Source organism: Synchiropus splendidus, chromosome 3, assembly GCF_027744825.2.
Source record: "Synchiropus splendidus isolate RoL2022-P1 chromosome 3, RoL_Sspl_1.0, whole genome shotgun sequence".
Classification (NCBI taxonomy): Eukaryota; Metazoa; Chordata; class Actinopteri; order Syngnathiformes; family Callionymidae; genus Synchiropus; species Synchiropus splendidus.
Window position 1 is genome coordinate 27,571,302 of NC_071336.1, and position 62,786 is coordinate 27,634,087.

The 62,786-nt window shown below is 41.4% G+C and overlaps 1 protein-coding gene across 1 annotated transcript; it reads right to left on the reverse strand.

The window, feature by feature from the left end:
- Positions 1 to 32,499: 32,499 nt before the first annotated feature.
- olfm3a (olfactomedin 3a) lies at positions 32,500 to 59,430 on the reverse strand. Its single transcript, XM_053859744.1, has 6 exons — positions 59,281 to 59,430; positions 40,052 to 40,195; positions 38,263 to 38,418; positions 35,482 to 35,701; positions 34,555 to 34,661; positions 32,500 to 34,274 (listed from the first exon to the last, which is right to left on the reverse strand). The coding sequence occupies exons 1-6, from the start codon at positions 59,347 to 59,349 to the stop codon at positions 33,597 to 33,599; spliced, it is 1,374 nt and encodes a 457-aa protein (XP_053715719.1). The 5' UTR covers positions 59,350 to 59,430; the 3' UTR covers positions 32,500 to 33,596.
- Positions 59,431 to 62,786: the final 3,356 nt, after the last annotated feature.

Genomic DNA, 62,786 nt, shown 5'->3' on the forward strand with positions numbered 1-62,786 from the left:
CGATATCAGAACACGGAACGGGAAATACACTCAAGGGCAGGCTAAAAAACCTGAAGCAGAAAAGAGGCGAATTATAATCAAGCCTAACTAACGGGGACAACGCAAACGCGTTCTGTGGTGGTTCTACACACACACACACACACGCACATACACACACAAGGAAATAACTTTGACGAAAGGAAAACAAAAGGTGAGTTGTACAATGAATCTCAAACACAGTCAAATGGCGAGAAGCGAGAAGCAGAAAACTGAGCGAGGAGAACACATTAAGAAAGCGGCAGAAAGAAGCTCACGCACACACAGAATATAATGTTTAATATAATTTAAAATATAATATTTAAAATAATTTAGGAATATACAACAGGAGCACAAAAGAACGGAGGGTGAAGTGAGCGTTTACCGTGAGGACGCAAAGCAACCATCTGGCAGCGCAGACTGGAACCCAGGTGTAGAAATCAGTGAAGTCTGATCAGCGAAATGGGATCGAGCTGCGCTGCTGTGAAGCTGAAGAGAGAGAAGGAACAGGAAACGACACACAGGAACACAGGAAATAACATAATAAAAGCACAAGAGAAACGACGGCTTTGGAAGCCTACTAATGGCCATGACTGAACCTGGTGGTGGTTGGTTCTGCAGGACTCTCATGAGATTTTGTGAACCTAAATAGGCCTAATCAGATGGGAAAATAAACTTGTAAGATTCCAAACCCTCTGCTTCATTTCTGTCGCAGTTTAATAGAGCAAACAGAACCATTTACCAGAAACATATTCAATGCCAAAATTCTAAATATGTCTGAAGTGCTTCCCCTACTATTGTTATAGGAACCATGATGTTATAAGTGATGTGTACAACTCCCCCCAAAAAGCAAATGTATTTATAATCAAATTATTCAGGACATTCATTGCTTTGCCCTTGCGACCACTTGTTTTCTGACTTTACTCATTGAGCAAAACAAAAGAAACGTAGGAGCACAATTATCACTCACTGACAGTAACTCACGCGGTTCTCTCTTCTTATTTTACCTGTGGTTTCTACAACATTCAAAGCTGAGTTCTGAGAGTCAGTTGAACAGCTGCTTAGCATGTCACACGAGGATCGCAAAAGCAGCTTGTTCTTCTTTCATCGTTTGTGCCGGGAGAATTTTCACAAAGCCACAGGGCAATTCTGGAACTCAATAATGAGCCTCCCGTGCATTTTATTATCTTTCATGTGAATCTTGCTGGGCTCATTTGAAATCCAAGTTTAGGAGTCATTATGCACACAAGACTGAATTTTAGGAGAGTGGCAAAATATTGCACAGTGAAGTGGAAAAGGGTGAAATCGAAACTTGCATTGGACATGCGTTGAAGTCAACAGGATGGTGGGTCAAACATTCTGATGCGGTAAAGCTACTTCTATGGGATGGAACCACAAGGGTTCATTTATGGCTCTTCAGCCGAACCTTCATTCCTATCAAAACAGCCGTCCAAAGATTTGGCTTCAAAATTACGTATTAAAAAAAAATCCCTTCCGTAAGTTACTGTGTCATATTCAGTACTATTTTTTTTTTCACAGCTGCTGTTGACAAACTCATGAACTGGAATCACATGACTCATCGCTGTCAGGTTTGCATGTTGTTGGGGGACTCAGAATGCTTATATAAAAAAGAATATTTTAGTAATGATGAAAAGAAATGTTTCCATGTTGAAGTCTAGTATGTAATGGAAGTAAGTTTGGCTGCATTTTATTTGGTCATCAGAGGTTGGGACAAGAGAAAAATGTCATGATTCACATTGGTTTTAGCTCGCAGTCTAGCGTCCTGTCTGCAATCAAGCCTTCCGCCTGCTGCTGAAATGCCTCCTGGTTCCAGTGTTGTGTGCCGGACCAACATCGCTCCCATACTGGCACTTACGCCTCTCATTTATATGCTGTTCCGCATTCTGCCTGCTTGTTAGTTGATCATATCTGTGAGCTGGTCCTGACTGGCATGAGCTTTCACGTTCCGTCATTTTCTCTCTTCTCCTTTCTGTCTGTTTTTGTTTGCGAATTTATTATATTAATAAATTGTGAAAACTTATGGTGGTGTCCGAGTCTCCTTGCATGCCAGTGGCTACGCTCACTACCGCTCTGCTTGGTTCCTGACAACAATAACAAAAATAAACAAATGGAAAAGTAATTGTGCGGACCGATCAGTTGACCCATGAAGAGCTTTGTTATTGTGTATAACACAGCCTCTGTACGCAGACGTGTCACTCCAGGGTTTGATGTCCTGTTGTGGGCTGGAGCTGGGACAGGGATGAGGCGAGTCTGGGACAGAGCGTGACTTGGTTTATGACTTTGTCACAGCCCAACTGCACAGAAGCGCACATTCAGAGCTGGACACGCACCGGGCACCTCTTCACTTCTGGAGAGACCTCACTCACTCGGCAACCCCTCCCACATGCAGCGGCCACACACATAGAGGAACAGCGCAGCTGCAGCACACACTCTACATTCACTCCTACAAAAGCCTATTTTAAGGCTTGGAACACATTGTTTCCTTTTTCCATTCATTGTAATGAGAAAAATGGATTCAGATTTCAAACGAATCGCTTCTGGAACGGCCGTCTGGAACGGATTGTCGTCGAGAACCGAGGTACCACTGGACTTGCCCTGATATTCATTCATATTTACAACTCAACCAGGGACTCATTTTTTATCAAGATACAGTAGCAATCGCTGGGAAGAAAAGAACATCCCACACCTACTTGCTCATGTCCACGCGGCAGGACAATTCCATTCCTTTTGCCCATATGTGACGTACATCTGATTTTAAATGTGAAGAGCACATTTCTGTTTTATTCTATTTCTATTTCTTTTTTTTTTTTTTTTTTGCCGACCCAGGCCTCCTTTGCAGTATATGTGGATATGTATCCTACTGGAGTGTGGACATTTGGCTGCGCTTGGTTAATCTGTATGTCACTGAAATGTGGCAGAAGTCACATGGAGTGTGACGTAGTAATGAAGTTACACATTTACATATCACTTGAAGGAGTTGTTCAAAAGACTCATTCATAAACGTCACATCTCCAATCGCTAAACGCTGAGTAACATGCTCCTCCATTTTCAGCGAAGAGAAGACAATCTTCTCTTGCTCTGCTCCACTGAGACAGAAAGGAACAGGTTACCATTCCGCAACCTTTTGATTCAATCCCTCGCAGACTAATGGATTGTTGCAAAGGACTAATGAGAATTGTGTGAAATGACCTTAATGAAAATCCATTTGCCGGGAAAATAAGTCACCGCACGACGGCAGGATGTTTAACCACGAAACAATGTCAGACTAATTGACTCGCTCAGGCTGCGAAACATATTTGTTAGCACTATGTAACTCCTTCCAACATGTGATCAGCAAACCATCTTGTTGAAGCAAAATCAATTGCATTTTAGTCTAAAAAACTTGAAATGAACGGAGCTGATCTAGCAAATACAGGGAGATTAAAAAGACATGAAAGGACGATTAATTAAATACCTAGAACAAATATTTCTTTAAGAGGTTTGGACCGTTGGAAAAAAACAAAACAAAAAAAACAACAACACATTTTTCAATTTGAATGAATTTGGTATATTACTGAATCAAATGATGGACCCACACATACATTTAAACAACAAAATATTGTTTTTTTTGCATCAGTTTGACAATAGCACATTAAATCAGGATGGTGGCTATATTCAAGTTTTTATATCACCTTATTTAAGCTAAAGCTCTTCTCATGTCTTGAAAATATTTGTGTAAGAATTAAAATTTTATAAGAATATCAAATACATTCAGAGTAGTGGAAACCTTGGCCATTGTGTAGCGAAAAACATCAACAACATTAATTTATATATATTTTTTGTTGTTGTAATTAATCAATTGTAATAATGTTGTAATTAATTATCATCAAATCATAATGTTAGTCAATCACTTGTTAGTGTGTGTGTGTGTGTATATATATATATATATATATATATATATATATATATATTTTTTTTTTTTTATTTAAGGATAAGAAATATGTCCATATGTATGTATATAAACATATGATGTCTGATGATATTCCAGTTCAGGTTAGTATTCGGTCATATATTAGGTTTTCGTTTACATCTTTTCAAGCTATATTTTCCTCAATTTTCCATCAAGTCTATCATGACATCCTTCCCTGAGTAGATTTTTGAAGGATTTTGTCAAACTCTGTTGTCGTATTTGGTCGTGGCTAGCATCACGATTCAGTCCAAGAGATCAGTCAATTCATCGTAATATATATCCCATGTGATTTCATTTTATTGGTTTGCGCAGGTCGACGTCCAGACAGACGGTAAAGCAGCAGGATCAGAGAGTCAGACGTAATAAAACGTTTACTGCAGATTGTGCAGGCGCCCCTCTGCATCTGTGACATCATCAAACCCTGTCTCAAGTTCGACTTGAGACTTTTATTGTTGTTTGGGGGACAAAACGTTTCTATTAAAACCCAATTCAAAGATCCTTGAACTGAGCCCCAAAGTTTCACATGTGCTCGTCCAAAAGACGTAAAGAAATAATATTTCTGTATTTGCTGTTGGTGTGACAAAAGTCTTTGCCAAAAGGTTTCTGTTCCACAACAACATTGGAGCTGACTGGTGGCGACGAGGACAGTGAGGTGATGGCGTGGTGTCCCCGCAGCTGGTCTCAGAAAATGTCATTATTTTTGGATCATCTGGAGTTTGGAGGATTTGACATCCTGCTTCATGGGAAGGTTCTTGATCTGATATCAACATGGTCACTCGGTAGTGCACAGTGGGGGTATGCTAGTGAGGAGGTATGACCCCCGGGGTGATTTCAACATCTTGATGAGATCCCTTCTTTTTTGAGCACATTTTACAAAATTGGAGTAGCTACCTGCCAAAACCCTCCAGAAAAACCATGTAGCCGCTCAGAAAAATTATGTAAATAATCCTCATTGTTGGACTTATTCAACTCATTTCCAGCTCCGAGGGCGTCTCTGTCACAGTCAATGACAAGCATTCTTCAGAATTCTCAGCGGGTACTTGGGGGTACAATAGAATCCAAGGCCTCGACCGAGAACAGCTTACTGTGCTCGGCAGCAGGCGATGAGCCTCGTTCCTCTGAGGGATGTGTTAGCCAGGAGCCACCTGGGGGATACGACGAGAAGACCCCTGGCCAGAATGAGGGAAAGGAAATAGCTCTATGGGAGATAACTCAGCGCTCAGTGCAAAGGTCGGAATCAGATGAAAATTGGAGCAGTTGAGAAAGACAAAGGGAAGCGGAAGCCACATGAATTTCAGTCACACAGAGAGATGGGGAGCCGTACGGATTGAGAGAGAAAAAAAAAAGACAAACTGGAAGCCTGGAAGCAGATCTGGGAGAGAAAATAGTCGGAAACAGGCAGAGAAAATCTGATAACAACCCAAGAAACAAAAATACCAAAATTGGTAATTTCAGACTTCCAATTGGAGGTTCAAAAACAAAGGCGCTGCAGGGGAAAAGACACAGGACAAGGACAGAGAAGAGGGAACATGATTTGAGATAGAAACTGTGTCCGGGGAAACACTGTTTAATAAAAACAAAATAAAGGTGGTTCAAGTGCGACTTGAGAATTACAGACCAAAAATCAGTTTTCATACTGCGCAGCTTCTGTCCTTCCCTGCCAACATTCACAACCAAAATCCTGGGTGCAGACATCGGAACTGCGGTACCATTCGACAAATTTAGCTTTGTGAAAATCTCTTTTATGTCCTCATGAGGCCACCGTAGTTGAGAGAACCGCGATGAGGAAGTGTCAATTTCTTGTACTGCAACTACAACAAACATGATATGTATTTCGTGCTACTAGATAACATTGTTGTTTGTCTAACTTTAAAAAGTTGTTACCAGCAAGTTACAGCTAATTGTTGTTGAACTATGTTGCTCAGAGTCTTACACTGCAGATTATTTATTACTGGTTATCCGGTCTAATCTAATCTGGTTTGTTAGCTGATGTGGTTTGACATGAACCACTTTTGTCGTCAAGTCAACTCAATATCGCCGCCCGATGTGACCCTCATGCTGTAGCTTTTGTTGGACGCTCAGGGAGTTTAGAAATCGCACTGAAGAGGAGGAGATAGCTGATGAAAAACTCATGACACTAGTAGAGCTTAAGTCAGTGACCAGAATACAAAAAAATGATGTTGTGTCTTTTCTATCATGTACAAAACTGTGTTTTGTGATTAGTCGCTTAACCAACAAAATACTCAACAGTAAATCACGTACCGCCATTGGCCACGGTCTGCCATATTCATTTCAATTTCAGATGCTTCGCTGCTCACAGTCAGTGGGAGAGTTTGCAGCGCAATCTTTCCTTTCACCGCTGCTATTGTACTAGTGGATTGGTGGCACGCTCATGTGTGATCAGGTGCAGGGCTTCTGCTCAAGCTGGTGTTTAAAAATTCATACCTTTTTGTCAGGGAACACAACACTGCAAACTTTGATCATGCGCTTTTTGACAAACTCATCCTCATTAAAGGACCTTGGTGCTTCAGCGTTTGCTGCCGCCACTGTGAACTCAGCCTTTATAGCAGCCTTGCTTTCGTCATTTGGCTTTGCAAACATTGTCTTCTTTCCATCTCTCCGACCTTCTGCAGCTCCTCCTTCATGACTGGTTCATAATACAAAAAGGTTAACAAAAGGTTAGTTCTGCTCTGTGTACAGTCAGTTATTCCATTGAGTGAGAAGGAGAAACTTCAGCATTTTGAACGTGCACTGCGTTTAGTCTTTTATTTGTGTCAGTAGTAGGTATGAAACTAAAAAACGAAAGCAAGTGTCCAGAAGGGTGGTGAGGCCAGCAATGTTGTATGGTTTGGAAACAGTGGTGGCATTGAGGAAAAGACAGGAGGCAGAGCTGGAGGTAGCAGAGATGAAGATGCTGAGCTTCTCTCTGGGAGTGAGCAGGATGATGATAGGATCAGAGGGACAGCACATGTCAAGTGTTCAGGAGACAAAGTCAGAGAGGCTAGATGGAGATGGTTTGGACATGTACAGAGGAGAGAGAGAGCCAGTACATTGGTAGGAAGATGTTGAGGTTGGAACTGCCAGGCAGAAGGTGGGGAGGAAGGTCAAAGAGGCGAGGTTTGTAGGTTTGAGAGAAGAGGAAGCAGAGGACAGGGTGAGATGGAGGAAGATGATCTGCTCTGGCCATCCCAGAAGGGAGAAAGGAAAAGAAGAAGTAGGTATGAAACTTTACTAGTCGAGTTTTTACCAGACAAGAATGTTTTAGAAAGACAAACAGGCGGACCTTTCTGAGAGAAGTAGATACTGAAGTGATGGGCAATGGATAAGAAGTTAAAAATAACGTCCGTCTCTCTGTGTGATGCAGTTGATGGGTAACTGTGGAGTAGTTTTTCAAGAGGCTGTAGATGAAGAAAGCCCCCGCTCTTCCCACAGGGATCTCATGGAACACACTCATTTAAGATTTTTTGCATGAGGATGTCGCTTTGCATAGCAGCGCATTTCCTGGGCAACTGTCAGTTCTTCATTTCTGCGGCCACATATTTTCCCGTGTGATGCTGTGATCATTTGATCTTTCTTGCCGCATATAAATGGCCTCCCTGGCGCCCTCATTATAGACTTAAAAAACTCATCCCTGCAAGAGCGTAGACGGTAGATGGACCATCGATGACGATTTGTAAACATGGCCGAGACTACTCAAACGGTTTCTCTGAATTTCATCACTCTCTCCCTCCGAAAGTCAGCCTGTAATTAAAGTGCTATTATATATAGAAAGTGCACACGTCTTTCTTGTTAAATATAGGCGAAAAAACAAGGCTTCGAGGCTGTGGAGCCATGTTGATCCTGTTTTGATTGTGTCTGTGAGATATCACAGAGAACCATTTTAATGCATATTTTAAAAAGCCTACCTGGCCATCTACCTCGAAATCCTTAACTGTGTTGTTGTCACTCTGCAGCGTTTTGACATGACAAATCTCCCTCTAATAGCCTGAGGGTGCTCCACGCCTGGTCCGGGCGTGAGGGTTTGGTTCTTGAAGTTGAGAGGAAAACGTCCACACAGTTCCAATCGACCTTCAGCAACCTGTCTGCATGTTGTACTTGCACACAGATGTTTAAATGACGAAGAGAGAGAAGGGCGCCGCAGTGGACAGCGGGGATTCGTTGCGTTGTCTTCTGATATATGACATGCTGTCAACTTGTTTGATGGCCCAAATACCCTTATGAATATTAAACTTTGGTGACAGGTGTTTTTCCTCACATGTTAATAATCTGCCGAAACAAATGAAATGTGTTTCTGGTATCTTTACTGACTCATGCTCCAATTGGACAATACAAATGTCTCAAACTCTTCAGCGTCAGACGGCATTTTGTACACAACAAAAAAATTAACTCCATAAGTAAGGTGACTTGAATATAATGCGTTCGTCTATAATCCGTTATATTAGCAGTTTCAATTCCTCAAGTTTCTGAATAGATATCCATCTCCATTATACAAAGAGTACACAACATCAGTATTTCTGTAACTACAAATATCTTCACTGAGCGTCTTGTAGTCGGGGAAAAAAACAGAGAGGACCTATTGTCCACTATCTTTACTTCAGTAATCAAATTACAAATACTGAGACTAGCTTTGCGTCAAAATAGAAACGTTTGTAATTTAAAAGTTACAAGTTCAAGTTTGCAAAATGGCCACCTCATTAAAACATGACCAAAGAACTACAAAACTGGATGATGAGCTGTGCCCGTGAGTCCCTTCCGGTTTCAACTGATCACAAATATCAATCACCGAAACATTGAGACCAGCTCTAACAAACCCATTTGTCATTTCAGCAAGACATTGGTTGCTGCATTTCAACAGTAACGTAAAAAAAACTCCCGTCTGACACGGCTCTTGACGTCATGGATCGTGTAGGCTTATTGCAGGGTTTCTGACACATATAAAGAAGCGTGGCACACCTCCATAGCTTAAATGAGAGCTGCCACGTTTTCTCCCATGATCAAATGTAGTGGAAACAAACGGATAACGCATCATGGAGATGGACATGAACGTGACAGTTCCCACGTGACACATGAACGTGACAGTGTATTTTTATTGGAAAAATCCTGAATGAAACCTCAATGACTGAAGTCAGTTGCTCGCAGAACTCAAGTCACACACCCGGCCGGGCATCTGAAGAGATGGACCGTGTGAGGACGGCGGCAGACTGGAGACTTGGAAACACCTTAAAGCTTTTGCTTTTTAAGGTGTTTTGTCCAACCCCTGTATGTTGGTACTTCATCTTGCTCAGACTGTAGATAAGTTGTTAAACATGGAGGACGATAACGGGTCCCCTTTAAGCTAAGGCTAGTCTTGTGTTTTACCCAGAGTCACGAGATCTTGTTAAAGTCTCATGACGTTGAGGTGTCTGACCATTGACAGGATGGTATCCAGACAAATCATCCAACCACCATAGCATTAGAAGACACCAAGTGTTCAACAATTCACTAGAATCCCTGGCTTTCAACTATGCCCATGGCTAAATTAATTCAACTTCATATCATCCGTGGGAGCGAAAACATGGCATTAATCTATTCGTGTTTAAGTGCTTTATGATTTCAAAGGAATTACAGCAGGAAATAGAACTGTAAATCAAGTTTGATGACTTTGTGGAACTTTGGAGTCTCACATCATTAGAAAAGCTTTTATTATTCAGACATGTTCTGTGATGTCTCATCTGATGCCGCCTGCACTGCAGGGATAAAAAAAAAAAAAAAAAAAAAGAAGACTGACAGTTAAGGTGACCCGAGGGCCATCACTCTCCCACTGAAGTCTGATAAAACTTTATGAATGTAGTGAGGAGGTGACCTAGCCTGAGGCTCAATGGTCTGTGCTCGTCCCATCAGAGATGTCTGTCCCGCAGTGAGAGGGTTTGGAGGCTGAACTTCCATCCATTTCACATTATTTATCAAAACAAGCCACAGAGCCGGAGGAATCCGAATCCAAGAACAATTGTTCTTTATAGTGTTTTAACATTTACCAAGGCACTGTGCTGTCACCTAATGAGCGTGGTGCAAAGTGAAAAACATTCCATATTCAGTCACGTCACATTGACTATTTTCATGAGAGAACTTGAGTCTTTTGGTCTGGAACACTCGGCTGTCACATGACAGAAACGGATTCTCTTTGATGTTGTATTGCAAATAAAGAAAAAGATTCTGTTTTACTGGGTTGCTGAGTTTTATCTTCTGTGTTGGAAGTGGCGAATGCGGTGGTTCAGTGGCTTTCTGACTGTTTTTATTGGCACCACTGCGCGTGCTGGTTAGATTTGGGCGAGGGAGAGTCAAAGTTAGAACATGGCCGGAAGGCAAAGGCCCAGCAGGAAGACTGGCACGTGAGTGTTTTGGATTTTCCGCGTTGACGTGGATGTGCTCTGAATGGTGACAATGACAGGCGGGTTTATATGGCCCTGTTTGACTGGAGACAAGGTTGTACAGAGGGAGAATTCATCATCGCAGTCTCACATGGTAATGGAGTTGCTTTCCATAAAGTTGCTTTACATTTAAAAAATTGCGTTGAGATCTGAACGATCTGGTCTGCAAAATCTAGTAGCAGTCTTCCATTTCAGTGAGAAAAGGATGGCAGTAAAAGATTCCTCTGTGGGGTTCCCACAGAAAATCGGTTGGTCATGGTGTTGACCAGCTGTTTAACAAGATGTAGTACACATGCCAGTCCTGTAAGTGGCACCGTATCGCTCTGTATCCTCTCGCCCACATCTAAGGAGACCAACAAATCCTCAGCCATGCACTTGGTCCATCACTGTTGAGTTAATGTCAGTTTTATTTTGAAGTTAAATTGTGTGTGTGTGTCTGTGCATGAGAGAAAAAGAACATGTCTTCGTGTAAGCCCTGTCATAATTGGCCCAAATGGTAAGCAGTGTGAATAGCTATGAGGACGCTGCAAGCTATTGCTACACAATTGAATTCAAGTTCATGCTTGATTCCGATTTGTAAACAAAAGTTTGCTCCAAATATTACACTGGTATTTTGGATCGACTTGAATGGTGTTTCTTAACTCATGAATCTAAGAACCTTTTCTATATTGCTGCTCAGTCTTATTAAAGAGTAAAGACAATATGCTCACATGTCCATTAAAAACACACCTTACAAGAGCATATGTTCTCGTGACGATTTTTTCGGGGGACAGTCATGACGGGTTATTGTTAAGGCGGCCGCCTCCACTTAAGACGACTATCCACGAACAAGCACATTTTTTCTTGCAAAAAAAAACAACTTCATGTACAAAGTTTAGGTCTTTCCCTTCGGCAGTCTTGAGTTTCAACTTCTTCAATCACTGTGAATGTGTGAGGAGTTGTCCAATCCCTTGATGTAGAGTTGGGAAAAAAAAAGTTTAAATTACTGCTAATGGCTACTGACTTTGTTTACATGATCTTCTGTGCTGAGAGCTGAGGAGCCTGAGATATACATTTTCCACCTTGATGCATGCATAACATGGCAACGTCTTTCAACATCCACAGTCTCTCTTGATGTCGGCGTGAATACCGACCAAAGATTTTACACCGTCTTTGATGTCCCTTCACTTTTATGGCTGACCCTAAAAATGGCAATGCCACCGGTGAATCTCTCTGTCATTTCAGTATCAGCATATAAATGATCTAATGGCACATCCTTCCTCCCCCACCGTCCTCCGTAATGACACGGGATGAGTGGAATTCCAGTAAAGTGGTGGTGTGGCACTTCCAATGCACATGACTCCAATACATCTGATCTATCATTTTAAAATATATAAAGAAATATTTTGGAGGAAATATTGTCGTGATAAAGTGATGCACAAAAAGTATCTTGATTGTGCGTTTGTTGGTTGGCGTTCAGTATCACAAGTGTTTTGTTAACTGCTCAGCAGCCTCAATATATGCTCTGCCGAAACTCAATACCAGATTGTTATAATGCATGAAGCTGACAATGAAAAGTAAATCTGAAGTGGATTAAAGCTGGTACTGGAGCTGGTTGCCATGCAAGAGGCGTGGCAACATGAATAATCCGGCTGGGTTTTCTTTCTTCCACCGCTCTCCGACGGCCAATTGTCCTCCGATCAATTCTTTAAAGTTCATAAATTATTTAAAATCACCGCCGCTTCAAAAAGGAGGGCAATTATCTGCTCAAGTTAAATCGGCTCACCTTGTTTGACCTTGACACAATTGCAGGGTCGCGTGCTTGCTCAGGGATTCTTGTCGTCGACGCACGTCATTGATCAGTATTGAGCGCTCGGAGATTAAACCTAAACCCGGGGATGCTCACTTGTCGTCTCTAATGTTAAAACAAGAGGAAGGGAAAGGCCAGCTGTCTCAGCCATGCTGATAAAATAACTCGACGCACCAAGTCGGCGTTGAATTATTTCACGACTAAGCTGCTGTTAGCTGGACACAACCGCATTCCCCAGCTCGCCATTTCATTTTTATAGTCTGCTACTCTGCTTTTTTTGGCAATGGTTGCAGGTGGTCACTTGGCTGCTGCACTGACAAAATACTATAGGTGGCGTTGCAGAAGACTTTTCCATGTATTGCCAAAGATGTAGAAGGACATATGCCACATTTTTTCTGTCTTCATTTGCTGTGTTCCATTTAAAACACACATTCCTTTATCCATATTTGTTTGTAGTTATACCTCAATAAATGCACTTCTTTCAAATAAATAAACCAACCACTGCATCATTTTTAAATCTCTCAGGTTGAGGAAAGAAATGTTTCACTGCATGAAATGGCCATGTTGTTGCTATTAACCCGTCATGTCAAATGTTATGAACAATTTAAATCATAAATTAAAAGGGGATACAGATGGTACTTGGCTAAAATAGCCTCGAATGTGAGAATGCTTTAGTGAACGACTGCTCCCTGCCATGACCACACCCCCCACATCACAGCAACGACAAAAGATGCTGAGCTTTTTGGCACATCTACATCGCCTCTTTCATTATAGTGGACCGCGGGGTATAAGACCTTGTCCAGCCAAGGACACATCAATGGACCTTACACATATGTACACCACATTTTCAACAATTAATTATAAGTTACAACGCAGCATTTAACACTGTACGAGTGTTTGCAACAATTTTTATACATTTTTTACGTGTATATCTGTCTATTTGGTTTCCAACACTTCAATCTGACACGTTGGTGTGTTAGTCAACCTGTGCATGTCGAATGCCAACTGCTTGTCATGGTAGTCAGTGACTAGTCGACCAGCAAAATAATCGCTTGTTTTAGCCCACATATCACCCCCATTCTAAGTTCTGCTAAGGTTTTTGTCACTGCATTACTGCTTCTGCTGCCGTTGGTGAAAACTCGCAAAAATGCACGGCTTAATGCACAATGTACATAGCAACAATATCCATGAGTTTAAATTGAAAATTCCAAATATTACAGCTCAGACATACGGTAAGAGTTGTGTTCTAATGTTGACAAATGGGTTCAATTTGGCTGCTATTCACCCTGGACCAAAGCAGCCAAACGGTTGCTATCGTTCTCTTTCACAGAAACAAAAGTAATTTTTCAGACAATATAGAAAATCGGGAACTGAAATGAAAGAAGACGAGGTTGGCTGAGTGAAAATGTGGTGAGTCTGAGAAAAATGAATTACCACGCCTGGTCACTGAAGCAGTCTGGGAGAGTATTGAAGATCCTAGGAACATGATATATATATAGAAACAGAACTCTCTCAAAAGGGGGGGGCGGGTGGGGGCTCCTCCTTAAGCCTGGTGCTGTCTTCATATTGCCAGCTCTGCCGCCACACACTTCCAACATTGATGGATTTGTCATTGTCTGTCTTGATATTGCTCTATAGGAAGTATATGATCCACAGATAAAGCAGGATGAGATGTGTGTGTCCCTGTGGATCCAGAAGTCATTTATTTAATATCTGGTGGGGGTGGCCCGCATCTTTAATTCAGGAGATGTGGTGCAATGTAGGTTCACCGAGATAAAAGTAAAAAAAACAAACATGATACCGATCGTCCATAGAGTGAATGTGTATTGGAAGATGGGAGAGGGCCACGTTTGTCAGTGAAGAATGAAGTAGTTTTGCTTTTGTAACTTGACACGTGCTCATCTGTTGAATCTGATGTGACCATGTTAGTTATAGCCTCATGTTTTAGTTCTGACACAATAGGCTGCATCATTTTAGTTTGAGTGACAGGAAGGAGGGAGGCGTGTCGGTGAAGTGTTTACAGCAGCAGCATGTCTCCAGATGAAACACATCACTGATCCACCCTTCAGCCTGATGGATCAAATTGTAATGGAGGTCAACTGAAGTAACAACAAAGGGATGTTGTGAGATCATGGCAACAGCTTTGCCAAGCAAAGTGTCGCCGTCAGTATTTTGACTCCATGTTAAAGACCAATAGACATAAATTGTGTTCAGGTTTGCCGTCTTTCCTTTACATTTGGAGGGATTTCAATGCAAGGTTGTGGTACAACATGTACATTTAAAGCCCTTACGGACTATTAAAATGACCCGGGCCTTGAGCTTGACTCGTGCTTTAGAGCGTCTGCGTATTGTGCCCTTGGGTGGGATGGCGGCCACCCAGCTAAGAATGCATAATTTGGAAAGCTAATATGGATCCACTCATTTATTTTAATAACCAGTTAAATTTGCTCACCAGAAAATCTGTTTGTGATTCATTTCGGATATCTGACTTTATTTTCGTCACGTTTTTGTGTTTGTAGTTACTGGATTATCGACTGGAAAAAGCAGGTAGCACTGTGGAGACAAATCTAAATTTCCTCTTAAAGCCCTGATACTCATTGTCATCAATAATGCTTTAAATAACAAACTGTGTTCACCGAACGGCAACTTCCACCTCATTCATCATCATGTGCTCATGACTAGGTCCATTACTTGTGGACCACAGATGTGTTCGGCAGGTAAACTGAGAAACTTGCTCAGGCACACGTCGGCAGACCCCCACACCATCAGGCACGTCAAACCCCAGGCATGCGGGCAACAGCTGCATTGTGATTGTTGTTTATGACCAGAGGTTGTTTTTATTTATGGCCCACTGTTAAAAGCACTGCCACCATTGATGTTGCTAGTCATCTACTGCCCCGCTGGTTCAGTGCCTAATGTTTTAAGAGCTAAAGCTTTCAAGCGGGGTCAGTTTCAGACAATGAATATTTATTGTTTTGGCTCCTGGATCTATATATATATATATATATATATATATATATATATATATATATATATATATATATATATATATATATATATATATATATATAGATGGACACAACTGCATTCTGTTGTGTGTATATATAGGTATACATATATATATATATATATATATATATATTTTAGAATGAATTTGGTATATTACTGAATCAAATGATGGACCCACACATACATTTAAACAACAAAATATTGTTTATTTTGCATCAGTTTGACAATAGCACAATAAATCACGATGGTGGCTATATTCAAGTTTTATGTCACCTTATTCAAACTAAAGCTCTTTTAATGTCTTGAAAATACAACAAAAAAATAAATAAAAGCAAACAGATGCTTTAATTTGCTTTTGTTCAGGGATTCCTCCATGTTTGTTGTTGTTGTTATCATCCTAGCTGCCACGTGTCTTGTGCATCAGTGGGATCAATGGACCAGGAACTCCTGCACTTACAAAGGTTCCCTGTTGTCTGGAGAGCAAATTAAATTAAATTTAAATATTTGTTGTAATGAATTAATTGTATATATATATATATATATATATATATATATATATATATACAATTAAGAAACAATGTGTTCCAAGCCTTAAAATAGTCTTTTGTAGGAGTGAATGTAGAGTGTCTGCTGCAGGTGCGCTGTTCCTCTATGTGGGTGGCCGCTGCATGTGGGAGGGGTTGCCGAGTGAGTGACGTCTCTCCAGAAGTGAAGAGGTGCCCGGTGCGTGTCCAGCTCTGAATGTGCGCTTCTGTGCAGTTTGGTTGTGACAAAGTCATAAACCAAGTCACGCTCTGTCCCAGACTCGCCTCATCCCTGTCCCAGCTCCAGCCCACAACAGGACATCAAACCCTGGAGTGAGCGCTCCAGCACCTCCCCTGTGACACTCTACCACGGTCCAGTGCGGAGACAGGAAAGGTTTTACACCTCAATATGGAGAAAAAACAGTATATATATATATATATATATATATATATATATATATATATATATATATATATATAATCTCTCTTTATGAATAAATCAAAGATGAATCCCTAAGAGAGGGCTACTACAGTCAGAAGGACTTAACAAGGTGAACCGTTTGATTTGTGACTTCCACGTTGCTTCTGATTTAGTAGGATAATTTCAGAAAGGGTGAAATTGGGGTGCTCTGGCAGCCGGACGGGAGAGCAAGTGAAAATTGGTCAGAATTCAGATGAGACCATTAAAGAACACGTCCCCTCAACCATGACTCGTCTTGGAAAACCTACAACACACTTGTTAGAAAGTTTGGACCTGGTCCCCAAAGTTTCAGTCTCCTAATGGTGATCCCCATTATTCCAGCTGTCGAGTTTCTGTCGCTGAAGTCGCTGAAAAAAACAAAAACAAAAACAAAAAGTCTTTTAATTTGACTCATCAACCGGTTATTACCTTTGAGTCGTGCGGGTGAAACTGATATGGAATGCAAACACGCCCTTGCTTTCTCACTTTCTTGTTAAGCTGTACTTCTCTTTGCGCTGCTCAGTATTCCCCTCTATTTTCTGCCTCGCGAGCTTCTTCAAAATGTCTCCGCTGCCTGAGCTCTTTGGTAAACCATGTCTTGTTGCTGCAGCACACATGAATGCAAATCAGCTCCCTGGAACTGGGGAAGTTTCCAACATTATTTCTTAGACTCAAGGAACTTGCACACTTCTGTTCACCCGCTTTTCATTTTCAAGATTAATTTTTTATCATTTCTTTGAGAAGATGAACAATCAAACTTTGTTTTTGGTTGTTTTTGAAAAACTTTTTTTTTTCAAGATGTCACTTGTGACTCCAAGACAGACTTTTTGTTTTCTTTTAGGGTGTGTGAAGATGTCCAGCTGGGAGAAGAAGGTGACGCAGATGAACCACATCTATCAAATGTGACTGTGATGCATTCGTGACCCTGTAACAGCATGGAGCTGTCTGTCAGAGTGAGTGGAATATGGGTGAGATTTTTTAAAATCTTGCAGGATGCAAGGAAAACCGTTTTCCTTGCATCCTGCAGTTTATGATTTTTATTTTTTTTTTATAAACTTTGTGTTCAGTCGTTTGCCAAAACCTTGTGAAAACTGAGCTGGATTCAACATTTTTTTAATACATTACATAATTTTGTCTTCAACCTCTTTCAAATAGTTTCCTCTTCCCTTTAATTTCTGCAAAGTGAGTTTGAAAACTGAAATACTGATAGAAGTTTAGAGAGGTAGTGAAGATCCATGACATCTTGTCCTTTTCTCTCGACTGCAGGTGACACAATGTTCGCAGTAGGGATCAAATGTAATGGTTTGCAAAAAGTGTTTTTGTATGTGTTAATGAATGCAGGTTTGAAAAATCTTACAACTGCTTCTTACTACTTTTTATTCGAGCAAAGATTGTACATGTGTTCCATGATGTCAGTTTACATGCAAGTACAAGGAAAACAACAATTCAGGGTACGAAACATAGCGGTCCTTCACACCAATCCTGGATGAATACATGCACCAGAGCTGTGACAATAACAACAGAAGATCTTTGAACTTTGAATGGCAGCGCAATTTTGAATTTATAGATGTACATGTTTTTTCGATCATAAATTACAGCATGGAAGTAACTGTTCAAGGGACGCTCTTCAATGGAGATGGATGACATATGAACAGGAGAATGAGTAACTTGAGATGATAGGAGTGAATGAGTGGATGTGACTTATGTTTCATGACAATTATAGTTTATGGCCGTCTGGGTTTTTACTGCCGCACTCATACTACATCACCTCTCAAATACCTTCCAACTTTCTTTTCCTGTACGAGCTGATGAGCAAACAGCTCCAAATGCTGATGTACAAAACTGTGTTGGAATTGTATAAAAGTACTGGATACCTGGGGTCAATTACATTTTGCATTAATCTTGTGTAGTGTTATTTTTTTGATAAACACATAACTCATGATACATGAATACACTTTTGCATATGGTTTCTGTAGTGGAGATGAATCTCACATTTCTGTTTATCCATGCCACTAAACCACTTGATCTGTTTCATTTGCCTTTTGTTTAATTTACATTTACAAATCAAAATGTAAATTTTGAGATTACTCCATTTAAAAAGTTTTTATTTACCTTATAATATATATTTAAGCTTTGTCTCTAATGCTGTTGCTACTGAAACAACAAAAATGTCCCCATTATGGGGAGAGTATATGCAGTATTGATTGAACTAAACATATATTAAGGGAAACAGTGAAATGTTATGAAACCTGGAAAATGAGATGAATGCAACTATTGTTTTAAAGGGATGTGTCTTTGACTCTTGTGACCAATCCCAGTATGAACAGTTGACTTCAATAAAAATCTCAGAAAGAAAGAAAAGAGACCCCACGACTTCTTCTTTTCCTTTCCAGAACCAAGACATGTCAAAGCGTCTGTGAAATCTTTCTCTAACAGCTGCTTTGAGAAAGACTTGATCCATGGAGCAGTAAACAAGATGGAAACCAACATGTTTTTCATATAAGCTGGGTATTAAAATTTGCCTTCTCCCTTGAGCCTGTGGTCAAAATAAATACGTGCATCGTTGAAATCAGTTATTTTTCAATCAGCCCGTGGCCTCCAAAATACCCACTCAAGTTTTTCTTTGACACCAACATAGAAATTTTACTTTCCGCCTGTTTCTCTCGCCGCATCATCACTTTTTTATGGCGGCATCAGCAGAAGCTGCGGTGCATCTTCTCTTCTGTTATTCTCTCTGTGTTGTCCAGTGAAACTTGTGGCCTTTTGAACTTGTGCTCTGTGATATGAATACTTGTGCGTGCTAAAAAAAATAGCGGCTGTCCGCTTCAATTGCGATCAGCAGGTGCTGACTATAGGAGCTGCATTTGCAGCCTGAAAATACGCCAAGTCTTGTTTGAGAGCGTCCGTCGGACTGGACAATTGGGTCAAGCAATGAATGCTAAATGTGTTTGAGATGTAGTCGAAGCCAACTGTCTTTGTCTGCACATTGTCCAACTTGGGAAATGGGCATTAAAAGTGTGCGCTGCGTTCCAGGTAGGGGGGGAAGATAAAGTGTTTTCTTACTCACTCCTGACAGCTTATAGAGCTGAGGTAGAAATGTGCTGTCAACAGGGCTCCTTAGGGGACTGACACTTTTGGGCTTGAATTCAAGGCTTTCAAATAAGTCCAGGGACACATCGCTCCTTCAAAGCCTCGGATTGTCAGACCAGGGCCTTGCTTTTGTCCAGGTAGTGATCATTTAACACAGCAGGCAGGGCTTTCAGCCTTTAGATGGCTGCAGTTAAAATACAATTGCAGTTAAAAATAGTTTTTGAAATTAAGATCCGGATGAGCTGAGTCATTTGTGAGAGGCTGTCTTCGTCCCTACAAACTCTCCATCACGAACAAAAGCTCAGCAGCATGATGGAGACAAATTTACGTTCAGGATAGAAGCACAAAAAATGTTCTGTTCACTTTACGCAGCAGAGAGTTCCATCATGATGTTTGTTCCACTTGAATTTGGTCGTTCTGGTGGTCTATCCCAAACATGGTCAAGAAACATCATTTTTCAAGTCGGAGACTGGACTATTCAATTCTATAGTGACATGTGGCTGACAGAATTTTGCCAAAACCTTGTAAAAACTGAGCTGGGTTCAACATTTTTTTAATACATTATGTCATATTGTCTTCAACCTCTTTCAAGTAGTTTCCTTTTCCCTTTATTTTCTACAAATACTGAAGGAAAATTAAAAGATGTTGTGAAGAATCTGACCGTTTAGTGAGGCCAGAGCTGTTTTTCTTGACAAGTTGACAAGCAAAGAAAACAGGGTTAAGTCGGTATCACATGTTAACAATAGTTATGGGATGTTGTTTACCACATACTTGGTTTCTTAACCAGTTTAGAAAAACAAACAACGTGGTATTTCTCCTCTGATTAAGAAGGAAATGAGTGAGGATATGGCTGTTTCCATGCAAATAAAGCAGCATCTGCATTTCAGCTCGCCACATTTGCATTTATAGTGTTTTTGTAGGCTTGTTTTAGTTGTGTGTTTAATCATCAGGGATATCGCATAGAAAGAACAGGCTTATTAAAGGCTTGTAAAGTGTTGTGCGGGCGCATCCGCCTCTTATTAATGCCAACAAGAGGGAGGGAGGGGGAACAACAAGCTGCAAAGTTTTCAAAAGTTATTGCAGATCTATCAAATCGCTAAACGGATTCTGCGATATTAGGGAGATTGATGGCAATAATTTAGCTGACACAGCTGTAGACAAACTGGATGTAAATAACAGCTGGAATGATTAATTTACTGCAAAAGAATTGACACACTGCGACCGAGCGCGAGCGGAATGACAAGCAGCGTGATGAAAGCCCCAGTCAGATTTGATTATCAGCGGAATGACTCTCTGCTCTGTCATAACAATTGTTATGAAGACCATCAAGCAGGAGGATGCTGAACTCACGAGAGAGTGAAATTAAACCACTGAGGGGGACGGTCCAGAGTTAATGGCTGTTGCTTTGGAGTCAAGGGTTGAGAAATAGAAAAAAAGTTTACACATCATGTACCTCTACAAGCTGAGATCCGCCTGATGCTTCAAAGCTGGTAACAACTGAAGAGGTTCAGTCACTTGTGTGAAATCCAGAAATATGTTTTTTTTTTAAAGAGGCTATGGCAATTCACAATTTTCATTTTTCGATGTGCAACGTTTTTGACAAGTCAAGTCAGACCGATCACACCCATGTTAATTCATGGTCTAGTCCAGGGGTGGGCCCTTTATGGCAACAAGAAAATAAAAAGGTTGACAATGAGAAAACTGAAGGGAAAAAAAATTAGGATATGATGTGTAATTATGAAATTGCATGATCAATACTAACACTTTACTATATTTTTAATCGTCATAAATGTTGCTTGATTATCTAATTTAATTTAAAACACATTCCAAGTAGAGTTTCTCAATGTCTCTCTTTCATTGCAGAATCTAGAATTAAAAGAATTTAAAAAAGGGAAGTTATATTTCAGTTGCATCATAATGAACAAAAAAAACCCACAAAATAAACTCAGAAATATTCCCACTTGATCAGTATTATACTTTTAAAACTATATATATATATATATATATATATATATAAATATATATATATATATATATACATACAAGTAACATCTTACGTCCGCCTGTTCTTACGACCACGGCCAGCAGATGCTTTTTTTTTTTTTATCCAATAAAAAAATAGCAGCCCAGCAACTTGTAACGCGTACGACAGTTATGGCAGCACAGTATCCCAGCATGTGTCGATATATATATATATATATCTATGACTGTCCCCAAATAGACATATCGAGACATGCACATGCATAACACAACAGTGGATCTACAAAGTCGAGTCAGCTACACTAGATACCAGACATAACTCTGACTTTAACATCTCAATGAATATTTAATCAAAATTTCTCACTCTTGTCTTGGCACAGTTATCATCTCAAATTCCACCCACAGCATTCTCTGAAGATGGAAGCAGGCGAAACAACAGAAAGTTTTCCGTCTTTGTGTAACTGACTTTTCTTGTCCCGTCTTTCACCGCTGGAAGGTTGTTGAGTACCGCAAGAGAGGAGTGAAGTTTTAAGTGCTTAGGCCAGGTTGTAATCCCACTTTCGTCTACGTGAACTTTGGGCTCTCCTCTATCTCCTCCACATGGTGACTTCATTGATTATTTTTTATTATGATACCAGTGTGTGACCCCACACCTAATACTGGCTCTTCAGTCATCAGCACTGTGTCCTGATTTTCATGCCTGGCAGTGATGGAAATTCTGTTGCTGGATTTTAATGTTACTGCACTACCAGATAACAGAGGAGGTTCCTTTTGTTAATAAATGAAATGATTTGAATTGTTAATTTCCTGAGAGGATACAGTCTCATGAAATTGCCAGGTGTACTTAAAGCACTGAGTTTGTGTTGTTTACGCTTTTATACTTTCTCAAACACCTTAAGCATGAATTCATTTTTCACACGCAGATGTGAGGGTCTGTCCGCAGAGACAAGGATGCGAGAATGAGAAAGCAAAGGCTTTTCGCTTTGTTTCACCCAGGGAGGCATTTTAGTGAGAAGGAAGGGGAGGTCCTCCAGGAAAACCAAGATTATTAATACTTGATGATGGATTTTTCTAATAAAGTCTTTGACAACCTGAAGATATTCATGACATCACCACCGACTGTATCTCATTAAGTATCAGCTAAACTCCTCTGAAGTTTGTAGCCACTGAAATTTGACCTCCTTCATTGGCTTTCCTGCTTCAACACAAGTTCCCTAACACTTTCTTTCGTTCTTCTCCACAGTGGCGTCATTTTATATATATCTCAAACAGAAGTAGGTTTGTCATGAGAGAACTTCCCATTTGCAGCACTTCAATAAACCTTTTTTGGGGGATGAAATTATGGTAGATTTATTGCATTATACATGCAGGAATGTCTGTGTTTAATGTTCGTCTGACACTTTCAAGTTATGTGACGGAATTTGTACATTTTCTGCTGCATTCTTGGGTCATTGAGTGGCCAGAAATGTTGCCTCAGTTTTCTCCATGACATCAGAGTAAGGGGCCAAGTGGTTTCCCTTCCCTCTAACTCTGTTTATCTGGAAGAAAGTGGAAATGGGGGAAAAAAACAGACCGTTCAAGGTGCTAAACCCAGCAAATATCGTGCTGTTTAATCTTTTTTTTTTTTTTTGCTGTGGTTGAAGCATGAATTTCTTATCTCTTATAAGATTATCCTGGAAGATAATCCTGTAGTTTAAGTGTGAATTTTTCCTGGTGATCCACTGTGTGAAGTGGTCGGACAACCATGGAGCCACCATGTTGATCAAAGATTGTTTGTGGGGAGAGGTGCCCACTCCCGACTTGAACTACGACATGGAATATAAAGTAGCCAATGAAGAAGCATGTGGACTCCAGCTAAGGGGAAGTTGAAAGTTGTCAATAAAAGAGCTTTTACTACTGAGTAAATCTCGAATCTGCTGCTGCAGCAATTCTTTTCCTGTAATTCAGTTATGATGATTTTTTTCTTTAAAAAGCACCCAAGACCGCAATATTCCTGTCTACGTCCATGTTGAATTCTCTGGTTGTTGTGATGTTTCTTTTCCTTTTATCCCGTGATCTCAACAGATTTCTGTCTTGGAGGACGGTTTCTAGCTCAGTGGTTATTGGTGTACATCGCAAACTTTACTATCAATGGTAGTATTTTTTTTTCTTATTCATGGGGGGTGTGTATCCCACTGAAGTTGCAGAAACTCAGTTGCTCACCTGGTTAGGTTCCCAGTGGGAAAACCTCACAGTGAAGTATATTGAGCCGTCGCACACCAAGATAGGTTTTTGTTTGAAAAATTGATGACATCACTCATGAAATTTCCCAACGTTAAACTGTGATTAACCTTTTCAAGCTCAGCACACACAGACAGACCTTTCATTTTCACCACAGTTGAACCCATCCCATACTTTATCTGCCCTATAATTCCTCTCCTAAAGTGGCTGCACAGATGAAGTTTTCACTGCGTGACAGCCAGAGCAGTGGCGGTGACTGCAGGCTCCTTCCTCCATAAATCTGATAAATTATAACAGAGTTCTCGCTGAGACAGCAAAGTGAGAGGAAGTCCTCCAGAAGCTTGGTGGTTAATCTCTCAAGTCTGTGACAATTTTAAGGCTGTGAAACTGTGTCTCACCTGTGGGAGGAAACCGACGCCGAAACTGACTCATTTTCTTATTGAAGTGAAGCAAACATTAGCGCGGCAGTCGAGTCCCGAGCCATTTCTCATTACTTTATCCCAGACGGTATCAACATTCCTTCCTTTTGGTCTCCTCCCCGGCTGTCAGTTTTGTCTTCACAAGGCTTCAAACCAAACACATTTGTCCACACAAAGCAAACACGGGCGCTTTGATTCATCCCTTGTTGTCGTGAGTGACGGAGGACTCGGCAAACGTTTGCTGTGATTTGTGGCCGTGGCTGTTTGGTTAATTAATTCCTGTCCTTTGGCTGGAGCATCACTCGCCGTATTTCTGGCTTTGTCACTAACCTTTTGTCACTTCTGTGGTCATGAAGTCCTTTGAGCGCCTGGTTCTCTCTCACCTGAAGTCCATCACTGCTTCTCACCTGGACTCATTGCAGTTTGCCTACAGAGCCAACAGATCTGTGGACGATGCAGTGAACCAGGCCCTTCATTTCGTTCTGGAGCATCTGGACTCCCCAGGAACCTATGCCAGGATCCTGTTTGTGGACTTCAGCTCTGCCTTTAATACAATTCTTCCAACTATGCTTGAAGACAAGCTTCGCCAGCTGGACGTGCCTGACTCCCTCTGCAGATGGATTACAGACTTCCTGACCAGCCGAAGTCAGCGTGTGCGGCTGGGGACGACTGTCTCCGACACTCGGACCCTCAACATTGGGTCTCCTCAGGGCTGTGTTCTCTCTCCATGGCTCTTCTCCCTGTACACTAACTGCTGCACCTCCAGCCACGAGTCCGTGAAGCTGATCAAGTTTGCGGACGACACCACCATCATCGGGCTCATCTCAGATGGAGATGAGTCGGCTTACAGGAGGGAGGTGGAGCGGCTGGCGTCCTGGTGCAGCAACAACAACCTGGAGCTCAACGCTCAGAAGACAGTGGAGATGATCATGGACTTCAGGAGAGTAACAGCTCCTCCGTCCCCTCTCATGTTGGCTGGTTTATCCATTCCTATTGTGGACTCCTTCTGCTTCCTGGGAACCACCATCACTGAGGACCTCAAATGGGAGCCAACCATCAGGTCCCTCATCAGGAAGGCCCAGCAGAGAATGTTCTTTCTGAGGCAGCTACGAAAACTACGACTGCCGACGAAGTTGCTGGTGGAGTTCTACACAGCCATCATCCAGTCCATCCTCACCTCCTCTATCACTGTCTGGTACAACAGCGCCACCTCCAGGGACAAGAGCAGACTGCAGCGCATCGTACGTTCTGCTGAGAAGGTGATCGGTTGCAGCCTGCCACCTCTTCATGACCTGTATGCCTCTAGGACCCAGAGACGTGCAGGTCGGATCAGAGCCGACCCTTCTCACCCTGGACATAGACTGTTTGTTCCTCTTCCCTCTGGCAGGCGGCTACGGTCCATCCAGACCAGAACCTCCCGTCACAGGAACAGCTTCTTTCCCTCGGCCGTCAGATTGTTAAATTCATGAACAGCCTTGTTGTAATGTTATTCTATTTATTTTATTTTATTTGTTTTTTGTTGCACTTTATTCCAAGGCACTTTCCTAGTCAGTGGGCTCCCCACTGACCATGGCAATAAATTTGATTCTGATTCTGATTCTGATTCTGATTCTGATTCTGAAATGTGAGAGCCATTCATCACCGCTTTAGAGCCGCACCAGGTGAGGTCACGGTGCGAGGGACTCACGTTTCCAGGGGTCACGGTTTGCAGATTACAGCAGTGATGCTACATGACAGCTGATGGATGAAGCATGTTTGTTTTTCAATGCCGACGGCAAAAAGAATATTTGTCATCCTGCTCACCAAAGGGGAGGAAAACGGATTTGACAAACGATGTTATGAGTGAAACATCTCAACTTTCATCGATCCAGCTGGGTGCAAATACCCATTCATCAGTGATAATGAAACTTGGGGCTTTGCTCATTTACCTTTCTTCCTGTTGCTTTAAATGTTGAGATTTAAAAAGCCATGTTTCTAGGGGACATTTTACTCCTTGCTTGGTGTGGTGCTGCCTTCTCAGATCACACTTCATTGGCTACAAAAGGTCTGAGCCTCCACTCCTGGGACAGGCACTCGAGTATCTTCAGGTGAGGATGGAGTGTGAGGATGAAAGTGCTGTATCTTGTGGTCAAATGAAGGAACAGCTAAACCAAGATGCAAAGTGTTCAGTTTAATGTTCCACCTGTGTTCATGAGCTCTTTTGGTGGTGACTGAAGACCAACATCCTAGCAGAGAAAAGGACTTTTTCTTAGTAGAGTGGCTCAGAGAAGAGGCCACCATCTCCTAATCCATCTTTATTTTTCTGCCAGATGGCCTAAGGAAGAAGCTCTGCTTCAGTCTTTGTCCTGGCTGGTTGGATCTGTGCAGAAAAAGCTTTGAGTCGATGGAAGTCATTTGAAGATGTCATTAGGTCGTACCTTCCTTTGACTATTTCCAGGGCAGTGGGTTTGCTGGAGATGATGGAGGGATGCAGGGATGATGCGAGTAATAATAATAATAATAATAATAATAATAACAATAATAATAATAATAATAATAATAATAATAATAATAATAAATGGAATGAATAAAAATAAACAATAATAATACAAGTAACAAATAAATATACGCTATGATTAAGATGGTATTGAAGGACCGTTTTATCACCCGTTTAGAGGAAATCAGAGTTCAGTAAAAGAAGACACAGGACTGTGTGAGCACTAAGTTACAATCTAGCCAAGCTTATGACATATTCAAGGGCTTTAACAGGGCTAAAACCTGTGATCCTGATTCAATCTCATAGTGTTGCTTCAATTCTCTGGCACTGAAAAACTGAATGTTGTCACTGCCTTCCTAGTTCTTCCACTGTCTGCTACAAGCTACGTTTATATACCTATAGGCTATAAATACTGTTCTGAGATCTAAGTTTTTGCTCTTCTCCTTATATATCCAATGAATGAGTCCAAAAAGATGCAGGCCAGCAGCATGTTTAGATGACTTAGTTTAAAGAAATATGCAGGACAGGATTCCAACTGACAAGTTATTTAAAAATATATGTAGCTTTTTAGTTCAGAGGAAATTAATTGTTGTTGATGCTGTGGGAAATATAGCATTGGTCACTGTTAAACCTAAAATAATGACATGTTTATGGTAATGTGATATTGTACCATTGGATCAGACTTTCTGTATCAGCCCTTGTTAGGACAACTTCAACAGCACCTTTAACACTTTAAATAAAGGCACCATCTGCTTGAAGCATCTACTTCTGATGCAGCAGATATCAAATGAAATATTTACATGTACAGTAACCCATTTTTTTGTAGACACATGCATCATCGATACACATAGAACGCTGTGGTTCACTTTGATCTATTGATTTGGATGATTAAAGACCCACATTGAACGCTTATCTAATTGCTGGCGATAAAACAAATGAGCACAGCCTGATGACATTTCAGTGCTCACACGAAGCACAAACAGAAGCTCCTTGAACAGCCAAGAATAAATGCAGCAGTTTCCCTGAGCACCTCCAGAGTTGGGATTCAATTTCATATCAGGTTTGGCTGTGTTTTACAGTTTGATTTATTAAAGCTATAAAGAAACAATTTAAAATTTACATTTAAATGATTTCTATTGGAAAGAAAAACACTCCTGCGGTGCACTTTTATTTGCTCTTGTGACTTACAATGACATTGGCCAAGAACTTTCTTTAAAGCCCAACACACCAGCGTTTTGTAAAGCCTCCTTTCTTTAACCTCGACTTAGCAAGTGGATCTAAATAGAAATGACAGACACGTACTCTCTGTTCAACTCCAACTTGACGTGGCATGCACATGTTTGCTGTTTTGTGATGATCTATTTACTGATGGACTTGAATTTGTCTTCTCAGCAGTGAAATAGCATAACCACAGTAACTGCTAGAACCATTTGTTGTCTATAGGGCTACACCATTATGGCAAAGAATTGAGTCCATTATTTTGATCAATATAATGAAAACATTACCATAATAATTCACAGTTATTCATGTTGTTGGGAAAATGTTTTTATCTAACTGTTTTTAATGTTTTCTATGTTTATGAAAAGAACAATCCGTACTATATTAATCTTTGAATATAAATACAAGGTAATTATTAGAAGGAAAATTTCCTGCGATCAGCTGGTGACCTGTCCTCTTGCCCCTGAACTCCGACACCTATGAATGAATAAAGGAGTGAATAAATAAATAAATAAAGTAAACCATTCAAGTGCTACTCAATGGAAACCATTGCAGAATATAAGAACTGCTGTAGTGTCCCTACATTTGCTCCATCATGTTGCTCAAACATGACCATTTAGCTTGTGAATTATCGAGCGTAAACATGGCTGTCAAACAGACTTTGAACTCTTATTATATTTTCCTGCAGTTGGCGCCCATTGAAACAGCTGACTACTGACATGTTCACATCTGCCACACATTTCTCAGACTGGCGGCGCGTCATGTGTAAGTGATTGACAGGTCTCAGTCTGACATTGTAGTACTGTTTATGACACATCAATGAACTGAGATTTACTTGTACTGTCTCTAGATCAGGCGGCAAAAATGTGAGCAGCACTGTTGTGGTGAAATAGATGCACCTTGCCCGCTCCCTGCTGCGGAGCCATGTCAAGTAAAGAGACGCCCCTCCGACTGGGGTGACATGATAATTGTCCACCGCGGCTGACACTTGTGTGCGGTCGTTTAGCATTAGATGGTAATTTTCACCCGCTTATCACGGCGGTGACTCGCACAAAACAGATGAATTAGAAGCTCCGGAAGACACACGTAGCATGAGATTGTGCTTATTAGTGAAGTGAGCGTTTTGAAAAGATAAATTCCCGATTGTGTCCCCGCACAGTTGCTTGTGGCTATTTCTCCCAAAACCACATATTGCCATCCGGTTTTTCAGTAAGTTGTGGAACAAATAAAGAAGAGGTCGCGTTTTGGTTTCATAATGAAACCATAATGGGTGTTTTGTGTTGCTTTTCATTTCTTATTCAGAGTTTTTTTGTGTTCAGTTATGTCTGGACCACTTTTACCTTGACTTTGATTTTACTTTTTGCATTATTTAGTCCTCTCCCGTGATGCCATTACTATTTTGATCATTTTATCTTTTGCTGTCTTCTCAATGGTTTCTCTAATCTCAGCCATGCAGATGGTATCGAACTCGCCATCTTATTTATTTAGTCCAAAGGTCAGTAAAAGTTTCTGCTTGTCTGACTCTCACCTCCCAATGGGTGGCAGCGTAAGAAGACCTCGCTCCAAACTCGACCTCCCAGACTCATCCTGATGCAGCGCCACATCCATTTCAATGGGCCATCAGTACCTTTCCTTACGACCAGAAAGTGCTTCAGTCTTACACCCCAGCCCGACCGCTGCATGTGTCATCAACTCTTGCTAATGGTGGATGAAGTGCCCAACCTCTCCCTAACTCAATGTGCCTCCTATATGAAGAGTGACTTGAGCTTTCACCTTGCACTTTTCTTACTCTCAGTTGTGCCTTTTGAACATTACCATTGGGTTGCAATTGTTAAGAACATTTAAATATATAAATGTGCTGTCAAGTTATTCACAACAACAAGCAGATTAAGGTTACAAATGGATTTGTATGAAAGGGCCCATTTCATTTCATGAAGGAAACTTTCCAACAGAGTCACATTTGTTTCATCCTGGTTCATAAGCCTGGAGGGAAATCTAATTAAAATAACTGAAAAATAAAATTATTTCTGGACTATAAGCCGCTATTTTTTTCTCGCAGTTTTAAACCTGTGGCGTATACAACAACAACAACGGCTTATATATTTATTTTTACAGGCTAAAGAGCGTCATTCTCCCAAAATATTGAGCCTTGTCACATCAAACCGCTGAAATCACAGGCGTTTTATTGACTTTAAAGTGCTCAAAACGTGCTGTTTTCGCCCACATGTTCTCAGCTCCGCCAACACAGCCGATCTCCTGGAGGACTGGAGATGAGAAGCAGCAGCTGAGACCAGCTGTGGAGTTGCAACTTCAGACACGCGGGTGAAAACAGCACATTTTTAACGCTTTTGTGTAAATAAAAGATTTGAGGAGTTCATGATACAAGTTCAGAACATTGCCTGGTTTGTGTCATGAGTCAGTCTTGATGCTGGACGCTGTTTTCAAAACTAGTTTAGATCCTCAACCATTTCTAGGCTGGGTGCACCACCACTGACCTTTCTACGACACAGACAGCAGCACTGCAGCCGTGGCTTATAGACCGCTGTGGCTTGTATGGATGAACAAGATCTATTTCCGGTGTGATCTATAGTGTGGAATTTACGGTAATTCATTATTTTATATGGATTAGCTTCCCTGGGGGCTAAGTCAAGAGCACAGACCATCAGAGAAGAGCATTGTTCTTCGTGTCCGTCAAGGTGCCCTCTCCTTCTCAGGTTGGGCTTGGCTCTGATGATCCTGTGGTTAGAGACACGTCCTGACATAAACACGAGTAAATTTCTTGCATCAGCAAACAGTTCATGGAAAGTAAAGTTGGAGTTGGTTTGAACTCCTGCTGCTCTGAGTTCTCTGCAGCCGAGCAACTTCTCTGTAAACAGTTTGTTTGCTCTCTGTTTACATCGAAAAGCTTTTGAACGGATTCCCAATCTGAGCACCTCGGTTCGAGAGGTGTCAGGCAAACAACACATTTTCACCTGATTTTCACCCTTCCTCTTGCTGGTGTCACTTAAAAGGAATGCAAATGAATTCTGAAAGAATCAATTTGGCTGTAAACGCGGCCGCCTGTAGCCACAGATGACCTGCTCTAACATCTCGTATAAGAAAGAGCAGGCGGGAGTGTGGATCCAGAGACAGTCTCTGAGTTGAGATAAAGACGCGTGTGGTCAAACAAGCGGACATTGATCTGATGCTTGTGTTTGTACTCAGCCTTCCATCCACACGGGCACGTGCTGTGGAACGTAAGCAGTCGCAGCCAGCAGATCAATGGCAAACCTCTTTCCCTGCTCGAGCCGTGTTTGTTGTAATAGGCACTTCAGTGAGTGGGCATGTAGTACTGGTGCATATGACCAGAAGTGAAGCAACATTCAGACGTTTTATTTCATTTTCAATCAGTGCTGAGGACTTTACAATATTCAAATTTCCCTTCCCGTTACTAAGGAGTTGCATTTTGACGCATTGAGGCCCCTTTACGCACAAAATTGTACCTGTCCTTTTCAAACAACGTTAGCGTCACTGATCACATACTTCCATACTTCCTTTACGTTGGTATTGCTGTTCACCGATATATCGATCAGGGGTTGGGCAGCGCAGACTCGAAAGTTTATGGCAACTCTGAAACAAACATGGCAACTGTGGAAGAAGTATTGATAAACCACCTCTGGCACAAAAGCTGAAACGGAGGCAGCATTGTAGCAGGTGGTGATCCGTGAGGCCGTTGTATATTGCGACTGGAGGACGGAGAATTCACGCCATTTTTATGTCTTGTTATGTCTTTGAGTCATAGCAACACGGCCCCCACTGTTTCCAGTTGTACTGCTCCATTTGGCCCACATCTGTAATTTCAAAGAGATGGGATGGAGTTAATATGAGTCTCAAAAGAGATGCATTTGAATCAGTGAATCCATACATCCATACTTGTTAATATTGGGACAAAAGTTTCCTGATACTGCAATGTATATCCGCAGTTCTCTTCCAGGATCAATCAGAAATGAAAACTTTCACGTACTGTTGCCTACGACTCCCGGAACGCTTTGTTTAATCAGCCTGTGTCTCCAAACAAAGCTCCAGACCACATTTTGTGATTTGCTTTGTTTGCTTATTTGCTTATTAGTCCCCTAATTATATTTCCAAAAAGTGGAAAGAGATTTAATTGGGTTCCAATTTGAACTAATGGAAGACAATCACACAGTTGAAGACATTACAGGACAGACAAGGTCAGACGCACACAGACAGACACGGCACACGCTTAATAGTATCTCAGGATGTAGGTTTGTCATTCCACTTTTGACTTCCTGTAAACAAAACACTGTCTAAAACATTTGTTTTTTTCTGTTGTTTGGGACCCCAAACGTGTTGCAGGTCTATCCAACTATTTAGTCGCCATTTCACCTCTGTTTGTTTGTGGGAGGAAACCCGAGTGCCTGCATAAAACTTGGAGAAGAATGGGAGAAGCAGGTTCACGCCTGACCATTTATTGTGTCATTCACATGATATGGCATTGTTGGCTGTGGTGAGTGTGCTGTGTCGTGTGTACCCAGATTGCATCAGGAGCTTAGAGAAATGGATAGATGTAGATGATGGTGACTGACTGAGACGGCTCAAGTGAAATGAAAGCATAGTGGGATGGCCACCGTATAACTGTAAATGAATTCCTGTAGATAACAGCTGAGCTTAACCTGGAAAACATATTTAAAGTTACAGATACCAGTGATATATTTACAATTTTGTTTGGCATTTTACGTGATCATAGATAGTCACCACACCCAGCCCTGGACAGGTGTCAGTGGCAACCAAGCTCAATATGGTTTTCATTAATGTAGCATGCATTTTTTACAATGCTAACGTCACCAAAACGTATGCAAACATACATATTTTTTGTGGTGACTTGGACACTACGATTGGTTGACATGCTTACCATAGGGCTAACCTGTTGTTCCAGTCCTGCTGTGCATGTCAGGAGACCTCAAGAGAAGAACATATTGATCCGCCAGGCTCTAATTTCTGACTTGACTGGCAACATGAGGGTGAAGCACATGTATGGCGATGAGTTGTTGTTTTGTGAACATAATATGTGCTGGCTGTCTTTCAGTGAGTCTGTTCTGCTACTTGTTGTTTAATTTGTAATGCAGATAAATAACCATATCAAGGCCTATTATTTGCATGGATTTAATTGTATGCTGAAGGTAGAATAAAATGAGCCCTGGAATGCAGCAAAAACCTCACTAGAACTTTGCCTCTGGCGCCCCCTTGGTCAATCGACTTTTAAACTCCTAATTAGTGACGGACACAAGGACAAGAAGCAGAAACAGCAGAGTCAGAGGATGCTCAGGTTTCCATTGGCAACGACTGGGAAGGACAAGATTAGAAATGAGTGTCAGAGGGACAGGTCATGTAGAAGTTTGAGGACAAAGTTAGTGAGGCTGCACAGAGAGAAATGGATGGAGAGAGAAGATAGGCAGCCAGGTTTATGGGTGAGGTAAAGACATGAGACTAGAGAGGTTCAGGTGACACCCTCTTGAGAAATGCTGAAAGAACGGTGTAAATGAAAAAGTACAATATATGATTGACATGAAAATGTACAGATTTTCTTTATTGGTTTCTTTTTTTCGATATATATAAAAAAATACAAATCTGATTTTGTTTTGGGAACAGAATAATGGACTTTCACGAACACACATTAAAAATCTATTACACCAGTGCGGCATGGTGACAAATGCGCAAAAAATATCTAGTATTTCGCATTTCGTATTTTAAAGTCGACATGGGTGCAAACACGACGCAAAACAGATTTGCAGCAAAAATACAGACAGTTAGACGAGTCACCGCGGACAAAGGAACATTCATGCAGAAGCAATCAAGAGTGTTCGGCTGGTACCGCTGACACGAGCCGCATGAGGCAAACCTGTCTGATCGGTGTCCACTGGAGTCCATGCTCTTTTCAGTCACTGATCCGCAATAAAAGGTTTTCAGAAAAGCGCCCATACTTGAGCAAACTTGATGTCCAGGGATCACCAAGTGATGTTTAGGAGTCGTCGTCTGTTTTGATGACGTGAAAAAGAGTGACGTTGAATATCACCTGGTGTCCGTTATTCCAGGCGTACAGCGCCCTCTCTCTGGCGTTGTAGTCGAGCATGGAGATATGAAAGTACTGGTTATGGAACGGAATGTCTACGTACTCGTAAGTCGAAGTTTTGGTTGAGTATGAATAGTAGACTTTGGCTCCAGAGAGGTGAGAGTTGGTGATATAAAGCGTCCCACAGATCATGAACGTTTCCCCGGCGTTGCGTTTGGAATACTCCGTGTTCCACGTCTTCAGCACCTGCAGGGTGTCGGGGTCAATCTGGGAAATCACGACATTTCCAGCATTTTGATTGGTGGCGTAGACCACCCACATTCCGAGCTCATCGGCCATGACGTCGATGTCCGAGTACCCGCCCCACGTGTAGGGATACATGTTGTGAAAGCCGGCGAACTCCAAGGCGCGCTGAGCGAGAACGCTGCCCGACTCGAAGCTGTACTTGACGATGATGTTGCTCTGGTACTTGTTGTAGTAGAGCGAGCCGTTATACACCATGTGATTGGTCCCCTCCCATTTGAAAGGGAGACTGTAGGTTCGGGAAACAACTCCGGCCACGAAGTCATCTATCGTCTTGAACTCGCGCACAATCTTGCTGTTGGTGTAACTATCCATGTACCAAACCTGCAGAGGAAAGACGGGACAATTAAAAAAAGAAACAAAATGTTCAAGCATCAAAGTCTTCTGTTTGAAGGTGTAATTTCACAGCAGTTTCATCAGATTTTACTGAGTCTATTTGAGATTATATTACATCAAAAGTGGAGCTATATTAAAGTCAGCCATATTGTGCCATCACTTTTAATTAAAATGTTCATTGTAAAACCAGGGTAATGACGGACTTGTAACTTCAGTAAATCCACATGAGACACGCAGACAACTCTGCATGGTGGCACTCATAACTCACCCTGTTGTTTCTGGTGGACGCCAGTGGATCAGTCATCCATGCCCCGAACCGGGTTCCAGATGTCTTTATTGTAACTGGTCCAGTGATTTTCATTAACTTCCCACATGCTGTAAATAAAGACGAAGAGAAAAAAACCCTCAGCAATCAGATTCACTTTGTTGCCTTTGGTGTCGTGCAAGATCTCTCAAGCCAATTTTATGCTGGCGCCACGAGAGGGTTGGCCCATGTGCATACTAAGAAAGGAGCAGCTCCAGATCCAGGCTGTCTGGTTTCCATAAAAACAGGTCGCAGCGACTGTTCGCTGATGGAAACTCCAAACCTCGCCAAAATTTGTTTGACCTTATTCAAAAACGACGGTTCATCACTCAGCAGTCAGTCGAGCGGTCGTGCCACTGACAAGTAAAGTGGATTACAATGTCCGATTGATTGATGTGTGTGGAGGGGATGCTGTGTTTTGACCTCAAAGAGTGAGGATTCAGAGCCAGTTTGACAAAGACCAACATTAATGGCTGTGAATCTGAGCCCCATTGGTGCTAATGCAGACACTGTCCCAACACTGGGCATGTGAGCTGCTGAATCACTTGTTCCCAGACAGGCTGACTTAAATCACCTACACCAGGAGTGGGCACCCACTGTGGAACTACTTGCCCACCCCTGGTCCATTCTGCTCAGTCACTCCCATAAAGGTCAACCCTCCTGGTTTCCTACTTTAACAACTACCTCTTGGTATCAACAGAAAGCCACCCACGGGTTACTTGCAGCAGATGACTTCATCATTCCGTCTTGGCTTCAAAAGTACTTACTTTTAACTCTTGTCTTGGTCTGGCTCACAGAGAAATGTTGACCACGTAAGAGCGCCAGTCTTTTAGACTCAAAATACTGACTATACTTTCCTGACAAATGTGATGTACAGTAGCTAAGACTCACTCAGTTTGCCCATACAGCTGCGCAGCCTGCTGTCCAGCCGCAGGACTCGCTGGTACAGCTCGTCGTAGTCGTACGCTCCAAGTTCCTCCTGGATGCTTGTCAACACTGCAGACAGGTTCCTGATCTCCTCTTTGAACTGGGAAATGAGCGCAGCATCCATCTTGTACTGCTCCAACACGGGGATTAAGGGCTTCAGCTCGTCCATTTTGTCCTTAATCTCCTGCAGACATGAGTGTGACAGATGCACAATGAAAAACAAAGACCAAACGTGTTGACGGGTGACTAATTTGCACGTCATCTGGTGAGAGCCATATTTGGTTCCTACAACTGGGAATCATTGTGGCAGAAATATGGTGAGAGTTCGAAATTGACTCTCACACTTCAAAACGTATTCAGCTCCAACAAAGAGTTACGTCTTCTTTTTTATTTGACTTGGGATTACATTTCTGCTTATATGACACAAAAAGACATTGTCCAATTCAGATGTGTTCCTTCCTTTATGCATTTATAAACAGACAATAGCAACACCTCCCAGCGAAGAAAATAATATAATTCCATTGAATTCATGTCAGTATTTTGTTTTTCTTCACTTCCTTCTTTCACAGTATTTTGAAATCAATGTTTGCATGGAGCTGCACGTGGTCATGTTTGTGACCAGTTACGGAAAAACAGCCCGTGTGAGACAGGGGTGTCCATGCTTTTTTCTCAGTGAGCTAAACCGGATGAAGCGCAGTATTGTAAGGGCCAACCGATCCACCTAATAGGGACAGCATACCAGTACCGTATTCAAACTGCAAGTACCATTATCGTCCCAGTATTGCACACAGAACAACCGACTTACCAACCATTATTTGCTGCTCTGCTGCCGTCCCCCAACCGACCCCACTCACAGGCTTTCCTCACACCGGCAAAATGATGTCTGCGACAGAGCGTCTCCAAAGCCATATAAATATCTCCTTTGTGCTCTGATCATGTGAATGTTTGCACATCGAGTGAATAATGATGGAGACAATCTCAAGTATGCATACGTTGATGTCATGAAATGGTTCAACAATTGTTCAAATTTTTTAATTGAAAGTATATTTGACTGATTTAATGACGCAATTGCCGAGGATAAGAAGCGACGTCACGTGCACTGCATGCAGAACAGCTTCCTCTCTTTTCATGTGACGGGCGAATAATTTAGCTGGATTTTTAGGTTCGAACTGGTGGAAAGTTTCAGTATTTATTCAGTCAGTCCACCTCCAGATAGCACCTCACTGTCTTCAGTAAGCAGTGAGATGCATGAATCATTCTAATAAAACATTAACTTAACTTAAATCTCTCTCAGGAAAAGACAGGTGCGCAGAGCGAAGCTGGTATGAGGGATAAGTGGAAGTGGGATGTGCTGTCACACCACACCACGCAGGGTTGTTTGAGTCGGGTCCAAATACTGGGATGCACCCAATGGTAGTGTACAAAATGACTAGGTTGAACTTGGTAATTTTGCTGACAGATATTGACAGACTTCCTTTCATCTTTGGGACAAAAGGGAGTCTTATCAAAATGCTCCTCAATGGCCTGCAACTGTCACATAGGGGTGTTTTTCTCATGTGTTTGGCATATATTCCCATTAGGGTGGTCTACGTGAATGAAGCTTTGCACCTGCTTTAAAGCGACTCTGCAATTTTATTGAAGCTTGAACTTTACACAACCAGGTTATATGAATGACAATCATGAACATGAGAACGGTATTATGGCTGTTTTTATTTACATATGAGGAAGCTCTTGGTGAGGGAGTGTCTCCATGGGAATGGCCAGTTAGGGTTCTCAGCCAAACCCCCAGTCCACTCCTGGGAACATCTAAAAGCAAATCTCTTTGCTTTGAAAGCATTTGCACAGTAACACAATTGGTATGGATCCAGTGAAGGATTTCCCCACTGCCATATGAATTATGTTTTTTAATAAATGCTTGGCTTTATATTCTTCAGGAAACAGTCCCATTAGATGTTCTCCTGTGAGCGCTGCCAGTGGCAAGATAAACAATTTGGAAAAACAATTACTTTATGGCGCAGGTGGCCCGCAAGTGTGCAGGTCTCCTATTGTCCTCACCGTCGCAGGACTGTTGAGCACAAGCCAGTTGACGGAATCTTTCACAGTAGGCTGAGTTTCATTCCTTGCAACTGAGATTGGCATCTAAAGTAAAAGCCCTGTAGTGAAGCATTTCCGATTACTTGTCGCGTAAATTAAAATGCTGTTCACCGTCTTGCCGCTGCTATGCGCGTTGCTCATTGCATGCTATGTGGTCGTTACATACGGTTATTTTTCAGCTCCATTAAGTGTCTAGTAATTTGCCACACCAAAGATTTTTGGGCTCCCACAGCAGCTGTTGAGCCTGAAGCACGCGGCTGCCGCTGATGTCGCTCTCCACGTTATATTGGTTTACAGGGGTCTCTGAGACGACAGACTCGCAAGCGTGTGGCAGAGGTGTGGATCCTGCTTTGTGCAACCTGAATATGCATTAATGTCGAATAATAAAACCCCTGCAGCTTCCCATTAATATCGACTCAACAGACTTGTGGCGACTCAACGCTTTTTAAACAAAGCGAACAAGTTTGCTGAACAGCAACGTCTGCGTTAATCACACTCGGATGGGAAGTTGATTCCACGAACTTGTTCAGTGTCGCTAGCCCTTTTTAGCTTGCTGCACCAAACATCACCATCAACTAAGCGGACATGACAGGACAGATTGATTGTGCATTGGATTTAAGTGATCTGAGATTAATGGCGACAGGAGTCTACCTGAAAGTTTCTGGCCATAATGGATTTTCTGTCGTCCTCAACCTGGCGGAATTTCGTCCTCAGGCCCTTCATCTGGTTCTCCATCTTCATGACGTATTGGAAATCCCTCTGAGTCCGCAGGTTCAGCACCTCGATGGACTGAGACATGTTCTGCACCTGGAATAAATACAGCTATTGATTTTTTTTACCTTATAAATGAGGAGAGTTCATAGTTACTCTTCCAAGGAGCTTGTGTTTTTGTGGACATTTGAAGGCAAAATAAAAGTTTTTGGATGGATTTCAGGACCTCTTGATAACAGGACAATGATCAGGTGATTCCATTTTGGGGGTTCTAGAGTACCATCTGAATCCTCCAGACCAGGAATTTCCTAAGGGGCCACATTAGTGTATACACTCTGACTGTGGTGAGGGGCCGTCAACCTGGCACACTGAAGAAAAAAATGTGGTTTTTAGATGAATTCATTTTATATACACTTCATTTTATTCTAAATACAAATCATAAATATTGGAACATCTTTGTCGGCAAACTATGAGGGACACATGCAAATGTGAGATTTAGGCCCTTTATTACAAGGCATACATTTATTTCCCCACTCTTAACTATTTTGACAGTCGTACTGTTAAGGTGATCATTAAAGAGTTGTATTTCGAATTCAAATGGCAGTAATGATGAAAACCACCAATACCTATATCAATATTTTATCACTAAATATTGTATTTATTTATCTATTTAAGCCAAGTTAGAGTTAGTCATTTTTGTCTTATCAGTATTTTAAGCCACTTTGTTCCTCCTGTTTTCAATGACAGGGTGAGCCGCGCTGCAAGTCGCTTTGACTGCGTTGCAACATTTGTTTAATGTGACAGTAGTTAGTGTTGAACGTGATGCAATGGCTTTCAAGTTAAGAAGATGAATGAAGCACATTTAATTTTTTTTTTCTTTGAAACTGAGGCCTATTTTGCTATAAGGTTCTTGCCACAGGTGCGACTGAGCTGCTCCGAGTGCTTCTCTAGTTTTGGATAATTTTTTTGCACATTATAAAACAAAGAGCTTGAAACTGCACTAGTGCTGGAAGGATCTCACCATTTCAAGGCCTGTCTGCAATCAGCCTCTCAATCATCAGCACCACCGTTTTCCTGCTTGTAACAATCAGGACTTCACGTCTCCTGGTTACTTCAGCCTGTTCACTCTAAAGCCAGGAGCAATTGTTCTTGGGGCGTCAGGTCCTGGGTCAACCCCGTGGTCTACGAGCCTATTCCCATGACACATCCCGTGGATTTACTTCTCAGTTTCATTGTATGGCCGTCGTTCAAAACCATTCCAGACTCGAGATTCACCTTCTCCTATATTTGTACACATCCCATATTTAATAATGTTGTTGACTCAATAACACATTCAGCCATGGGTATTAGATTCTTTTCTTCTCTTGTCGACTCAACTGTTCAAGCAAAGCAGTAGCCTCCTGGATCCTGCTGGTCCTTCTCAAAAGGTTACCTGTTCCAATCTCTAATATCACAGCAGGATTATTCCTCATCTTCCACCCTGCTTTCTGTCCTTCATGAAAAGCTGTTTGATGTGAGCTCCCCGGCGAGTCTGCCTTTGTGCATGAATGCAAACTGGCAATTGAAGCAACGGAACAAACATGGTGGCGACTATTAAACCTGTGATTAGGCTGATTTTCCATCATGGTCTTTCTGTTGTAGCTGGATTAGTTCCAGGGAAACTATGTCGATGAATATGAATAGGTTGTAGCACCTTCGCTGGGCGCCGCCTGGTGAGTGAATAACTTACCTTCTCCAGCAGCTGGCGCAGCTGTCTGCTCTTGGCATCTCTGGAGCACAGACTCTGTTCTGGTGCCACGACGGTGCAGATGCAGCGGCCATCGGCGTCCTGGGCCGAGCTGTACACCTGCCAGCCCTCCTTCGGACCGATTGTCTGCAGGTCCAAACCAAAAATGTCATTTTGTGCAAAACAAGGTTTTTAACTGCAAATAACTTCATGAGTGAGAGACATAATTCCTCAGCCAAGAAGCTTATCTCAACCGTGACTGTATTTATTATGCACATACTTATATTATACCCGGAGAAGTCCCCCTTGTTCCCTGTGTAAAAGGTTTATTGAAGTATACATGATTGTTGATTGATATATCTGTGTCTTTCTTGCTCACTTTTGCATCTGCTTGAGGAGACGGACAAATCGCTCGGCAGATAACCAGAGATCATTTCCGTGCAGCACTGAGAATGTGTGTTGTTTATGTGCAAAAACACCAACATTAATAAAGATCGTATCAATACAAAACACTGATCAGACTGGAATCACACTTTACTCTGATCTGATCTACAGCAAACCTATGGAAGTGGGCGGGTCCAGAACTGTCAGTCCCAATGTGACACCACACTGGCCTTCGCTCTTCTAACCTCTTGTGCGCTGAGATTTCAGTCGGGGAAGAAATTCATGAAGCAATAACTTCGAAACGGAGCATCATCATAATGAAGGGCTTTCTGCGTTATAAGGAGGACTTCAACATTTGAAACACTTGCATGAGTCAGGAAAGTTGGATAGGCAGGCAAAAGCCCTCAAAAGGCGCTGTTTTCGCCCACGTGCCCAAAGTTCCGTCGGTCTCAGCAGCTGCTTCTCGTTTCCAGACCTCCAGGAGATCGACTCTGTAGACGGAGCAGTGGACACATGGGTGAAAACACCGCAGTTTCAGTGCTTTAAGGGTAAATAAAAAGGCCCTGATTTAATCTGATTTCACCCTGTAAAATTCCATATATTAGCCGCGGCGTTGTATAAGCTGCAGGGATCAGAACGCAAGAAAAAAGTAGTGGCTTATAGTCCGTACATAACGGTACTTATTTTCTATTTATTTATTTTTTGATAGGCCTACTGTAATGTTTCCTATCCATTCTATTTGGGTGCATATTTCTGGGTCTGTTTTGTACATTCCCCACAATCTACTACAAGTACACTGTGAAAACCTCCCACTCCCAAAGTACTTGAAGACTCCAGTAACTCGGTATACTTTCCCTTCACAACATCATATTTCACTGCTTAACATCTTGGAAAACAAGAGAATTACTGCAGTAACTTCTCTTTTGGTGAGTCACAGTTCATGTTTAGTCAACGTTTTGTCCTTTCCTGTAACTTGCCGTTTGTTGAACCTGCTCTAACACAAATATTTATCTCTTATTTGTAGCACTCACATCGCTTGAAGCAAATAAACACTGCCAGCAAATCATTATCAAATTAGAAACTCCTTTATTTTCAGACATTCTGAATGTTTTCAACGCGGGCAGTTAATCGTGACCCGGTTCCGACCGGTCTCACCTTGTGTGGTTTATGAGCAGCGCAGCGTTTCACTCCTGAAACTTGCAATATTTCTCATCACTCACAGCAAAGTAGAGGGAGAGAGGGCTCCAAGGCTACAGTGGTTTTACAGAGTGCCACGCCAAAGCCATGCCATTAATCTTCCTCACAAAACGGCATCCTGCAGCTCAAAGCTGTCCCCAGCTTCGCGGCAGAGTTCCACTCACTGCGCCGACATCACACACAAACAAAGAAAACACACTGCAGGTTTTTGAGCATGCACCACACACTTTGCCTCCACAGTAGTGCCACCCCTTTTTTCCTCTTGTACTCACACTGGCTACCAGTTCTTCAGACCAGCAGCTTCAGAGATGAACACCATTTACACAATTCCATCAGAGTGAGTTAATTTAGCGCTGAAATAACGTATATTTGCTCATGAACATACTACGACAACACAAGTCTTCATTTAAATAAACTTGAATCACCATGGTTTGATTCCATTATGTTAATAGTTTGGCATCTCTGGAGCGCCTGTCAAACCAAAGGCAAGTGGGCTGGATGTGGCCCCGGCCCCGACAGCCGTCCAATCCGCACCTGACCTATGCAATAGGAGTGAGCTTCAAGGACAAAATCACAGGGACAAGCAGCAAAATCTTATCATGACAAAATAGCACACAGCACATCCATCACTTGTTTTAGCATTTTCATTCATGTGTCTTCCTCCACTTCAACCTGTACCGAGCATCAACCATCATGCCCCATCCAGGAGCCTCATGAGGTATCACCAACAGTCCTCGTCCATTGTTGGTGTCTGACCTCCGTATCTTGGTCTCCAAACTTCTCCACTTGAGCTGCCTCGCTAATAGACTCATTTCTTAGTTTCATCTCCCCCACTTCTGGCTTCCTGTCTGATTTTCTTGCCTAAACCACTCATCACTGCAGCTCTCACTGCTGTCTTATGACGCTTCTTTTTCACTCTTGCTACTCCTCTTCACCCACCTCCATCTCTGTCCATTACTCTGGATGACAGACTCTAAACAAATGAGCCGTTTCCACCTTCTTTTCTTCACTGTTCCTCCTACCTGCCTCACTTTTTACACACATGCACTTTATTTAGCTTCTACTTGCCTTCATTCACCTTCTCTCCACCTCATCCTTATTCGCATTTTAAATGACCATATAATCTGCAAACATCATGGTCGACATAGGCTCCTCCCTAATCTTGTCTGTCCATCAGCATGGCAAATATATTTTCTATATTGGCCATTTTTTCTTTTAAATTATGGTTTGCCAGGTTCCGCCATCAACAACACTGCAAACACTGAAAGCTTGATACATAGCTCCAATACAAATGTGCATGTTGTTCCCCCGCTGTTAGAAATCAAACTAATCGCCAAACACTGGGGTCAAACAACAATTTCTCATTTAAGTCCAGTGTAATAAGTCTCGACAGTCGGGATCCGACGCATTTTTCAGGAATCTGTTAGTGCACATCAATCATACGGAGCACGATTTATCCGTGTGCAGTTAGCCAGAAACAATGGATAATAATAAATGACCTCTTTGGATCCTCATTATGTCTGGAAATTTAAGACGCGGCTCGATTAAAGTCTGATTTAGCTCCTTAACTGCGCATCCATCATAAAAGACTTTTACGATCTGTGCGTAATTGAGTGTCGTTGGGCCGACAACAAAGATATTCAGCAGAAAAGCGAATTGAAATGACACGTTTTGAATAGAATTCGGCTCCAAACCGACCACACACCTGGCTATCACCGATCACATCTATGAAACCTCACTATTCCACTCCAAGCTCATTTGAAATAAACCAGACACGACCCTGCTTCTCTGTAATCACGCCGTCGAATCAGTCGCGGTGAGGAGTCGGTTCCTAGCGCAGATTCATAGACTTTGATCTCGCCACGTGTCACTGAGTTCACGCGGGGCTAATTGAGGCTAACTGTTGATTTCAGCTTGACACATTTCAGAAGCTTTTCTTTTCATGAATCCAGTGAGGATAATTAATTCTTCAAAAGATGTGACAGGGAAAAGATTTTTATTTTTTTTGGTTTTATTCACGGATCATTTCCCATCCAAACCACTATAACAAAGAGCGACTTCTGAGCCAAGGTGAGGCGATGGAAATATTCAATTCACTTTGTAACATAGCGGCACGCTAAATCAAATAACAAAGGCAATGTGTGTTCTCTGGATCGTCTCACATCTTCCCGAGCACTTGCGTGCTTACTTCTGTAGCGCTGATCTTGGTTGAGTCGCTAAATCCTGCTATTACCGCATTATCCAGGTAGCACAGTCAGACCAAAATGAATGTGCATTTCTGACCCCAGTCGGATGAAACTGAAAGCATTTTACTGAAGCAATAATTCAGTTTTCTGGTCCGTCATGTGACCACGGTCACGGTGGTTGCTCTAAATCAGGGGTTCTTAACCTTACTGATCTTGAGGCCCACCTTCTCCAGAACAAAGGCCCCACGTAAAAAAACGTAAACCGAACCGTAAAAAACAAAACTTTGTGAAATGACATGAAACCATGTGATCAGCGCAATATTTGTCATGGAAAAGTCCAACCAGCAGCAGAACCAGGTGCAAGTCATGTTCATCAAATTTGCTGAAGAAAAAAAAGAAGAAAATAGAAATACACCGGATGCAAACTGTTGAGAAAATTGGAAAATCTCTATGCCATAAATGCAATTCTGAATAAAATAAATATAATAAAACCTCTAAATATCATTCATTTGAAGACATGAAAGGAGACATTTATTCTGTACATCCTCTGAGATACATGGAGTATGGAAGGAAGTTATTATACTATATTATACTTTAAATTTACTCTGTCATCTGGTAAGTGACGAATTTATCAAGCTCATATTATCCATATATAATAATTTACTGGGATCGACTTGACCCAACCTCTTACAGGTGGAATGGGTGTCGGTGAAAAAAGTTGATCCTGGAAGCCGATTTTGGCATTTAAACTCTATTGTTAAACTATATTTATTATCAGAATGATAACACAACACTCCATGAGTCTGCTACGAAGTTCTATAAACTGATGTAGAGCTATAATGGAGTTAGTTTCTAAGACAAAGTTAGGCAGCATGCTTGAGAAGCATCACTGTTTGTTGGCAAAGTTTGGGAGCTCCCTGTGGCGGATCCTTTCCCTCTCTGATGAAATGCCCGATAAGTGATGTTTGGTGGAAATCTTATTAAATAAAGGATATTGAGCTGCACCTCTCATCGCTAGGCAATGGCAGAGGAAAGATTGTGTTTAGCAGTAACTGAATTGCCCTGGACCTGCCAAGATCCAGAGCCATATACTGTGTGTGTACCCCTCCGTAAGCGCTGGTGACAATCTCATTTCTGTTACCGGTCTCATGAAGGCTGATTGCATTTGCTTGACTGCGGCACCAGGTTTCCGTGAGGTAAAGAAAGTGGGGAAGCTGCAAAATTCTTGGATCTTTTATATATGCATGTTAAACAGTGGAGTGAAGGGGTTAGAGTCCCTCGTGTGTTCCACGCCTGGAAGCTAACAGGCCAGATTGATTCAGTCATCACACTGAGAAAAATAAATGAATAAAAAATACACATAGTGAAGTCTGCTTTTGATATAAGGACAATATTCTGGCATGTATTTTCCATCTTTTGATAAAAAAAAAAATGTGCATTGGATCATTTTTATTTCTGATTTTTATAAACTGCACATCATAAAACAGACAATAGCTCCAACTGTCATTACAGAAGTGAGCTTGGCCGGCTGAGGTTTATATGGCGGTAATAATCGCTTTTAAAGCTTCCCTCTTAAAACTTGAGTATCTCATCATCAATCAGGAAAAAAGATTGTTGGGGTCCCTCAAATTTATCCTTGGCTCTGCCATCCATCCTCGCCCACCGGCGACTCCACGCTCAGAATGGGTCTGCTGCTCATGTGACTTCAACAAAAACATTTGGCCATGCTTTAATGTCTTTTTGAGATTAGCACGGTGCATCAAACAAGTTTTATAGTCTTGCATTTTTGTTTTGTTTGCTACATTATTTCACTTTTTACCATGTGGCGCTTTTATTTATGCAGTTAAAAGCTTTATTTTTAATGAAGCTAAAACGTAGCCAGTTAGACCCATCAGGCCACAGAACTAGTGGAAACTAGTGGAAATGATATTGATTTTATTTAAAAAATATATATATATTCTAAAAGGAATCTGAAGAGAAATAATACCAAAAAAATGTAGTCGTAAAAGTTAATATATCTAATTATGAAAATATTTCAAACAATTTGGTTAAATAAACAATAAAATTCATATTCATAATAAGTTCTTCATGTTGTTGATACTACTTTGACATTGTTCTAGGTCAATGGGCCACAGGAATCTTTAAGGAACATTTTTTTTTTTATGACTCCTGAATCAATGGTAGCAATTTATTATCTACCATGTCATTCCTTTCATTCCCTCCATCATAATTGTCCCGTCCACTGAAGTTCTTTGCTTGTTGTCGAGTCTTGTTGGTCAGTGCAACAGCAGCAAATCCTGGAAATTAAACCAAGTTTGTTCAGCTGGACCTTTTCCTCACCATTCGCTGAGCAGTGTTTGTACTTTGTTCCAGAAAGTTTTTCTTCTGCAACTAGGATTCCTATGTGGCCAGTCAGTCTTGCCAAAACTCCCACTCACTGCCTCCCCTCTCTGGACCATCACCATGTTGTTTCTGTCAACACGTTGATCAAAAAGACTGCAGCACTGGTAACTTAAATTTTCCTTTGTATTTGTTACCAGTGTTTACTGAAACTGCTATTGTCTGTCTTTTAAAGCAAGGCCTCTCAAATATAATGCTCTTCATTCACAGCCAGAGTCATTGTTCCCACCTTCCCCCGAGTATAAAGACTATTCATGAGCAATAATGACTCTTCTGTTTTGAGGTCCTTCTATCAAGACTGAGTTTTGCAACTGCAGATTTTGTTCCACTTTCCTGAGGAAACGATGAATGGTGACCACACACTGAAAAATTATGGATATTTTTGTGAGTGTCTGTCATTGCACACTTGCAGAAGTGGCCATTCTGCACTTCCCAAACCTGACATGGTAAAAATAAAAATGAAAGTGTTTTTGTAAATTGTTCCCACAAAATAAGTAAAACATATGCACCCTTAAGTATTTCGTGCCCACACGTCAGCAACTGGAGTAATTTGTGGTCAAGTTCCCAAATCTAAATTCTGTGTTTACATGAATTAAACAATAGAATAAAGAAGAGAAACGAAGGCAGGCATGGCGTTTCAATTCACAGAAAGAATGTAAAAATGTCTTACTTCTCCGTTGTGTCACTGCTAGCGTAATGCTCCGTCTAAACGCCATAAAAAATAAACAAGAAACATTTCACGTTGTTGATAGCAGTTTGACGTTGTCATTGGTCAAAGGGCCAAAGGAATCCAAATTTATTTTATGTTATTTTTTAATCACTCACAAATCAATGGTAACACTTTGTTTTGCCAGTCTTTCCTTTGTGCAAAACAAAAATACACAACAAAAATAAAGAAAAGATATGAACACAGGGATGGCGTTTCGATACGCAGAAAGAACGTAAAAATGTCTTCTCCGTAATGTCACTGCTAGCGCAATGCTCCATCGAATTCAATTATTTTTTGGCTGCGGCTAGCTTGACTGTGGACGAGTTGGATAGCTTGACTCCAGTCTTTGAACGGTTGTTCTTAATCGATCTTAAACCGAGCGATTAGTGGAAGAATTGTCAAAGTACCAAACATATGGACGTTGTTAAATGGGGCTAGAGGTGGTGCTCGGAGGTTAGCGCCTACTTCACACATTTGTATTTCGTGCACACGTTTTACTTGTGTCGTGAGCATGCTTTAGTATTTTGTTCCCTTGAGTTACTGTACTAAAGCGTGTGCACGTTTCACTTACTTTGTGATAGCAATTTACTAAATTGTGCGCACGCCTTAATTTTTATTTTTACCATGTCAGGTCTGGGTGTGGCCTTCGTGGACCAGGTTCGAAAGCTAGCGTACAGCATTCAGACTTTGTCCCAAGGTGATCCAGGTATGGGTTCATCAGGGTTCCATCTTTGGTGAAAGAAGGAAAAATTAGCTGAGAAATGTGTGGTTTGTAGCAAACTGGCATGCTGTTTTGATGCAGTCACATATATTTCTGGTCACTTTTCAACACAGAATCTTGTAGTTTCATATTATTGCGATGGTCTTCTCTTTCTTGAACTCCACTAGATCATTCCCTCAGAGGTGCAGCTGATTTTACGCGGCACATTTTCATTTTCTATATGAAGCTTACTTCATTGCAGCACCACAGTCATTTGCAGAAATTTCAATAAATGTCTGATTTAATAATATTATTTATCACTGCAAATCCAGAGAGATTGATTCAGTTTCTTTCTCAGATGAATTGGTGATAGTGCTTCAACAACTAGACTGAGCATATAAGTCCATCTCTAGGCATCATTGATCGTCTTGCTGATCCAAATTTTCTGCATCAGCTCGCAGGCGACTATTAACCGAGTGGCCCCAGCTCTTTCTTGCTGCTGTAAACTCTTGTCCTGTGGTTTTACACACAGTAAAATACACTGGTTCAATCAAGGTCAGTCAAGTGGTTAAACCTGTCAATTAATAAAAAAATAAAATAAGGGTAGCTCTATCCATAATGCACTATGTTGCCAAATGAACAGTGTTTAATCTTAGTGATGTGATATGATGGTATGCTGTGTCACCTTTTTTCTTTCCACTGCTAGTTGTGAACAAAGCTGCTTCAAAACCGTCTTAAAGTTACAGAGTCAAGACTGAGGTTTGCAACTGGAGCAGAGCTTTTGTTCCTTTTGCCTGAGGAACAGATGAATGGTGACCACACAGTGAAAAATTATGTATACTTTTGTGAGTGCCTGTCACTCAGGGTGGCCATTGTGCACTGAACTGAACTGTATGGTACAGAGCCCCAAACCTGACATGTACGCTTTAGTATTTTCTGCCCAAGCTTCAGTAACTGGAGTAATTGGCGGTCAAGTTGCCAAAACTGAATTCTGTGTTTATGTGAATTACACAATAAAATAAAGTAGAGAAATGGATGCAGGGATGGTGTTTCAATTCGCAGAAAGAATGTAAAAATGTATCTGTACCACCAGTACCACCAGAATCAAATCACTTCAAAGGTTAGCTCATTTCTACTGATCCTGAAAATTCATGCGCCACCTTTTGCATCATTTCATCATATACATATTCATCAAAGAATATGTATACCGTAAATTCTGGTCTACAGCGCACACCGTAATATTAGCTGCACCCCCGATATGTAAGAAGGAAAATAAATCTTGTTCTTGCAGTCTAAAAGCCGTTGGTGCAGTCGTGCCGTCTGCGCCGTAGAGAGGTTCACTTCTAAACTAGTTTTGAAAATGGGGTCCAGCATGGAGACTGACTCATAAAACAAACTCAGAATAAATGGCCATACTAAAATATTTCTGTGATTCAGAGTTTAAACTCAGTTAGCAGTCTCATATCTTTGTCGTGGTCTTGGGAGGATGACATATGTGTTAGTATTTGAAGACTATTAAGAACAATTGATGATGTTCTGTACATCATCTAAGAATTCTGGCGTACAGAAGAAAGTTACAATAGTGCACCGCTCCATTTTAAACGTCTTCTAAAAACTGGACAATCAACTTAAACTTTAACGTAGATTCCTCTTTCAAATGTGGCTATAGCTGTGTATTGTGATACATTGGACGGGCTATTGAAGATCACTGTCTCGCGAGAGGTTCTGAGATCCAAAATCTCTCTGGGCGTCTTTCAAACTGTGAGTGAGTAGTAATGCCAGTGCGATAACTGATGATCTCAAATGAGTGAACCATTTTAGCCCTGATGGCAGATGAACCAGCATGTGAAACCAAACTGAAGTCAACGTTGAAGACTGACATGACAAATGGAAGCTTCCACCGAAGACAACAGTTACAGCAGTCTTGGCTAGAATAATACAGGGAAGGGCCCCGGGAGGGGGGATCTGACAGAAAGGGCGTGCGTGCTAGGAGACCGTGGGGAAAGAGAAAGACATCTCCCGCTGATGAAAGGCTTGGAGGGAGATTAATTTCCTAGAGGCGTGCCACCTTCTTGACTGCTGTGACCCCCGTATAAAGAGGATTGAATTGATAATTCTGCAGGAGCTTGGCACATTCTGCCCTCCGCAGGCTTTGAATGAGCTGCAGCTCCTTCTGTTGTGACCGTCTGACTGAGCAGCGTGTCAGTCGTGAGCACTGTAGAGGACAATAATGAAACACTCATCAAACGTTATTGCAGAGAAGCCGGTGGACGGCGCCCCCCCAGGCCACCGTGGATGGGAGAAGAATGTCCCTGACAGTCGCAGAGCAGCTGTGACAGTCCGCCCACCTCAGTGATGCAAAGACTTGATGTGTTAGCCCAGGAAACAGGTGACGCCTTCCCCAGCTATCAGCTGTACATCATGTTAGCACGATTTTACAGCCTCGGAATGCAGAAAAATAACATCTATTTACATTAACATCATGTCCTATTCATGCACGCCCTTGGAAATAAGCCAATTTTCTGCCACCTCACTGGAGTTTTGCTTATAAATCCCATCAGAAATCAATCCTGCTGTTTCCACAATAACCCACAACTATCCTTTGCTTTTACTTTCCACGCTGCAGGTCAGTGAAGGGCTCATCTGAGGGCATTCCTTTAAATGAGAATTTGAAGCTCACCAGTAGATGTCACTGAGCATTACTCAACTGGAATATGATTTGCATTTATATGAACTTCTCTAGAGTGTGTTTTATGATATTTCTGTATTTAGCTAAGACAACAATCCATCTTTAATTTGGGCTCAAATAAAATGTGGCATCGACATGCACCCGGCGTTCTCATTACTATTGCACAAGAAATTGTTTTCCAACTCCGGAAAAGGACAGCACTGCCATATTAATGCCAAAGAATCTGCAGCGATGGCCATATATTACGAACCGCTGCATTCCACCTGATTATTTCTTCACCTTTACAAGGTTCCCATCCAATTATGCCCACAGAGGGGCAGGCATCGAGGAAGCGCTAGCGTGGTCAAATGAGACTTTATTGAAATATTTAGCACATCGAGCCAACATGTGTCAAAGAGTACTTGATTGTTAGTGATGAAATGAATCCTATAAAAAACGAATAACATCGGAAACCTTCCCTAAACTGAAAGATAAGATGACATTAGTACGATGGGCGGATTTCAAGGCGAAGCTTTGATGTTCTTCTGCACCTTTTCTCCTCCATCTGAACTCAGCTTTCACTTCAGTCAAACTAGTGGCTGATAATAGAGCTAATTCTGACTGACAGTGCCCTGTGGAGTATTTTTTTTAAAGAAGTTTAAATGTTTCTTTTTCAAAGGTTTGTTGAAAAAAAATTCACTCCGACATGAAATATAGCACTGGCTGGCATAGATTCGTTCACTGTTAACAAATATGAGCGTATTCCGATGGAACATTTTGTCAGTGGACAGTGGAGTTGATTCCTATATTTAACTGCCTTATTTGTCTTAAGTGAGAGTAGAGAAGGGCAGATTAAAGTTGAATTTGTTTAATTGCCCTCTCAGACAAGACTTATTGGTTTTAAGACCTTTTCTGTGTTTCTGGCTTTGGGCCCCGTCTGGCCAAGGACGCTTGACGCATCCATAATGTGCTGCTTGAATGGCATCGCAGAGTAAGGGTTGTGTGTATCATTAACACAAATAAGTTAGGATGTCAAGACTCAGGGACTAGATTTAAGTTGACATTGAAACAGTCATAAGACGGTGGTTCATTTGATTAAGACTGGGTGATAACTTTTAGCTGTTTCGGCTCCAAACCTGAATACAAACTAGGGCTGAGTGATTTGGCAAAAAAGGACCAAAAAATCCTGTTTTTTATTAGTATTATTACTTTAATTCTTGATTTATTTCCCTCCAAAATGCCAGCTTTTAAATCATCTGTAATTAAAACCAAATAAGCTACAATTGTTTAAACTGCTACAACTACTGCTACTGCTATATAAGTTATATAAACAGTACAAAACAAAGAACATAAGGACAATCTCCACTCAACATACCGTATGTAAAAAATTGTTCTCTTGAAACAGAGCAAATGGCTGCGCCGACGACACAAGAACAAACTCCATTCAGCACTGTATGTTCCAGTTGTAGGAACTGACTTCACGCTCCATCTGAATGGCTTAGCACCGTGGCTAATGGCTACAGACAGACTCTGCAATCCCCAGTGAACGTGATCAAAAAAGAAGATTAAGAATAAATGTACATTACATGAGCACCACTACTGCGACAACAAGGCACAAGCTGCACATTGAACTGGCACATTTTCCAGTCTTCGCTGTCATTGGTCAGATTCAGTGCAAGGTGACCCTTGGTGATCATAGAGAGAGGTGCATCCAAGGAGCTGGTGCATCCACGTTGAATTTAGGAACCGAGTGATGGTCGATATTCGACACTGACCAGATATATTCTCTATTCACCTAGCTCTAATGCAAATAAATAATAAAATAATAATTTAAATATATATATATATAATGTGAGTAAAATTATTTTAAACAAGGTACATTTTCAGCTGACATACATTTTATCCACAATATGGATCATAAACTCTGGAGGATTCTGTAAAGTGTGAATATCTTGGCGGCGGATTTATGGGTAAAATGTCTAAATAATGATAAAGCGATTTTATTCCAATGTATTTTTTCCAATATAGTTTAGGTACCTATTTTTACAGACAAAAACACTGTTAAAATGAGCAGCAGAAACATTGTAATTAATTTTAGATTTCAATATAGTTACCAACAGCTGTCGAGGAAGAAAAACACAAAAACACTTTCAGTCATTTTAGGTTTGCATTTTCAAAGAATAATTCAAATAGAAATGAGTGAAAAAAGTACAACATATATTTCATTTTAGCTCCATCCACAACGACCAAATAAATAAAGGCAAAAGGCCGCTTGTGGCCCCCAGGCCGTACTTTGCCTATGTCTGCTCCAGAGACTTGGCCTCCCCGCATTGATCATTCAGCCTGCTGCCACTTGTGTTCTGGACTATATGCAAGGGGGTTTCAGTATCGTATATAGTTGAAGGATTATGGACCTGATGAATCTCCTCATCTGAAGCCTCACACATCTGCCCTGGTTACAAATCAGACTGAATAATTCAGCCTAGCTTTTGCTCGTGCCCATCACTTTCCTGCTGGCTGAGCTACTCCTCTTTTGACCTGGACTCTACGTCGCCTTTACTTGTATGACTCTAGCTAACACTAGGCTTTGTCCTGCGCACGCAATTTGACCAAGATCATTTTATGCTCTGCCGTTGAATCATGAACATTGTTCATTCTGTCCATAAATGTTGTGAATGTGGGTTTTTTTTTTGTAGTGTGGGATTATTCTTGGTTCCTGTCCTTCAAATATTTACATTTTTATTGAGCAGAAGACGATAGTTGTCAGTGGATTCCTCACATCAAAACACCCTTGATGAATGACGTACTCATTGTGGAACGTGCAAACTCTGGATCAGTGACATCGAACACCCCCCATGTGCCCTTCACCAGCAGTGGCCTACAGCTGGAGAATTAAAAGTCATGTCTGACAGACCAATAAACCAATCCCCTCTTCCTGCCTCTAAAGTGAAATGGCCCATTAAATACACCAACCACCGAAACCTGCTAGAGTCTAGATTTTGCAAGTGTGTTTGGAAACATTCTTTTTTTCTCAACATTAATTTCACGAGTAAGACATGGTAAGGTGCGGACAGTTTGCTGACTGTTTCAGAATTGCCACTGCAGTTCCCACCACTAGAGGCCGGCTTGGCAGCGCGGTGTGTGTGTGGACGCACCCATCCCACACCTGCACTGAGGGGGAAATGATAGTAATCATTAAGGCAACAGAGAGATGTTGCTTACGCTGTGGCCCTGGTAGTTTCAGCGCCATGACTCGACTCCAGTAATTATCTGTGGGCTATCATTATTGGAGCCGTGAGGGAGGGAAGACCAGTACATTGATCCCACTACTACCACCAGTACTCCTGCAAATGCTAGCCGATGTTTCAGTCGCCTTTGACATTTTAAAACTAGCAAAACTAAATGTCAGGAACAATTATTTGACAGGACCACTCTCTTAAATGGCTTAGATTTGTATTACGTATTCTCATGTAACATGAATGTGATTCACAATTGTCTTTTTGTGAGTCAATCTTAAAAGACTCTTCCTCAGAAGCCGTTTATATTCAAATATCTTGATGTTTTCAATCCCTTGAACACCAGTTTGATAAAGAAAAGAAGATAATATCTTTTCAATGAAATGGTTGAACTTGTGTTCCTGGTAAAGGGTATTAGTGCTTATGCTACAAAGCTCTCACCAGCGTATTTGAGCGTATACATTGTCTATATACTCTTGTGACCTTATATTTGACCGTGGCACACAGTCAATAAATGGGATTTGAGTGTTGAGGCAGTGAGGTTTGTGATGCTAACACGCGACTGCTAGCGAGGGTGAGACTTCGATCTACATCTCAGAGTATTTGGGTGCTTTTGATTTATCATATATACGTGAAATATTGCATACAGTAATATTAAGTGATTGATGATTGTGACACGACGCTGGTGGATATATACAGTACATACAGGTCCCAGGTCAGAAAACAGTGTTGTATTGAAAATAATCAGCAATGTGCAAGTCATGTGTGGGATTGAGAAGAAAAAATAAGTTAATCCGATTGTTGTTGAGTGAATGTTATATTGTTGTGTCATTGTTTTGAGATAAATATGCGTGACTTGAGCATGTGCTTCACCAGACCTGGGCAAAGTGTGGCCCGGGGGCCAAAAGCGGCCCTTTGACTGTATTTATGTGTCCCTCTTGGAGTCAGAGTAAAACCATACTGACATTGTCTCTGATTCTCTGCCTCTGTTCATTATGATGCAACTGAAACATAACTTTCTTGTTTGATTATTTTTCTTATTTGTTGGTCTTTTGGTCTGTTGGTTGAGTATCACATGTCCCTTAAAATACATCAGAATAGAAAGTAGATTTTGAAATGTATGAGACACATTGAGAATCTTTAAATGGAATGTGGTTAAAACTAAATAAAACATTTTCTGTGCATTTTTGAAGTGTCATTTCATTCACTTGATTTTTATTTTACTTTCTTTGGGTTTGACGGCTCCTCTCAACGGTCAGAATATATAACCTGGCCCCTTAGGAAACGTAGTTTCCCACCTCCTTGCTACTCCACCTTCTGCATTTGTCAACAAAGCATGACATTGCCGTCCATCTGCCTGGCTTGTGTACTGCAACATTTTGCAGCAACCGTGGGCGAGGAGGGGTCTGCTACCTTACTTTCCAAGAAAAAAAATCAAAAACTAAATGATCATCACCAGCCTGTCAAACTTAAAAAAACAACTTTTAAAAAATACTCTTTCCTAACTACCACAAAATTCTTCCTTTCGATGACCCCAGAGTTCTATCTGTGTGCTACATTGCCTTCCTTTAGTTGACTGTGCTTCGATCTTGGCAAACTGACGGCTTCAAGAAACTTTTCTCACATTCAGTAACTGTCAATTTTCCCACCATCTCCTTAAACCTCTTATTTTATTTGCCCTCTTGCTGAACTTGCCGCACTCTCCAAAATCATTTGTTCTTTGGAGTATGCAGTTCTGACCTCCAACTGCAAAAATGCCTCGAGATAAATTTCGTTATGGAACGTCATCGATTAAGAGAGACTCAAGATGTCAAATTTTGTTATTAGATGCTTTGAGTGGGCAGGTTGGGCGGCGGTAGAAAACCATGAATAGACGCCACTAAAATGAGCTTTTTTTCATTGAACTTTCATTTAAAATAAATAAAGAAATGTGATGAAACAAACTGCATTGAGTTTATGAGTAGAAGGAATTTTTCAGTGGCGGGACGTGCATTATACGTCGAGGCCATCAGTGATGTCCTACTACTGTATGTTCGACTCAAAAAATGACCTCTCATACTGTAATACCATAATTTATAACACACCACAATTGTGTGCAAAACAGTCGACTTTCCACTGCGTTTGAAAATCAATAAACCCTTCATCTCCAATTAAAAAATCTTTTCGTTGACTGTCAAAACTTAAAAATCAAAGGGTATTTAAGGTTATCTGACCAAAAAGATAAGATAAGATCGACTTCATTGGTCTCACAAAGGAGAAATTCACCCTAACAGGAGCTTTTTGGTTGTTAGTGCAAAGACAGAAATAAGTAAAAATGGTTAGAGCAAACAGGTAGTCATCATACAGGTAGTCATCATAACATAAAAGTATAAGCAGTATATAGCATAACAAAAGTTTTAATAAGTCCACAAAGATAAAGGTTTGTAGTGTCAATTGGAAAATCACAGTTTAATATCAGAACGACAACAACACGACGGCCACATTTTGTTTACTTTCATTCTATTGAAGGATCAAGCCTGGATCAACAACGTTCTGAACACATCAACTCACTTCCATCGCTCTCTTTAAATCCTCTTGTTAGTATTTTTCTTCAGCTGTGCACTCCAACTGTGTGCTTCCTTACATCAACGTAACAACATTTGTCATCATCAGGTTGAAGTTTACTTTTTTACACCAGACCATAAGCTGTCCCGCAGCCAGCCCTCCCCACCCACATCAGTGAGCTTTAAGCACAAAGCGCTGGCTGTCACGAACGCTGACAGACGTGCTGTTTGCTGCTTCTGTTTTGACAGACTGCTGGAGGGTGTGATTTTTCATATGGCCAGTTTTGAGAAATGCTTTGATGAAATATGAAAACTATATATTTGTGTGCATGTTTACACCCACAGCGGTTCGCATTTATGAATATAACAAATGGGCCCAATGTGTTCGACAAGCAACATTAATAGTCATGCTGGGCAGCTCCAGGCAGATCCTCGCCTGAAAATAAAATTGTCATGTGTAAATGGGACCAATAATGACTGCGATCTGACAACTGACAAGGATGAGCTCTAAGTGTTTCACCTTTGTGTACGAGGGTGTGTGTACAATTGCCTTCAACCTACTCACCCAGTGACTAACATAGCCAGTGCCTACGCTGAACTTCACCAGTGGTAACAGGCAAATAAATAGTCAAGGTGAATCAGAACTGCACAGAAAAACAAGCCATATTCATTTTAACATGAGATAGTTTCACCAAAAGTGGGTGACAGCAAACTCATTTTGCTTTTGAAATGAGAGGACAGTGTATTTTATAAGGAATTCAACTTCACTTTTAAATATTCATGCGGAATATCTCTACCATTGAGATATGATTATTGGTTTAGCAGCAGGAAATGCCCTTAGTTGGTTGGTCGGTCTAAGCTGGACATCGAAGGGCAAGCAAAAGTTGCTGTTTAGCACTGCCATAGATTTACAGGCAGGACGAGCAGAGAAATTGAGGTTGTTAATTTGGAGACATTAAACAATGTGCGTGTCTCGATATCAATGATGATATCTACTCGCGCCGTGATCCAATACGTCCTGGCTTTGCCCCAGGCCTCCCACCAGTTGGACATGTCCATCAGAGAAATGTCAAGACAAGATCTAAACTAGCTTCTGTCATTGAAGGAGCATCAGTTCTACTCTTATAACCAACACCACGAGCCCACCTCGGGGGGGAGAGTCCGGGCTGGCATTTAGCACATCTTCTGAGTATTCATAAAGTCACACAATTATGAAACTAAGGAGTCGTGACAGTGTAGTTACTGACTTTTCCACAAGCTGAAAAACACAACGTGTTGATCATCTTAGTAGGCAAATATGTAAATTCCAGACTGGCTCAGACCTGAGGGAACCAATGCTGTGTAAAAATATCTTGAGTGGGTTTCTTCTTTCGCTGCAGCACTAATATCGCTCTCATCAGAAAATCCATACGAACCACCGTGGCTTTAGACACTGGGACCCATGACGGTTCTGGCTCCCACCAGTTTGGTTAACCGAGTTAAGAAGAATCTATGGAGGGGATCAAGCGACAGCACTTACAGATCCCCTAAATAGGTAGTGATTTCCATTCTCTGCTGAGTTGAAAGCTCCGAACAAAGCCACGTGAGTGACAGTTTAGTCATTTCCAGATTAGCCTAATAGGGTAAAAAGGTTTGTAGCCTAAGATCATTTCTGAATACGCTGAGGAAGAAGGCGGCGGCAGAGCAGCGAGGGATATTTGCATGCAGCCCTCGCTCCGTACTCCTCTCTGATAGAATGGTATTCATGATCTAATCGACAACAGATGAAAGATAGAAACGGAATGAGAGGTATCATCGGAAATAAGCCGAGGTTGCACAACACAATCACACTGGTAATAACAGGACTGAAAATACAGATGACCAATCATTTTCAAGTTTGGAAAATAACTCTGAAACTCAATTTAAAAAAAAAGATGCTGGATATGTAGCTTCCTGTACTTAAAAGTACATTTCAGGAACACCCCCTTCAACTTTTTACAACACATTTCAATGGTCAAATTGATATTTGTCAGCATCCAAGCAGACTTAAACACGAGGATAATCCATCTCTGTCTTGTTCTGTGGCAGTTGTCATGATGAACTAGACAATCTCAGCACAACAAGGGCCACACCTCAAAATTAGTGCTCTTGCAGCAAAATCACACTCAGCCTTTTTCATTGAAAATGTCCCATCCCATATTAAGTGCATCCGATCCTCTCTCTGAACAATTGCCACCCTGAGGCGCTGGTGTCGATGCAATATGAAACAAAAATATACTGCCACAGAAACCGTGCTGTAAACCTTAATCATAAGTCAGAGTTATGATCTTCATTCGACCACCGCTGGGCCAAACAACCTTTGGTGGTGACCAGAGAAACCTATTCCAGAAAGGCACGGTCTCTTCAGGCTGCAATGCAGCCATTTTCCTTTTGTTTCAAGAACACAATCAATCCTCTGAATAATACCTTGAATGAACTTGTTGGATCACATCGACTCTCTCCATTCAACAAGGTTACATAAGCCTCAGCAGGCATGTTTAGCTCCTCTCCGGAGAGCGAAGTTTCAGCACCAGCTAGAGAGCGGACAGCTCCATTGATTTGCCATTAATAATCACAACAGATTTTACGTCCACTTAAAGAGCTGTTATCACAACTTATACAGGGAACGCAACCTGACACATTAAGTGCATGAAATGTTAATTGTGTTAATGATTAAATAAGTTATTGAATCATCTTGCTCTTGTTTGTTTTTTACTTAGAAACATACAATACATTTCAATACATTATATATATATATATATATATATATATATATATATATATATATATATATATATATATATATATATATATATATATATATATATATATATATATGTCAACTTGTTTCACTGTTATAGAAACTGTGGGGGTTAAATTTTAGAACTTATTATTGGAAAGAACAAGCAAACTCACTTTTACGGTTTAATACTGCCTGTGTCGAACCGTTTTTTTATGTATATGAATTCAGTAACATCCATTCCATTCCATTGTCCATTGATTCTTTCAATAGAGTGATTTTTTTTTTTTTAGTATTAGTAGTATTAAATTGCACGACCTTTTCGACGGTCACCTCCGCAGAGCGAGTTCAGAGAGACTCCACAGGCTGCACCGTCTCCTTCAGTCTCACGTCAAGTTTGATGAGAAGCGAATGTTTTCAAACCCGGATCGACTGAACAGTTGACACTCACCATGGTAGGATAGAATCCGACTAGGATGAGGCAGATGACGGGGTACAGGAGACTCAACAGGACCCGCATGCTGACGGGCTCCGGGTTCCCACTTGTCTCACGGATAAAGTCCTTTTACATGAGCTGCTCCGGTCCAGCGTCCGCCATCCACGGCAGTCGAACCGCAGAGAGAGTGAGAGAGAGAGAGAGAGTCCGTCTACGCTCACCGGAATCACACCCACCGCCCCTCGGTGTGTCGACGGGAGGCAGAGCTGGCGAGGGGGAAAAAGTTTGAAGAGAAGGGGAATATTCAACAAATTCATCTCCAGCAGACGGCAGTAGGTGCAGTAAGTGTCTTTACTGTCTATCGAAATGTTAGTTTAAACTACAGGTTGCCTCTGAAGTGGTCAGTGCAAGTGGAATTGAGCATAAACAATTAGTCTAGTCGCCATTAAAGGCAGCGTCCTGCAGCAGCAAACAATGTCAATGCAACATTAATAGTCATATATATATATATATATATATATATATATATATATATATATATATATATATATATATATATATATATATATATATATATATATATATATATATATATATGTGCGTGGACCGACACACTTTGTTATTGTGTATAACGCAGCCTCTGTATGCAGACGTGTCCCGTTAGCTGCATTTACTGACTGTTTTTTCTTCATATTGATGTGTAAAACCTTTCCTGTCTCCACACTGGACCGTGGTAGAGTGTCACTGGGGAGGTGCTCGCTCTCCACACCTCCGAGGCTGGAGTGCACACTCCAGGGTTTGATGTCCTGTTGTCGGAGGCGAGTCTGGGACAGAGCGTGACTTGGTTTATGACTTTGTCACAGCCAAACTGCACAGAAGCGCACATTCAGAGCTGGACACGCACCGGACACCTCTTCACTTCTGGAGAGACGTCACTCACTCGGCAACCCCTCCCACATGCAGCGGCCACACACATAGACGAACAGCGCACCTGCAGCAGACACACATTATTTCTTTTTCCATCAATTGTAATGGGAAAAATCGATTCAGATTTCAAACAAATCGCTTCTCGAACGGCCATCTGGAACGGATTGTGGTCGAAAACTGAGGTACCACTGTATATATATACTTAAATATACTCTTTAATGGGTAGGAAAATAACAAAATGGCTGTATGTGTCATGTGTCACAGTAGCTAGACAAGAGTTTTATTGGTGCCTTGAATCCTTTCGCGGAGGAAATAAACTCAGAACCAGTTTAGGTCCAACTGTGCAGGAGGGTGTTTGGGATTTTCTTCGAGGATGCAGCTAACAATCATTTAGCAAGTCAACTAGTCATCGACCATCCTCATGATTCATTGACTTGTCGGCATTTGACATGTACGGGTTGCTGAACATACCGACATCTGTAATTGTAGTGTGCTAAATAAGAAAAAGGACAAAGCTAAATGTACATTGTTATTAGCTGTTTGAGTGGAAGAGTGTTTTTGATGTCACTATTTCAAAGGTTGTGGCTTGATAATGGTGCGAGATAAAGGCGCGCACTAAATTGCAAATGCCATGAGTTTGTGAGTACGTTCCATTCGGTGACTTGAAGTCGGTACAGTAGCTATTAAGTCAAAACTCCAACCTGTGCAACTGCGAGCAATGACCTGGATACAAGACTAGTGCATGTGATGTTTCCTAGATTCCTGTTGTTTCTCGTAAGTGACAACTATAGGGACAAGATGATGCAGTCCAATTCTCTTCTCACCCTTGCACTGAAGACACTATCAATAATGAGGTTCTCCGATTGAGTGTTTGTGCCATTAGATTGTGAGGTGAACTCAAAATGTTCCTGTGGAGTGTTTTAAAAGCAGCTGCTGTCTTCTCTAATGCTTCACACAATGGACATTAAACACTTTACAGGGTGTCTCTGTGTTGGTTCTTTAGATTTGCAACTGGAGTCCTTGAACATAGGCAGGAGGTGTGCGTGGTAAAAAAAAAAAAAAAAACAGATTAAGCTTTTTCTCATTAGCCATCTTGCTTTTGCTTCTTTTGCTCAAGGTTTCTGTATTTGAAATATTGCTATCTGTTTTGTCAACTGCTCTGGTTTGTCGTCGTCCTACATTAACCTCTCCCCAAACATCATACGTGTTCGGTGAACATTGCTTTGTACGGCACTGGTCCAGATCGGATTTTGGAAGCGCAATAAGGAATTGATATTGCTCATAACTAAAGGGACGGAGGTCCCTTTAATTTGTTCTTCAGAACAGCAGAGCTATCACGAAGCTTGATTATTTATGACACACTTTCGGAGCTGAAAGGTTTTTATTTACGAGATTGGCAGGTGGCTTCTGCTTACATCTTTTGCTGCAATTTGATGTGGGCTGCGAAAGATCAGAAGGAAAAACTAAATGGAGGAAGGTCGCCTGTGCTGCAAGGTCTTGTTGTGGTCACTGAATTTCCAGGAGCAGATGGGTCACCTGTCTGTCTGTCAGATGGATCTGAACAAGGGGTGCTGACAAGTGACCAGAAATGATGACATAAATCATGTTTTCCCTCTTATATACTGACTGTACTTTACTCACATTCCTTTGACCAAGTAGAATGGTCGAAAAGTCAGACTTCAAGGCATTGTTCAAGGAATGTTCAGGTCTTCATCAAATATTATTTCCTTTAATGTGTAAAACACCAGTGGAACCAAAAAGAAAACATGAATTCAACATACGATTTGAGTCTTAGCAGTAGTTTAATTGAAACAGTGCCATACTCTGTCGTAAGCAAAGCCAAAGGTGGTTCAATGAAATATTTGGGTGTGACCCTCTTTGGGCAGCTTGGTGGACCACACAAATATATTTTTCAATTTTCGTTTTACATAATTTGCAGAGTGAAATCGGATTTTCTTCGACAAGTCATATTGAGCTTTCTGTCCTTCCCTTAACTGTGTATTTTCCTGCACTGAAATCTGCATACCTTTGTTTCAACATAATATTTTGCGTTGTTATTGTTGTGTTTTCAAACCAGCCGTGGCTCTACACACCAACATACAGTGCTATGTATGTTGGGTTGTTGTTAGCTGAGAGTGATTTAGGAGTGAAACAATGCATTTCGATATCTTCTATCACCTTTGGTGCTGGAACTGATGGCCCATATTGTTCTCATGGCTGAACATCGCTCTTGCAGGATGCTGCTGACCCCTGGTGAGACCGCTTCCAGATGAGATCAGAATCCCTGGTGTTACAGGCTTGGTGGAGCTTTCTGCCCGCTAGCTCCGTCGCTGAATGCATCCTTCCCTGTTGACTGGTTTTACAATAGACGTATCGTGAAATAGAGTGTATCCACTATTTTTGATGAAAATTGAGGCCATTAAATGAGAACACAACTTCAAGGTTGCGCATTTGTGGCGACAGACAATTGGTTGGGATGGTTTTCATGCAACTATATGAAATTATTATTCATATTTGAAAAGAGTGCCTTCTCAGTGGTTGCTGGTGGTGTCAGGCGTTTGGTCCTGCACTAGCTAACATGCCAAATAGAGGCA

Excerpts from the sequence above, each read along its gene's own strand:
- olfm3a (XM_053859744.1), bottom strand. The coding sequence starts at position 59,349 with ATGCGGGTCCTGTTGAGTCTCCTGTACCCCGTCATCTGCCTCATCCTA. Across the intron at positions 38,419-40,051 it reads TGCGCCAGCTGCTGGAGAAG|GTGCAGAACATGTCTCAGTC; the intron begins GTAAGTTATTCA and ends TATTTATTCCAG. Across the intron at positions 35,702-38,262 it reads TTATGGCCAGAAACTTTCAG|GAGATTAAGGACAAAATGGA; the intron begins GTAGACTCCTGT and ends TCATGTCTGCAG.